The sequence below is a fragment of the Leuciscus leuciscus genome (genome assembly GCF_965113295.1).
Source record: "Leuciscus leuciscus genome assembly, chromosome: 18".
Lineage (NCBI taxonomy): Eukaryota > Metazoa > Chordata > Actinopteri > Cypriniformes > Leuciscidae > Leuciscus > Leuciscus leuciscus.
The window spans coordinates 7,526,337-7,587,284 of record NC_138742.1 but is presented as its reverse complement, the minus strand read 5'-3'; the positions used below and the strand labels follow the sequence as shown (position 1 = coordinate 7,587,284).

Here is a 60,948-nt window from a genome sequence, read left to right as displayed (position 1 = left end):
TCTATCTGTCTGTCTATCTATCTATCTATCTATCTATCTATCTACGGTATCTATCTATCTACGGTATCTATCTATCTATCTATCTATCTATCTATCTATCTATCTATCTATCTATCTATCTATCTATCTATCTATCTATCTGTCTGTCTGTCTGTCTGTCTGTCTGTCTATCTACCTGTCTGTCTATCTATCTATCTATCTATCTATCTATCTATCTATCTATCTATCTATCTATCTATCTATCTATCTGTCTGTCTGTCTGTCTGTCTGTCTGTCTATCTACCTGTCTATCTATCTATCTATCTATCTATCTATCTATCTATCTATCTATCTATCTATCTATCTATCTATAGTCTGTCTGTCTGTCTGTCTGTCTGTCTGTCCGTATACATCCATCCATCTATCTATCCACAACAATATACAATGCAATACATAATAAAAGCAATACAGAATACAATACAGTAAAATAGCGTACAATATAAAATGTAATATGCGGTACACAGGTTTCTTTTTGGATGGCAATTGAATTTACACTCATTCTTTAAAAAAGTTTGATACTGGTTTGATATTTGGCTTCATAATGATACATATATGGAGGCCATTCATTGTACTTTGATACAATACTGTATATGCGATACTAAAAATGATACTGCAGAATACAATACACATACAGGTGGAGTATAAGTAAAACAAAGGAAAACAGGTCAAACATGTCACAAACACACAGGATTCTTGCTAAACTGGTCCTCGTTGACATAAATCAAATGCATATTGTCACCTAACTCAGAGAAAGAGTTACCTGTGTGTTATCTGTCTTTTATGTTGATCCAGATGTTTGTATGTTAGAGATAGGAGCTGAGGTGGGATAGAGAGCACAGTGAGGAGAGAAAGTGATCAGGGTTTATGTAACGTAATGAAACTCTCACTAATGAGATGGCCCAATCCCAAAACAGCAGTGCTGCTCTAGAAAGAGAACAAGAGAGACTGAGGGAGAGATTTAGTACCACCATGTTCTCATTTATCTACTTTATAATGCTTCCTAATAATCAAGTGGGATGCATGTTGTGTGTGAGCTGCCAGGATGATGGATTGGTAGACAAAATGCATGGTGTGTGTGTGTGTGTGTGTGTGGATTAGAGGTTATGTGGGGATATTCAATATTAAATCATCCAATCCAAAAATACACGGCTTATTGTGCTGTTTTTGTACGTTCTGCATTAAGCTGATCAGAACAATTCTTAGAAGTAGTTTTTTTCTGACATTTTATGCATTTGTTTGTGTAATAGAGAGAGATGCCAAATGATGTCACGCCCAAAAATAACAACTGGCTCAGAGCAAAAAATTCACACACACACACACACACACACACACACACACACACACACACACACACACACACACACACACACACACACACACACACACACACACGATCGTGATCAAGATCATGGTGCACTTTGCAGTCATTGACTTATATTCTTATTATACTGAGATATATATTTATAACCCTAAACCTAATTCTTACCGAAGCCGTTTTTGCGTTTTTCAAACTGTCATGTTCAGATCATGGAGGCCCAGATGGGACATATACGCTTTACATAGTTTGAAGTTGTGAAAATGTACTGTAAATTGGTGCCACCTTCTGGATATGTCATAATATTACATGGAAAACACATAAACACTTGTAACATTAAACATTTAGGTAATTCAAGGTTACAGTAGACTACTCAAAAGTCCCATGGGGTTACGCAGTATTAACAAATTAAAGAGCCCATACATCAAGACTTTTATATCTCACATTTCCCAAAGCTTTGGTGTCTAAGGAGAGCAGAATTTGATTTACCAACAAATAACATAAAGGTACAATATCCCTAGATGGCAACGCATTCACGTAAGTGCATGCTAAGTGTGTTAATTAAAAATATTGAATGTATTTGTAGATATTCAAATGTTTTTAATAAAATAGCCTTAGCCGTAATACTTATTATAATAAATAAATAAATAACAATTATAATATAATAAATATAAACGATGGAATAATTAGAAAATATGAAAACATTATAATTAAAGCATTAAACACATTTTATACAATACAAAATAAATAAATAATTAAAAATTAAATTCCTTTAGCATTTCACAAATAACCAAAAACGTGTCTATATTAAAAATATTTAATATATTTGTAGGTATTCAAATGTTTTTATTAAAATAGCCTTAGTCAAAATACTTATTATAATAAATAAATAAATAGATAACAATTATAATATAATAAATATAAACGATGGAATAATCAGAAAATATGAAAATATTATAATTAAAGCATTAAACACATTTTATACAATACAATACAAAATAAAATAAATAATTTAACATTAAATTCATTTAACATTTCACACAAAAAAACGTGTCTTAATTAAAAATATTTAATATATTTGTAGGTATTCAAATGTTTTATTAAAATAGCCTTAGTCAAAATACTTATTATAATAAATAAATAAATAACCATTATAATATAATATAAACGATGGAATAATCAGAAAATATGAAAATATTATAATTAAAGCATTAAACACATTTTATACAATACAATACAAAATAAAATAAATAATTTAAAATTAAATTAATTTAATATTTCACAAATAACAAAAAAAGTGTCTTAATTAAAAAAAATTATATATTTGTAGGTATTAAAATGTTTTATTAAAATAGTCTTAGTCAAAATACTTATTATAATAAATAAATAAATAAATAACAATTATAATATAATAAATATAAACGATGGAATAATCAGAAAATATGAAAATATTATAATTAATAAATGTTAAACTTTTTCTCAGGTGTAGTGTTGTTCATTTAAAAAAATGAAACCTTGCAAGGGATCTCTACAGCATTAAACACATTTTATACAATACAATACAAAATAAAATAAATAATTTAAAATTAAAATTCATTTAACATTTCACAAATAACCAAAAAAGTGTCTTAATGAAAAATATTTAATATATTTGTAGGTATTCAAATGTTTTATTAAAATAGCCTTAGTCATAACACTTATTATAATAAATACATAAATAACAATTCTAATATAATAAATATAAACGATGGAATAATTAGAAAATATGAAAACATTATAATTAAAGCATTAAACACATATTAAACAATACAATACAATACAAAATAAAATAAATAATTTTAAATTAAATTAATTTAACATTGAAAAAATAACCAAAAAACATATAATTGTATTTAATAAAATGTATTCAAACTAATACAAATAATGAATGAAATTGAACATTAGCAAAAAAGCTCTTGCAGACTGACAAGATTTATAGGATGTTTGTTATATTCTGCACCTGTCCGCTAGAGGCTTTTGGACTAAGCGCGCGCTCTCTAATCTAATCCTCTCATGTGACGTCGGTGAAATGGCGGATCGGGATGGAAGCGACGTCTGTCAGAGTTCCAGCCAAGGTGAGTTTATTTATATAGTGTAAAGTTTGTCCTAAAGTACTATCCCGCTTCCAAACGAGTGTACCAAACTCTCCTCTATGTTTAAAGCTGGTTGGTTAAACTTGTCACGAAATAACACATTTGTTTAACCTCAGAAGCAGCGCGAGCCGGTCAGAGGAAAGGGATTAAATCAGTAAATCAGCCTAAACGCTGAGCCAAAGCACTGCCAGTTGGTGTTTACATCAGCTTTCACGCAGAAATCACCATTGGTTTATGTTTTTATGTGACTCTGGCTCTGTATAATTAGTTTAAACGCGTTAAAATCCAGTTGAAGCAGTTTTGAGCGGAGCACCTGTTACGTGCGCGCGCTCGTATCCTACGCGATCACATCTGATGTTTTATTTTACAGTAAAATAAATATCGCGAAACCAGCTCAAAATAGTCAGGTGTAATCATACTATCTTAATGGGTTTTGTTTGTTGGATAAGTATTCAGTTGAGTGAATCACGTCTGTAAATGTAATTACCCCGCCCGCGTAATCTTCATTCCCCTCTTATTATCTACTATAAAATTGTGACTAAATATGTCTGATCCAACCCATATCACTTCCAAAAACTATTGAAAATATAAATGAGCTAAGGCAATTTAAGAAGTAAAAATATGATTAAAAAAATGTTATGGCTTGTATGATATGACATGGTTTGTTTCTGACTAGTTTTGTTTTTGCATTAAGTCAGTAAACCATATTAGATTATGATGAATAAAGTTAGACTGATAGTTTGGTCAGGTAGATATCTGTCCATTCCTAGATGAACCGTACCCAATTTTGTCGATTAACAGAGATATTACTTTCCCTTTCTGGCTCCAAACTCTACCTCACAGGTTTTTTCTCTCAGTTGATTGTAGGCACAGACAACAACAGTGTTACTAGTTAAAGTGTAAGGTTACGGTCTGTTACTGGGGCTGGAGGGGCAAAGATCAGATTCCTGTGCCTCCTTCTCTATTATGAATTGAGAAAAATAGTATACAGAAATTGAGTGATAGAGTAGTTGCATGATAGTGTTTTATATAGATCAGTTAGCTAAATCTAAAGATATTTGATTATAAACATCAGCTCGTAACCCTACTTGCTTTGCTGATCAATATAAGCATTAAAGGGTTAGTTCACCCAAAAATGAAAGATATCCCATAATGTACTCACCCTCAAGCCATCCTAGGTGTATATGACATTCTTCCTCAGCCAAACACAATCGAAGTGATATTAAAAATATCCTGACTCTTCCAAGCTTTATAATGGGAGTAAATGATACGTCGGGTCAGAGGTCACTCTTCCGCCTGAACTAGACTCGTGTACGGCCAGTGATTATAGTTTCTAAAGTTATAAATATGGAAAAAATAATGGATTGCTTCAATTGAGAAGGACTTTATTAACTTGTGCGCCATATGGATTACTTTTATGATGGATGGATGCGCTTTTTTGCCTTACCTTTTTTTTTGTATTCACTCCCATTATAAAGCTGGGAAGATCCAGTATATGACTTAATATAACTCAGATTGTGTTTGGTGAAAGTAATATACTCCAAGGATGGCTTGAGGGTGAGTAAATCATGGGATAATTTTCATTTTGAGGTGAACTAACACTTTAACTATCCCTAATTTATAGTTTCTGATGTTTTTAAGTAAATTTCTAGTAAACATTGTGTATTAGGGCATAATGGAATCAATTGTTTTTGTAATATGACTGAAACATGAGGTGATGCTGCATCCTTTTCTATGAGAAGCTCTGATGTCAGCTTCATTGTAGCTATGCTAATTATACCCCCCCGAATATTTGAATGAGTTAGCATCTAAAATGAATCAGACCTTTCCATGTATGAGTGCTTAATGCAAATGTTTTTTCCATGTATTTGCTCAGGACAGTAAGCAATGTGAATAAAATGACACATGAGTATAAATGCATTCTCCGTGTTACCAGATCTAATCTGAAACGGCCACGCAGTTCAAAAGCTGTTAATCTCACTTTCAGCGTTTGAACACTGTATTTAATGTTTGCCAGTAAAGGTGGATGGCAATCATTACACCAATCCGTTTGCTTATGCAGTTTTATGGATTCGGTACACATACGTTTAGCAGGTACTGGCTTATCCGTGCAACATGCATTGAAGATAAGTGGCTATAGTGCATGTTAAGTGTCTCCTATACAGGTAGATATGTTAAATACCATATATCACACATGAGTTTCTTAACAGGATATGTGGGAATAATTGTGCGTAGAATTTACTTATAATAGCCTTATTTATATTGGTGGTATAGTGGATTAAAGTAGGAGGAGGATTTACATTAGATTGCCGTATTTCATTACTGCATACATATCAATTTTTATGTTTGTGTGGGAGAGTCATATATGATGCTTTCAGTTTGCAGTAGGTCGTAGGTTGATGATCTTTACGTGTCATTCACCTGTTGGCTGTAAACTGACTATCAGCTGTTTCTCATTCATAAACACACATGCCCTTATCCACTGGCAGTAAAGAGTGGGACACGAGCAATAACTTGTCTGATGGATTCAGTATTTTTTTAGACTGATTCAAAAAACATAACTTTTCCAATTTATTAAAATTGGTATTTTATACAAATGTTCATTAACATGCTTTGTCCCCATCAAATAAATAAACAAACAAAAAGAACGTGCTCATTAGTCGTTTGTTTGTGAATCAGACTGTTTTGGGTTTGCATGCAGCCAGCAAATACAACACAATGGGAAGGATGTTGTCGTACCCAATCCTTTTGACTCATCACATTCAATTTGAGCAAACTCGCAGCTCTTTTGATGTTCAAACACTGTTAGATGACTAGGCGATCATCCCGACCCATCCCTAGTTTGAGCATCATTTGTTTGAGGGCATATGTGAGCCGCATCTAGTGTTTAAAGTACAATGTAAAGCACACTTCTTCTCACTGCTAAAGGTGCGGTCACATTAGCGGCATATTGGCAAACTTTTGCTGGCAAAAAGGTCCATTGTATGAAGCACAGCTCACAAAGAAGTCACTTTCAAAACAAGCAGCTTTCGGTTGGTTATCTTTAGTCTGTGTTTTGTGAGCACATTTGTCAGCTAGTGTTGAAATGTCTGAGGTGGGACGACTGTCTTATGGTGTGGTCGGATTTACCGTTGTTTGATTTGATAATATAATTCATCTCTTTCCAGTCCATTTTATCCCACTACTCTGTAAGGGTGCTCCGATCGATTGGGCACCGACCGTTATCGGCCTATAATAGCTTTATATAGTTTGATCTCTGGTCGCTATAAAGGCAGATCAGATGACGCAGAACTCGTGAGACAATTTTTCTATGCTAAAATTGCTTCACTATATTGAGTGATCTGGCAGTTTTACCAAGTGTCTGAAAATGAAAATAAATTTGCAACATCTGTGCAGAGAGAGACATTGCATTAAGCTGTGAAAGTGAAACTGTTCCTCAAGCGGCTTTCTGTGCGTGCAAAGTGAGCTTTGATCTTCGGGTTTCCTTCTCGCCTAAACTATTAAATGCATGCACACAGAAATATGTCAAAATTCCCAGCTTGGTGAGTATTAGGGATGTGACGGTGAGGATATTTTCCCACCGGTTAATCAACGTGTGAGAACACTGGGAGCTTTTAAATCGCTAGTAATTTGAAGGCATTCATAATGGTGCGGAGCAGAGCGAGCGTTTTCAGTTCTGTTCTGCTCGCTCCGCACCTGTGGACACGTGCGGCCGTGCGCGTTTTAGTTTCGCTTTCAAATTAGCGCCAATTTGGGGGCGGATTGCTTGAATGGTGAGTTCATCATTAGCCTATTATTCTTAATGAATAACACAAGAAGTTGTGTACACTGTACAATGACAAATTCGCTTAAATAGGCGCTTTTACATATCGCTTTGACACCAAATATTCCGCCGTTATCTCGTCAGTCAGCTCCTCACTCTCGTGATATATGAAATCTGACTCATGCTGCTGATCTGTGCTTCAACTCTCGTTCAGCTCACGATTTATTAAGCAGACATGTTCAGTTTTTTAATTGTAGTGACTGTTCTCTTTGAATTGGATTGGATCTGCGCATTCAGCCTTTGACACGTCGACTTTTTGGGACTTTATGCCGCGTTCCAGGCAACCTGTAACCGGTGTTTTTCCAACTCGTAACTGGGAGTACATCGTTCCAGGCAACCTGTAACCGGTGTTTTTCCAACTCGTAACTGGGAGTACATCGTTCCAGGCAACCTGTAACCCGTGTTTTTCCAACCTTATACCCGTGAAAGTGCACTGGAACGGCAGTCAAACCCGTGACTTCCCACCCATGAACTCGTACTAGATCGAGTTGGAAAAACACGGGTTACAGGTTGCCTGGAACGCGGCATTAGCTTATTCACCGTATCCCCCAGAGTTAGATAAGTCCATACATACCCTTCTCATCTCCGTGCGTGCCGTAACTCTGTCTGACGCACCCACCGCTAGCCTAGCTTAGCACAAAGACTGGAGGTAAACGGCTCCAGCTAGCATACTGCTCCCAATAAGTGACAAAATAACGCCAATATTTTCCTATTTACATGTTGTGATATGTATAGTCACAGCGTGTACAAATAACAAGGTCACATGAGACACAGCCATCTTCTAACTGTACACATACTGGGAACTATATTCTCAGAAGGCGAAGCACTGCTACTTCTGCGGAGTGATTTACTCCAACTCTGAGCGAACTCTCTGCTCCTCACCACGGGGCTTCTCAGGCGCTGCGAGAAAGTCACTCCGCAGTAGTCACATGGTAGGCATACGGCAAGAACAACAACAACTGAACATGGAGGGGTTTGCAATCGAGATGTTGTCTTATTTAAATTTTACATCATGATAATGTGTAGCCGTGCACTGGACTGGTATGCTGGTATGCACAGCTTTTTTCCACGTCTCCGCCGGTTTCAAAATATGTCTCCGTTATATTGTCATTTTCTGCTCGTCTGGCATTTTACAACGACACAGCATTGTTTCGGCAGCGACTTTCAGCTTGTTTACTATAACATACATTTTACGTGGCGTGAGAAAGTCACACAAACCACGCGAAATCCGATCAGAGTGGTCAGACTGAAACGGATTTCCAGTATTACGATTTGAATAGGATTTCAATGGATATGGATGTAGCTTGAAACGGATTTTTACATTTCATGTAATTTTTTTTTTTTTTTTTTTGCTGTTCACATTAGCTAATTCTGATTGGATTTCAATCGGATATGCACAAAAATCGGATTTTGACTGATAGTCTGAAAAAAAATCATTCGCTGCTATTTAGTAGGGTTAATCTATATTTACTTTATACAGTGAAGACTATGCAGTTTTTTTTTTTACATTTGATTACTGTCTGTTGATAAAGTCTGTTCTGTTATTAATATTATTACTATTAATAATACTTTTACAGGAATGTTATATTTGTAAAGCTGTTCCTAATCACCTCAAAGAAAGGGAATGGAATATATTACACATGTTGCTTGCCAATAAATTCATGATAATCTCTTATTTTGGATGTACTGAAAATACGTTGGTGTTAAGAATAGTTGGCCTATTATTTATTTTGGTGATCGATATCGGCCAATAATGCTTCCAGTGATCGGTAATCATTGATTGGACCCAAAAATCCCGTTCGGAGCACCTTTACTATTCTGTGTGCCATTATAGCTGTCATGGTGTCCGTTAATCGGCTGGATCACCTTGCTGGTCTTCATACTGAATATTTCAGTAGGAAACAGAGAGCTGTGTGCGTGTGTAAGGCAGTGTTTCAGTGTATTTGTCAGTCTGTGTTACTTTCTCTACAAGGGCCTGAGAGAGAGAGAGAGAGAGAGAGAGAGAGAGAGAGAGAGAGAGAGAGAGGGCGAGACAGACCTGTAGAGACACAGTGGCAGCATCAGCATCAGCAACTGGAGCAGTCGTGTCTCTCAGGCTTAAGGAGGAAGAGAGCCGGCCGTTTCTGTGGATTACAGGAGCGTCAGTAAGCTGGGCTGCACTGGAAGAGTTTTGGCTCATCTCTCTCTTTCCTTTCAATCTGTCTTGCCGCATCTTGCAGCTTTTACTGTGTCTGTCACTCTTCCCATCGCATGCTGTAATATCTGAGGAGATTCAGAGGAGATGTGTGGGGTGTTAGCTGTTAGCGGCACTGAGTACTGAGAGAGAGAGAGAGAGAGAGAGGAGAAGAGGGGAGAATGCCGGCCCCCCTCAGGATGAGAAGGGGGGCTTGTAGGTCGGCTATCCCATCTCTCTCCACCATCGCTGAGGAAGAGGAGGGACAGCGCAGTCGCAAGAGACGCAGGAAAGGAGGAGGTATGTGGGAGGTCAGGATAGGAAAGATTAAAAAAGCTGATACTAGTCCCTCTGGGGTTTTGCTCTCACGGGTGCTAAGCTAATAATTGGCCTATTAAGATGGTTTGATTGCATGTTTTGGTATCAGCTTTTGTTGTTAAAAGTTGTATGTTTGACTTTGAACTGGTTGGTAGGCTCAGATAACGGCATAGAAGTGCAGGGTTAAAGATGTGTGAATATTTATTATATTTTATTATGCTTAATTAAACTTATGATGATGAATTATAGATAATTAGTACATTTGTTTATGTTATTTTGAGAGACTACATGGAATATATCTTTTAAATGTACTTGTCACTATTGTAAAATTGCAAAAAAAAACTAAATGGTGATACTTTGAAACCGTGAATAGTTACATCATCTAAAATATATATTTAATCTCGATAAATTTTAGTCTTGATGAAGACCATACAAAGTGCATACAATTCAAAGTCTCTTGAGAATTCAGGACAACCTCATTTTAGAGCCCTGATTAATGTGCGTAATGAAAGTGTGGCCTTTAATACTCATTTGCTAATGTTTTGTGTCTGTCTGCATTGGCATTTTTTTTTTTTAGTCTATGGCTGTGTGTCAAAACTCGAGCGTCCCGTCGAGACAGCAGTTGTGGACATCAAAGATGTGAAGCTTAAAATGGCAATCTAGTTAGGCGGCTCACAAGGCTTTGAGATTGAGACACACCCTTTGCTCTTAACCACTCATGCGTTTGACCTAAATACAAAAATGCTTTGTTTATATTAAAATGTTTTTTTGACTTAGTTAATATTAGGTTTTTTAGTATCCTTGTAAGCTAATTTCTGCTAGTATCTGTGCACATACACAAATATCATTGTCAGTTTTGTGAGTACAGAGTACAGAAAAGGATGTTAGTCTATGGTGAGCGTTAACATCATATCTGTTACACTGAAGAGGCGAAAACACATTTATCCATTTTGAGTGTCTAGTGTTTCAGCACCACTTCGACTGATTAGGAAAAGATTTTTGCTCTCTTTTTTTTTTTTTTTGTTAGGTGTGGCTGTTTTGCCCCACCCATTGTCGCCACAGTGGCAGATGACTGTCAAGTTGAACTGGATGTCCTAGGCTGTGGGTGGGTCACATGACCACCGGTAGGAGGAATGTAAACAGCAGCTCGGTTAGCTGACTGGAAGGCTCAGCATAAAGGTGGATGCTGTTCAGACTGAGACTAAAAGCTGTATGTAATAATTATGGATGTAGATTAATGCCAGTATTCAATATTTACATTTCTAGATCTGAAATGACAGATCTCTAATGACAATTAGCCTAAACCACCTCACATTTAAAATGTAAATCAAACACAAGTGCATGTGGATGTTAGCTCTTCAACCTATGAGGAATGACTCTTCACATGCTCTGATTTTGGTCACAAGACTGTGCAGTGTGGCTCAGCTGGGTCAAAAATCCCTCAGATCTCAAAACGCTGCTGCCTCACTGGAGCTAATGCTTCTGTTGCTCGAGTGAGTGACTCTCAACCCTTTCGTCTCCATTGTCCACAATAATATTTGAAGGCAACATGAGTTTTCCGGTTATTTGTGATTTACTGGATAAGGATGTTTAAATATTTATTTTTACTACATTTATATAGATATTAAAACCTAGTAAAACTAATCAAATGTATAGTAAATTCACTACAACAAAAAAAGCCAAGTTAAAAGATTTTACTTATTAACTTGACTTTTCCAGGTCTATGGAAATCATGTTTAAAATTTGCCTACCTCATTTATCAAGAATTTTTCAAGACAGTGGGAACACTGGTTCTGAAAAGAAAAAAGAAAAAACAAAACAACACAGTTGTTGAGAAATTGATTTTTAGTTGTAGTATTTTAAGTCATTTTGAGGGCCCCTTGCTAGTTTTCTGAGGCCCCCTAGTGGGCCCCGGCCCCCGGTTGAGAACCACTGCTCTAGACATTACAAACACTTACACTTAGGCTAAATAAAACTGAAAATTTGATATATGATTAACAAATCACAAAGGCTACAATGTGCATTAAATTAATAGCCTGCATGTGCTGTGTGTTTGTTTGTTTTTGTTTCCAGTGTCTCAGAAGGGCTTTTTCACTTTTGAAATAGTTAACCCTGGGTCATTCTAAACCCCAGGCAAATTAAATCCTGGGTTATCCTGCCTCACGTTTCACAATGCTCATAATTTACCTGGGGTTAACAATTAATCCTAGATATTCGTAAGCTGACGTTTCACACTATACATTCCTAAACCCTTATTGTTCTTATTTGCTTATTTGCGATGTCAGTGTCATTGATAGCAGCACACGACCTGTTTGCATACAAGTTATAGCATTGTGCATCCTAGTATTGCCGAGGTTTATACTGAATGGGCATTTCGGAATATAAAGATAAGAATGAAACGAATGAGTCTCTTCTTCACCCAAATTGTCACAGTTTCAGTCAGCATTTGACATTTTTCTTCTCAAATGCTGAATTTACTGTTCATATGGCCTACAAATGCAGTGTTTACGTGACTGTCCAAAGCACGCAAATATGAGTACGCAATTGTTTGTCTGTTGCTAGCTGTAATATTCTGACACCGCATCGTTTCACACTGTACAAGTTTGGCACCGCAATTTAGGGTTAACACTGCATAAGTGGTTGGGTTTCAGAACTCTGGGTAAAAAGCATTGCTAAGTGTGAAACATTCCTTTAGCCGGGGTTAAAAGCGATGTTTAGAACGACGATACCCTGGGGTTAAGTGCAATGTGAAAAGTCCTAGAGTGGCTCATTATGCAGTTAAAGTACTCCACATGAACTCATCTCTGCATGTGCTGTGACTTTGGGTCACTTATAATGTGCATTTGAGAACACAACATGTGCCAACCATCTTCCAAAACTTCTAATGTTGTTGTTGTTGCTGTTGTCAACAAAAGAGAAACTAGTGGTTTTCTGCCAAAATAAAAGCTTAATGGTTTAATAATGTTTGAAAATGAAGAAATGTAGGCCTTATTAAGCCATAAATATTAGTATTGTTCCACTGAAAAATACATTTATTTTTATTTTATTTTTCTTAAATACTCACTATTTTACTGTAAAATAAAAAACTAAAAGTAAAATAGTTTATTATAGAAATTTAATAAACTTCCCCAAATCTTGCAGCTTTAGTTTTTCAATAATTGAGAGAGGACAGGTATTTGAGCTACTTCTGTTAGCTGTTATATGAACAGGACATTCCTAGAATCACGCTTGTTAGTATGCAGTTGTCAACCCCAAATACTGAATGTTAACATAGCCTTATTCTGTACTATTATTCTGTGTTAGTATGCTACGGTTTCTCTCTTGTTCAATTCCCAAAGTGTTCACTGGATAAACTAGCACCCTGTTGTTTAGCAGGGGAGTAAATCTAGTCAGTGCACTAAATGTGTCTAAGCTGGTCATTGATCACTTGCTGAGAGAAAAACTGCATTCAACATAAGATTCAAATGTTACAGACAAAAAGATAGGTGTACTTTATTGATCACCATGTCAAAATCCAACTCCAAATGACTCTCATTTCACATTGTTTTGATGAGTCATAATAACTGAGAGGCCTGAATATTTGCTGGCTTAAAATCTTGCAGATGTTGTCACACACGCTCTGGAATAACGAATAGGGCCTTATCTTATCTTACACCCGGCGCAATGCAGCGGCAAGCGCGACGCAAGTGTTTTTTGCTAGTTTCAGCCCGACGCAATTATCATTTTCATGTCCTTCGCCACGTTGTTTAAATAGCAAATGCATTTGCGCCCATTTGTGCTTCCATGGGCTGCTGGTCTGAAAACGAGGTGTGTTCTGGCGCATTGTTGGACCGTTGCTATTTTGAGGCAACAGAAATAGACTGCGCTGACCAACTGAAACCTGGTCTAAAGTCAATGGCGTAATATATATTTTTGTTATTTAAAGAGCACGTTATTAATGTGCGCCTATAGGCGGGTCCACAATGCGCGTACACTCTGCTTATTACACACACAGGGACGCACAGCAGCACACAAACATGCCAAATATTTAAAATTAAAAGGATTACAATGTAAAAAATTATTATTGTGTACATAAAGATATGGTGGAATCCGGCTTGTCCCGTAAATGTTCTGCTTGTGCGCTTTTACCTCGCGCACGAGTAGTTCCGTTTGCGCTCTGGAGACGCGTTCGGTCTTTCCACTATCAAATTCCGTCATGTAAATAGTGAATCTGCCATGGCGCGAGCGCAACTGGCATTTAAAGGGAATGGGAGATGAGACTCTGATTGGTTTAACACACGTAAATCCCGAAACACACCCATTACTCATTATGAGAATAGGGACAACCCTTTTAGATCATGCGCCTGGTGCACCGACCATTTTTCCCGTCGTTAAACTAGCAAAAGTGGATTCGGACACACCCTGAGTGAACTTGCACCTTGCGCTTTAGATGATGCGCTTAGATCCTTAAAATAGGGCCCATAGTGTTAAATTGCGTTTTTTCTGAATTGTCTTGTACTGGTTGGTGAGGGTAATGCTCTCTCTTCCTCTCTCTCTAAGCTTAGCATTAGCCACTGCTAAGCTGCTCAGATCTCTGAGCCTTCCCGCTCCAATACACTCAACACACACACACACACACACACACACACACACACACACACACACACACACACACACACACACACACACACACACACACACACACACACACACACACACACACACACACACACACACACACACACACATACACACTTATCCTTGTGCCATGTGGAGAATTGCACACTAATCGCTGATCTCTCTCTCTCTCTCTCTCTCTCTCTCTATAATCTTGCTTTTTTTTCTGCACTGCACACACAGCAATCACACACAATTGTGATTTGTAATCTGACTTTTACATGCTCAAAGCGGGGGATCTACTGTCTCCTCTCGATCAGTCTCAGATTGAAGGGGTGTGGTGAAAGTCTCATCCATGTCTCCATCACATATTCCTCTCTTTTATTTGTCAATGAATCAGCACACACATTTTCGTCAGCCTGTGATGGATGCCACGTCCTTTGGACTTTTGTGTATGCGTGAGGCTTGGGTCTGATGTATTGGATTAGGATTTCTTCCTTGGCAATGTAGACGAGTTTTGCATGGGGTTTTCCAAAATTCTCCAAAACCATGAGTGAAATTCAAGGTAAGAGCTGTCAGTGATGTGCAGTTCACCGGTTCTTAGAGCAGGGGTTCAAGCTTTTTAATGCCAAGATCCCCCAAATATGAAACTCTTCCTAAAATATAAACGCCAGACTATATTAATGCATACAGACCCATTTATATTGTGTGTGGACAAATCGTAAGCATAAACAACAATTGGCTATTTTTTGTAATTGTGAAAATTATTCTTTTAAATATATATATACATTTTAATTTCACAATATAATTTCTGAAAAAAAAATTTGTAATGCTTTTCATTTAGAATTTGCATATTTTGGTAATTTTTTTGCTGTTAAAGTGCATTAAAAAAATAATTTAAGTTTTCTGTGGACCCCCTAAACCTTGAGGTCCTCTTTGAAAACCCCTGTGCTAAAGAAGTGAACTGATCCTTTGGTCTCGTGTAGGTCATGAAGGTCAACAGAAGTCATTCAGATTGAGCTTTCTAGCACTAAACGAAGCAGTTTAGTTTCTCATAAAAATGAAACGTGAGTAAGTTACCAAGTTTAACTCTTTTAGTTGAGTTGGTTGCTAACGTTAATCAAACAGAAGGTGCCTCAGTCCTGGATTGTGTTTGTAGACATGATTGTTTAAAGGCTTGGTTACAAGGTGTGTATAATTTAAACTTCCTTATTAAATAACTTCACCAACAGTAGCTGTTCAGTTTGGATACCTTGCTCTCTCCTTCCAGTCTCTTCTGAACTCTTCCCTCTCTTCATTAAGGCTCCAGGTGAAGGGTTGTCCATAGGGGTGTAACGATACCCTCATGTCACAATTAGATACATATCACGATAGTGAACTCACAATAATATATTATTGTGATACTCTGAAGACATATGGTAAAAGGTTAACAAAAAAAATATAAGAAATAATCGGGCAACTGATCGATTATTAAAATAATCATTAGTTGCGGCCACTTTGAATGAACTGTTTAATGGGGTGCATTAATATTTTGCTCATTGCACCCTCTTTGAGGCCTCAGGAAGCCAAAAGCTTTTTTCCCCCTTACTGAAATTATGGCTCTTAATATAATTATATAGGGGTGGGTGCTATATCGGTATGAACGTGACTACCGGTATTATGTTGTGCCATGGTATGGATTTTGCTATACCGTGAATACCGTTACATATTCATGAATTCTAATTTTGCATTTATATTGTGTCTGAAAAAATATCTGATGCGGGGAAAGTGCATCATCCAATTTGTCCTAAACGTGAGCCATGCTTTATATTAAGGGCTTTAAAATAACTGGTAAGATAAAACGCATATGGTTTAAAGTGGCTTGCTCTGACAGATACATGTGCGCGTCAAACTGACGGAGCGCAATAGAATAGGAGCAAAATAATTCTGACTAAAATATACATATTGCTAAAATATTTGTTGTTGGACAATAAATGTGCCATATGCTGAATTTTAAACCTACAAGTAAGTGTATTTTTATGATAGCAGTAACTCTAAAGTGACTATTGTAATGGTGTAATCAAATGTAGGTTAATTAGTCTGTGCTTTTGATTGTATTTATTTTTATTTTTAGTGTAGTGAATTTAATAATAAAATCATTATTTTATTATATTTTAATTTAATTTTAAATATTTTATCATTATTTTTGTTTTTAGATTGTAATGTTACAATGTTAGAATGTAATGTGATTTTTGCACATAATATACCAGAGCCTGTTTACATGGTTTACTATATTTGTTTTCACAGCCTTCAATATGAACATTGTTTGTAGGACAACATTGGGTAGGATGTGAAATAAAACAATAAATACAGATATTTTCTTTTAATCCAAGTAGAATTTTTTTGAAAATACAGAGATATATACCATATACCGCCATTCAACCTAAAAATACAGAGATATGATGTTTGGCCATATCGCCCAGCCCTATAAATATATATCATATAATTCAAAAATTTGTGTAATAATTCAAATTTAGTTAAAACATGAAAATGTTTGCCATTTACCCGGATTAAATATGTGCCGACTAGAAGACATGTTATTGGTTGCATTTGATTTCAGAGTCTGTCTGCTCACAAACAAGTGAACTCAAGTTCAGCGACACTAGGCTCAACTCTGACCTTTGCCCTTAAAGTCGTATCATCTAACACCTGGGAGACGCTCCTGGACACCATATTCCTTTGCAATGCTATACGTTCAGCACACTGTTATTTGTGATGCATTAATCCTAATCTCAGATATTATTTCGGATGGATTGTGTGCAAATTGGGATGTTTTCCATCTCATTTTGCAGCACATTCAACATTGTCTAGTAAGATGGTAAACAAGCGTTTGGTTTTAACAGGTATTTCTTTCTCTTCCTCCCTTCATATATTATCTTGTGTATCAAAAGCAGTCTCCTGATTTACATAGTATTTATCTGATGCTTTGTCTTCGGACCTCAGCTTCACTCTGACTCCAGCAGTTCTGCTTCGCTACACACACTGGCATGGAAACCGTTCACAAGAGCCAAGATGAACAACCTTGACAGGAGTAGAAAACAAGACTGTTGCTATAGAGTGTCACACCGGATGTGTTCCTGTATTTGTGTTTTAGTTTGCATATCTGTCTGTTTGTTCTTATTTGATTATCAGAGAGCCCGAAGGGAGACTACAACTACATAGTCTACATTTCGGCACATTATGGACTTTTTTTTTTTTTTTTTTATAAAAAAAAAGAAAAAAGTGATTAATTTGGCTGTATATACAGTATATCGTCAAATCTATGAGATACTAACTAGCTAAACAAAGCCTGTAAGTCAAAGTCCAAGAAGTGTTGTTAGCGCACATTGACTCTATGGGTTAGAGTCTAGGGTTAGGTTAGGGTTACCCTAACTCTATGGGTCTAACCCTGACTCTACCAGTCTCATTAGAGATTTTGCATATTACGGTATGTAAATATACCACCCCTAAAAGCCTGTATGCCATCATATCTTGAGCCCTGTTCATCATTATCATTCTGCGTATTTGTTGTCTAAACAATCGTTCAAAGGTTTGTGTAACTACCTCAAGATGATGATTTCATTAATGCTGTTTTGCTGCTGTAGATGGTTGGTGTCTGTGGATCTTTCTGTTTGTTCTGTTCTGCCGTCACTATATACTTAACCAGCCTGTTCAGCCCTGCATTCAGGACACAGATTAGTAAGCTAATCAGGCATGGGCCTCAGACCAAAGTTTCATGAGCTGGTATGTTCTGTGCAGGAATGGAGAGAAAATGCTAAAAGGAAAGTCCAAAACCTGCTCGAAAGGGCTCGGCTCAGGCATTTTGTGTCTAATCTCGAGAGGAAAGATGTGATTGTAACTATGTAGCCTATCTTTTGTCATCTCAAAAGAATGTATAGACTAGATAACATTGACTTCGTTCTGAGATTTGATTGTTTTTTTGTACCCCTTAGGCATTTGAGTAAATGCTATGCGTCAAGTGAAAAGCCTTTACTAGCGAGCTACATCAAGGCAAAATCAGCTGTTCACACAAACACACCCCACAGGTGTCATGTTAAAGTTTCACCGCCACAATAGCCTGAGGTTTGTTTAGATGGTGCACATATCGGATGATTTCAGCCTCGTTTGCCTTCCGTTAGAGGCATTCAACAAAGATCAAACCATTTAAGGTGCAGCGATGTAGGATATGTGTTTAGGATTGTCTTTTGCCAGTAGTGCAGCACAATATGTTGGAGAATGAAGTGTCCATTTCACTTGGGCATCTGGGCTTATGATTCACTGTCAGGTATTTTCTAGGTTAAACACCACTGGGTCTCCCTCACCGATAAGTAATGAGCCGCTGACACACACACACACACACACACACACACACACACACACACACACACACGCACACACACAGAGACTACATTTTTGGCTTTACATTCTCTTAGGGATTTATAAACCTGTATTCTGCGTTTTAATAAATCTCAGTAGAGAACTGATGACTCTAGATTAGATTGTATAACTGTAGTATTGAAGTCTGTGTGTGTGTCTGTTCAGGGCTGGTAGAAACTGAGGGTTTTCTAACTGACTGAAATATGAAACAATGAAGAATTTCATCAATGTCCCTTTTTCTGGAATATAATGATTTCAGAAATTGCCCTCAGTAATCATTTGAGACCTTGCCCATTGTTTGTCTCAGAAAGGTGATATCCTGCGTTTTCGGTAAGTGGGTAAATTGGGTCGGACGGAGTTTGGCCTGGGATAAATCAGGAGCAACATTGTCCTGAAATCTAGAGCAAGTGCCGGCCGTCGCCTCCTCAGGGATCGCACACGGAAATAGATTGAATAATATCACAATGGCTCTGTTCCAACGCATTACAAGCTGCCTGTGTAGGCAGTTCATGAATTCAGAGACACGTCGAACATTAGTGGTGCAACGGATCACAAAACTCACAGTTCTGATCATTTTTATGCTTTTTGAGTTACGGATCAAACCATTTTTCGGATCAGCAAAAAAAAAAAAAAAAAAAAAAAAGGGGGGGGGGGGACTTTTCTTTCCATTTATTACTTAAAGTTCACTTTAAGTACTTTGATACCACAGCAAAAACTACTAGCCTAACTAATAAAGTTCAAACATTATTAAAGACAAGTGAACAGTCAGTAATAAAATAAGAACAAATACAAAAATTACAAGCTTATATAACAAAGTTACTAACAGTAGTATTCAGGAATTCAGGTACAGAAAATTTCATAGTTAGGCCTAAATGTAAAATAACACTATTTGTTTACTGTAGAAATGAAATAGGTTCATCTTTGTTAAAGCTGTATTATTTTATTTGATTAGCATTAATGACACAGACAACAGCAGGAATATTAGGCTGCTGTCACTTTAAGACCGAATATACTGACACACATCCGGTTTCTTTCTCGACTGTTCACTGTCAACCGAGAGAATACTTGTCGAGACGGGTATTTTGACATAATTTTGTGTAAATGTGTCCGTTTAAGTGCGAATAAACGTGAAAGAGGAATCAATTCGGTGTTTGAGCGCCGTCTGAAACGCATTTTGCCTCTTCTTCTGTATTTCAAATCGTCTGAATGTGTAAATTGGCAAGACAAAACACGTCCAAATGATCGAGTTTCACTCTATGATGGTTAAACTTAGCAGTTAATCCACGAATCACATGCGTGCTGATCGTTGCACCCGTACCGAACATTCATTTTTTAAATAGCTTTTTGCAGTTTCATATTCACAGATCACGATTCGATTAATTGTTCAGCCCTACTTTTAATTTGTTCATCCAAAATTTGCCAAATTCTGTGACATTCCGCATTCTACAGTAAATTCCATTTTTGTCAATGAACTCTTCATGTTTTCCTGTGTATTTCGAGTATTATGTAGAATAGGGTGTTTTTGTTTTTGGCCAATGGGTCGTCAATGACTTTTGCTAAAATGCAGTGACTTACGTCTTTGCTTGTTGTGATTTGTTTTTGTCCTTTATCCATTCCCCCCCTCGTCTAGACGCACCATCTGCCCATAGCTTGTTTATCCCCTCCTCCCCCACAGTAGAATTATGGATAGCACTCTTTAAAGATCAGTATTTGTGGGAGCCATAATACATGCTATTACGTGTCATGTAAAGGATGGCAATACTTTTCTTTTTTGCCATTGAATCACGATATTGAAGAAAAATGCGATATGCGATAACTAATTAAATAGTGCGATACGATAATGCTTAAAGTGTGTAATATAAACTTAAATTATCTTTCAAATATATTTAAAATGATATAACCTACATGTGTTTCAGAAAGCCAGAAATGGCTCTGTTGTGCCTCATGTCCAAAAGCATAATTTGGGATATGTCAGATGCCTAACCTCAACGGAACTGAGGGACATTGTGCCTGCAATTTCTGTATTATAAGTTTGGATTAAACGAGCATAATGTATAACAAGAAAACATAACTAGGCCTATTATTGATTGGTGTGTGAGATGACGCACACAGCGGGAGACTGATTGGTTTTAGTGCAGGAATCAATAACAGTTTAACCAGATTGCTGATTCTGATGTGCTGTTTGCTTCAGTATCTGTCACTGGATACTTGCAGATGTAGAGACCTGATTATAGGAACACTACAAACACACTTTCTGTCTGTGGATGGTTAAACATCTCAAGCCATATATTTTATGTTTACCCATGGATTCATAAGCCTAGTTGGCATCTGTTTTCAAGGAATTGTTTAATTTTCAGGCTGAGATCTGTCAGGTCATAAACCTTCTCACAGTCACTTCCTAAAAGAGTGTGTGAGGGGGAATGAGCTCAGGTGCTTAAGTAAATCAACACGATGTAGAGCAAACAACTTTGACTTTTTGCAGCTTCTTTAACACTATGTCAGTATGTCTCGTGTATATCACTGTGCAAATAAAAAAATACATTTGATGTACAATATGAGACTAGTATGTGTTTGTTTACACCTGTATAAATATTGGATATCTCTCCATGGTTGGCATGTTAACTTTATGAAATCAAAGTATGTTTACAGTTTGTGAAAGTTGTAAAAACATTTCTTGGTTACAATTTACTGTTTAATATATATCATAAATATTAAGTATTTTAAAATATAAAAAAAAAAGTGTGTGTATATATATATATATATATATATGTATATATATATATATATATATATATATATATATATATATATATATATATATATATATATATATATATATATTTTAATACAATTATATTATATTATTTTAATACAATTATATTATATTATTTTTAATGATAATTTAATATTTTTTTGTTTAATAATTTTAAATCTCAAAACAATATAAATATTTTTGTTTAATATTTTAAAATGAATTCAAATTAATTTAATATTCATTAAGATTATTATTAATATTAAAATAAATGTATTTTGTGTAATTTATTACTGATCAAAATTATGTAATACGATTTATGTAATATTTAATATTAATAAATGGTTTATATTCCTATTATATCCCCTTTTTAAATGATATGATGTCTAAAGAGCACCAATACAGTGATATACCACCTAGATGTTTCAAAAATAAATAAAGCACTTTGTATTTTCTGATGAATAAATAGTTTGGGTTTTCCCCCCTTCCCTCTGTTTGTGTCATTCAGGCTCTGACTACCTTCCCAGAGCAGATGAGAAGTCGTCATCATGGAGTCGCCCGGACTCATCTGTCTCGGGACAGTACACCTACACCATTCCCAGCCCTACAGAAACACACATCATTACCAGACCAGGTCACACACACACACACACACACACACACACACACACACACACACACACACACACACACACACACACACACACACACACACACACACACACACACACACACACACACACACACACACTGTGCACTACTGTTAGCTGTATATGCAAACATCACCTCCCAGCTTTACTGCCTGAACTCATCCAGCATGTGTGCTTGTGTTTGCAGAGCCTCTCATGCAGAAGATCGATGAAAGGCAGAGACTCGCACGTGAACGGAGGGAGGAGCTGGAGAAGCAGAATGGTAGGACAAACACACACATTGTTATTAAAGACAATGTCAGAGTGCCTTTGCAACACATTTAACTTCCATAACGTGACACATTTCAGAATGAAGCAGTATATTCAATGTTCAATTGGGTGGACGGGACTTTTAATTTTTTTTTATCATAATTACTTTTTATCATGATTTGATTGGCATTTGAATGTTAAGCTTTGTTTACTATAATTAGTTTTTTGACAACTTAATTTTTCTCTTTTTAACTTCTTAAAGGGATGGTTCGGAGTAATTTCAACCTATAGGGTCCTTTGCACCATGACCTCGAGCCAAACACCCCATCCAGAAGCCTTTTTTTCCCTTGGTCAAACATTATTCAAGTTAAAGCTTATTTAGAGATATCAGCTGTATGGCTTAGTGCAGGAATGGTACCAATAATGCCAATAATGCCTGGAATGGTACCAAACTTCTACAGTGGTACAATAGGTTCTGTACTCATAAAACGAGGCATTGGAAAGTTTGTAAGTACATCAGGAGTTTATTTAAATAACACTTGCTTTTTGGCTTATGCTACCGCTAACCCGGACGTCGAGGTCACTTCAGTGATTTGGGAAAAGGCCGTAAAAGTCCTTTGCAAAACTCACCAGTGTAAGGGAAAAGCAGGCGCGGAGTTTGCGGGGGGGCAGGGGGAGCATTGCCCCCCCCTGGTGAAACGGGTAATTGCATTTAAAAAAATAAATAAAAATTGCATTGTTTAAAAAAAAATATATATTTTAAATAACACAAAACAACTAAATGGTGGTAGGTAATACATCTGATTTCATATAGGCCTACTGCTTTAGTAAAAAAATAAAATAATAATTCGGGGCTCTGGGTCATGTGACTTAACATCGAAAGCGACATTACGGCCAAGCTCTCACGGTATGCTCTCACCTGAGACCATTATCGACGCATATGCAGTACGCAAAAAACGAAAATTACTGTTGCACTAGAGTCTGGACAATGTCTAGGTCTGTAAGTTTTATTTCTCTGCCAAATAACTGCTTAAGCTGGAGAAACTCAACACATATATATATGCTGTTCAATATGTTTCAAAAGTGGAGAGTATTGTGTTCATTTTTCCCTCTCAAAATGTTTTAAATGTTTCATGAAGTACAACAAAATGCGAAATATAACTTGTTTTTTAATCACTCTCATTGCCACAATGTGTTTTGAAAAAAGGAAAGAAAAACCTTAAAAATCTTTTCGTTTTGGTTGAAGATAATATTTTAACAGTGCAAAAGTGGTCCACATTTCATTGATCCTAATTGTGTCCGAACGAAGATGATCCTAATTGTGTCCGAACGAAGATGCGATGCGAAGTCAAGGGGCGAAGTTCTACCTGTTTACAAATATGATTGTATTGTTGTACTGTTTTTTCTTGGGTTAAAAATAAATGTGTTTATTTAGCATGTTTGTTTTGTCCATACAGTATGTGCGAGTGCCCCAATTGATAGGACCCTATGGAAGCTTGTTTCCGCCACAAAATAAAACATTTTAAAAGATAATTGCTACTTTTTATCTCACAATTGCGACATCTCGCAATTCTGACTTTATTTCTCAGAGATATAAAGTCAGAATTGCGTGAAATAAAGTCGCAATTGCGTGTTATAAAGTCAGAATTCAGATTTTTTTTCTTGCAATTGCGACTATCACGCAATTCTGACTTTATAACACGCAATTCTGACTTTATAACACGCAATTGCGACTTTATTTCACGCAATTCTGACTTTATATCTCTGAGAAATAAAGTCAGAATTGCGAGATGTTGCAATTGTGAGATAAAAAGTCCAATTCTAAGGGAAAAAAAGACAGACTGTTTTTTTTTTTTTTTTTTACCTCAGAATAGTTTATAACACGCAATTCTGACTTTATAACACGCAATTGCGACTTTATATCACGCAATTCTGACTTTATATCTCCCAATTGCGACTTTATATCACGCAATTCTGACTTTATATCTCCCATTTTGCGAATTTATAGGGGTCGCAATTATTATTATTTATTTATTATTCAGTGGCGGAAACAAGCTTCTATAGGTCCCAGCTGCTACAATGATCTTTTTTTTTTTCTTTTTTTTTTTTTTGCCCCCCCCTGGCTCGAATGTCAAACTCCGCCTATGGGGAAAAGCTAGTGAATTTAACACTCCATAGAAATTTATTGATAACTGGATGATATTCGAAATACTTTTTAAGTGTTGATCTGAAAATACAAGCATTTATAAAGCATATATATTTTCGTTGATCTCTTCAGCTGTTCTCTCGCTTCTTGCGCCTTCACTACTTTACTGGTAGTCTCTTCCGGCAATAGATGTCGTGCTCTGTGTGGGATCTCGCGCGATCACCCGGTGTTGCTGAAAAGGTTTTTTGGTATATCCCAATTTTTTTATTATTTTTTCCGAAGTGTTGACAACTTAGTGTCTAATAATTGTTGCAAACTGGTACCAACAAAATATTAGTGCATTCCTGGAACTGGGCGTTGTTACACTACATCCTTATGCATTGCTTTCTGCCAGGACTTTTACGTGCTTTTCCCAACTCAGTGAAGTGACGTCGACGTCCGGGTTAGCAGTAGCATGAGCTGTCAGGCAAGTGTTATTTAAATAAACTCCTGATGTACTTACAAACTTTCCAATGCCTCGTTTTATGAGTACAGAACCTATTTGTACGACTGTAGAAGTTTGGTACCATTCTGGGCATTATTAGTGGGGTAATTTACGAGATACAACCTTGGATCCATTAGCGCCTGCACTAAGCCATCCGGCTGATATCTCAAAATAAGCTCTAACTTGAATAATGTTTGACCAAGGGAAAAAAAGGCTTCTGGGGGAGTGTTTGGCTTGAGGTCATAGTGCAAAGGAGTGCATAGTGCATTTTACGCTGAACCATCCCTTTAACCCTTTAGAACCTGAAGCTAAAATATGTGTTTTTCACATACTTTGATTTTTTTTTTTACTGTAAAATTCTAAAACAATGAGCTATCTTCATGTGCAAGGTGTCATCTTTTTCAGAAAAAGATAAGCTTTCAACAAATTAAAGTTATTGACCATTATTGTGTGTGGTGAGTTTGTAAATAGAATTTAAATAGAAAAAAAAAAAAAAAAAAACTAGAATAAATTTACTTATTTTTATTTAGAAAAAAACATATATACAAGTCTTTTTTGTGACATTGGGTTGCACAGTTTTCATTTAGGACACTTTTTTTCATACACGCACACATACAAATGCACGCATTCATAGGCACGTACACATACACATGCACGCACTACATGCTTAGATACGTGAAAGAGTAACGGCCATCCGCCTCCCAAATTTCATTAAAAATCATCCCAATCCCCTCTTCTGCTGTCTAACACTTTTTTCGCCATGTATTTGTTCGTTTCTTTTATTATTTTATGCAATCCAAAATGCTCTAACCTTCCGCGCGTCGTATCTCTGTTCAAATCCTTCCATCCCGTGCTGCTGTCATTTGCAGACGGAAAGCATGACATTACCGTAATAAGCCGTATATTGGCGAAAAGCGCATGATGTCTACTTTCAGGAACTATTTGAATTATTTTGATTCAAAAAAACTTTTGAAGAGTTACAGTGACATGAATACAGCTTGGTTGGCTGAGTCGTCGACGACACATCCGGTTTTAAAGGGTTAACAAAGACATTTTCTTTGAGGTACTACATACAAAACAGATACAAATGACAAAGGATGCATAGATAGTATGTACTGTAAGTGATGCTTTGTTTTTTTATAATTCTTGTTTTGCATCGGAGAATGATGGGAAATGTAGTTTAGTCATGCAAGACTGTCATCTCCTAAATAATATAAATGAGTAGTGCTTTCTAGCAAGCTTCATCCAGTTACAGTACACAAAATGTAAAAAACAAACAATCTGCAAAAAATTATGAATAATATCAATTCGCTTTTGTTACATATTCTTTAACAGAGGTATTACATTTGCTGACTTGACTCGAATGCATCTTTAGAACGGGCCGGTTATTGAGATGTACATGGGTTCAGTTTTGATTTCATGGTGGAGTGTTAGTGGTTTACTGCAAACACACAGATACTGTTGACCTTTGATCAGAGACTCACTCAGTCCCAATGAGAGACATAATGAATGATCAGTTTAGTATAAGAAGCAGTTACATGTTCACGTGTTGTTCTTGTTATTTCTGTGAGTTGCTGGAATGTGTCAATCATGTGAATTTGTCAAATCAAACCTTCTTCACCATGTAAAGCTCAGGGTTACACTTCTTGCACTTTTTCCTGATCTTGCCTTTTTTTACACATTTTGCTCTTTCTCGTGTCTGTCTGTTTTCCCTGTTTGTAACTGCATGACTAACTTGAAGGGGCAGGTTGCTGTGGCGAGGTGCAGTTGTTTTGTAAACTCTTGGCAAGGTTGTTACCAGGACACCCAGTTTTATGTAAGGGGTTATAGGCACAGACAGAGAGGCCAGAGAGAGATTGGCGGATTAATTTTGCTCGCTTTCGATTACTGGAGTGCTTGGTTGCAAATAAAATTGATAATCCACAATGTTGACTTAACTTCTGCCTTTCTTATTATTTATTACATATTCTTATAGCTTTAGCATTAAATTTTAAATTTAAAGGGATAGTTCACCCAGAAATAAAAATTCTGTCATCATTTACTCACCATCTTGCCGTTCCAAACCCATAAGACTTTAAAAATATCTTAATTTGTGTTTCAAAGATATATTTTCACACCAGTATATAAACTTGAGACAACACCGGTATTGCCAATATCACCGGATGCTGAACTAATTACAGCTAAATGACAATGGGGATGACGACCGACTACTGTGAAATTAGTCACAATTTTGAGTTCCAATGTAGTTGTGTTGCCCTGTCCTTCAATGACAGCCTCTTTGCAAATCTTAAATATGACTGGTTGAACTTACATTATCAGGGATCTCTCTTTCATTTTGGGATCCTCATCCAGGAACAGAACATATTTGGTAGGGCATTCCCTCATCTAGATACCAGCTGGGCTATTTAGGAATAATATTATCTATCCTCTTTCCTTCCTTCCTTCCTTCCTTCAGTGTCCAGTAGTCATGACAATGTCAAAAATTGTGATTTCCAGACCTCCTTAAGTTACACTGGAAAAGTTGTGTTAGAATTGAAATTATAAACAAATCACTATGCATAAGTCTTTCTGAATTTGGAGTATATGTTATAGGGCCAGCAAAAAATCCACGACTTGACTAAGGGAATTGATTGTTTGTTTGTGTGTGTGTGCGCAGCTGCACGGGGGTCCAAGTGGTTGGAGAGAGAGGAGAGAGCCCGACAGTTTCATGAGAGACAGCTGGAGGAGCGCAGGAAAAGGATGGAGGAGCAGCGGGTGAAGGAGGAGAGGAGACGAGCTGCTGTGGAGGAGAAACGACGGCAGAAACTGGAGGAGGAGAAGGTGAGGACATCGGGAAAAACCCTTCTCTGGAGTTGAATTTATTCAGCTGTTTGTATATATTCACACCCTATACGTTTACTTTTTATTATTTATCTTTATATTTCTCATCAGTCATTATTAAAGCACAATTACATCAGTGGTTCTCAACAGTTTTGACTGCAAGACTCCAAGTTTGACCACCACTATATTTGAAGGCCGTCTTACAGTATCTAAGCCCCTCTGGTACTTCTGTTGTAATAAAAATAAACATAACTTTTTTTTTAATAGCATTTTTATCTTTATTATGCTTTTCCACTTTTTCAACTTCAGTTAGTGTGTAATATTGCTGTTTGAGCATAAAAAAAGATCTGCAAGGTTACAAAGCTCAAAGTCCACTCCAAAGGGAGATATTTTATTTTACAGAATCCACTTTCCAAGAACTATAACGCGTTTTTTCCGGGCTTTATGAAGTCACAATGTTACTCATTTAAATAATCCCCGCCCATAGAATCCGCAAAAAAGGGGACGAGGCCTGGTTGAGCTGCTTCTATGTCTAAGAGATGCTGTTTTTTCAACCCCTTTTCCAAAACTCATTTGTTTGATCTTCTTAAGGCTGAAGACAACTTAGATTTTAAATCAAATTTATTTTAAACACATTCCTGCACATTGCAATGTTTATCTGTCCTGTGAAATCCGAGCTTGAAATCCGTTCTGCACGATCCTCTTGTTCATTAACGTTGTCAGGGTCTGAATCAGGCTCAAATTGGATTGAAATTGCCGCCATCCTTAATATTTACACTAGAGCAGAACTCACAGTTATGCAAGGGTGGGACATTTCCTGAACACACGCTAAGCTGTGCCAATCACAACACACTGGGCCAGCTAACCAATCACAGCACATTTCGTATTTCGGAAGGACAGGCTTTATCTGAATCAGCGTGTTCGAGCCAGACTGGGGAGAGAGGTGCTATAATGTAAAATATAAAATATATGTAAAAATATGTGAAAAATAATGTGTTTTTTGAACAATCAAGCATGAAAGCATATTCTAGTACCCCTCAAAAACAAAATCAAGACTTTTACAAAATAAAAAAGGATGCGTTTATCCAATAAAATGCTCTCTGGAAAGAAAATGTCCTTGTGTGTTTCAGGCACGGTATGAGGCTGTTATCAGGAGGACCATGGAGAGAGGTCAGAGAGACCAGAGAGCCAGGCCGAAGTCGAACCGCTGGAGCTGGGGTGGAACGATCTCCGCTAGCACGTCACACAACAGCGGTAAACACACATGTGCACAGAATTATTCAGGGTGTGTAGAAAACCTACGGGTACTATGATTAATTGTGGTTCCCTGATACAAGCTCACTTTAGCCTGGTTTTCAGGATTTGAAGTCCTAATATTAGTGCCTTTTATAGTGTTTAAATATAAATGGAATAGGTTTATGTATGCAGAACAACACATTTATTTTATTCTCTGCTCACATTTGCTGACTCAGAGCCATGAGCTCACTGCACACCCCCTTTGTTTCCTTTATTTTCTGCACCATCAATATCTCTCTCACTCTCTCTGTGTATGGTTCTGCATTTCTCTTCTTCCCTCTCTCTCTCTCTCTCTCTCTCTCTCTCTCTCTCTCTCTCTCTCTCTCTCTCTCTCTCTCTCTCTCTCTCTCTCTCTCAGGTTTTGATGATTCTGCTCTCTTTCCATTGGATCTAGCTGGGCTGGAGCACTATCATGGTGTTTTCAGCTTAACTCGTCAGCAGCAGTTTCGCTCTCAATGTGAATATAACCGGCAGTGTAGAGCAGCCGACTAGCACCATTAGCTAGAACTTGTAGCATAACCTATAAATGATTAGTTTCCTTTCCCGTAAGCAGTTAGCATGGAGCCAGAAACATAAACAAACTGGTTAACAGTAGTATGTTAGATGACTCATAGCCATTTTTGTAGTTTCTGTTTTAAAGGGGACATGTATCTCTTTGTTGATTGTCACATTTTTTGCTTATAGTCCACTTTTTTGCACCAACAGCTTTTTTTGCTTTTACACCTCTAAGATTTTGTGTACAAAACAAACTTTAGATCACTTTTTATTTTTTTTATTGTGAGGAACATTTCAGGTGTGTCCAAACTTTTGACTAGTTCAGTACATCAAAAGTAGTTTTAACTCTTTGAGCAAGAAACATCCTATTTTCCATGATATGACCCCTTTAAAATCAGGTAATATCTATATAGGTGATATTAGATCACAGATGTCCTGTTAGTTTTAAAGTCGTCAATGTGTCTGTCCATTTTGGGACACATATGGAAGGCAGGTTGTGATAAAGTGCCGTCATCCTCAGTAGTCTTTAGTACACGTAGCTAAGCACTTTTCCTCAGATCTAGCCTAACTTTTAAAAATTAGCATCCATTAGCTGCTTCAAGCATACACACAGTAGAAAAGTAAAGCCTCTTATGCCCTCTTCCCCATTTTCTATCTTTCTTTAGTCTTTTCTTCAGTGCATTTTTCTGTATTACACCTTTAAGTTGTATTAAGTTTTGCATCTCATGTTGTATTTGTGTGTGTGTGTGTTTGTAGATGCTGACAGAAGGTCAGTCTCCACTATGAATCTGTCCAAACACACAGATCCAGTCATTTCCAAACGCCTGTCATCTTCCTCGGCCACCTTGCTGAATTCCCCAGATAGAGGTAAAAAAATCTTTACACAATCTCATAGCCAAACAAGTCCCTTTTTAGATGAATAATTTACCAAGGATCCCCTTTTTGAATTGACCCATAATTTATATTTTTGTGTGTGTGTGTGTGTTTTTGTGTGATTTTGCTGTACCGTCCAAGCCTTACAGAAGCGGACATCTCTCTCGTCATCTTGCTTGATTAAAAAAACGCTATCTAAATCCCAAATATCCAGAGAGAAGATCCCTCAGGACAAACCAGCAGGTGGATTTTAGAAATCCAGAAGTCTTTTTTGCTCTTTTACTGGGTTCAAACCTGTGCTACCCAGGGCTTCAGACTAAATGAAGTAACAAGCATGAATGAACAGTTAAAAATAGAATATCATTAGCGACAAATTACAGAACCTTTGTTTTGATATGTGACTTCAATTAAACATAAGTTTATTCTGTTTCAATCTAGGCACCACCATAGAGTGCAATAGTGGCCACATTTTCAGTGGCATTGGTTCTGGAGTATTTTTATTTATTCTTTTTATTGATTTTAATAATACTTAATGAAAGTGTTATAAGCCATGAATCAAACCAACCAGCTATGAGGCGAATCATAACATTACAAACTTTAATTTGTAGCAAAAAAGTATTTGATATTCGGACAAAACGACTTAACAGCTTTAATGAGGGAAAGAATTTTAATCCCATGAAGCATTGCAAATGAAATGAGTAATTGCAAAAAGTAATGATGTGATCTAAAAAATATTCAAAGTTGTTGATTATACCTAAAGAAACAATATAATTTAAGTGTATTGAAAAATATGTATGTGTATGCTTTTAACAAAAGCAATGCATATACCATTGATTAATAACCTCTGAACTCACAATAAGTCTGTCTTTAAATGTTTAAGTTATCGTTCAAATAAAAATCTATTTCCATATGGAGAAAATGTTCGAGTTTATACTCAACATGTTGCACTTTATTGCATGCACACAATGTAAACATGACCAAGTGCTTCTAAACTAAATAATAGCAAATCTATAATCATGCAGTTCTGTAATTTGTCGTGTTTAGTCTTGAGCCCTGAGTCATGCAGTCTCTTCCAGCATTATTGCATGTTGAAGTTTGTGTAAGTTTTAAAGGGGTTATACATTAGCGAATAATCGTTAAGCTATAAAAATAGTGGGGAAGGGTTGTACTGTGTGTGCATTGCTGCATGCTTTATTTCAGGGCTTCACTGGCATTTGACTGTATATTGTTTTTGATATTTGGTTCTTGCTTGTTTTTTCCCTACAGCAATTGACCACCTTTTTTTAAAGACAACATGAAAACAAAACAGAATTATTAACTTTTTTTCCTTTTTTTTTTCTGTTGTTGTGCACAATTAATCAGTGCATGTTATTTTAAAGAAACCAATTGTTTTCAGGAATTTAATGTAGTAACTGACTCCTGACTCCATTAGACTCCTGTTTAATGTAGTTACTGAGTTTTGCTGCTCGACTGGCCATGTGCGGTGGTCAAAATAATATTCATTTCATAGCTGACTTTTCATAATCCAGTCAAATCATGATGGATAAAATCAAGTCCCACCCTGAAATATTATTTCATTTAGACATTAAATGGGGTGTTATTGCAGTTTCATGTTGTCTTTCCACTGGTGGTTATGTTTTTCCTTGATTGGTTGGTCTCACTTAACTCAAAACATTTTTAAACATGCATGATTCACTGTCACCAGCAGATGATGCAAATGGGTAACCTATTCTGGGCATATGAAGTTATGAATGCATGTGATGGGATTCATGTGTGTCAAGTGCTTTACTTTTGGATGTTTTAACCTGCTTTTTCAGGACTTTTGTTGAGAAAGTGCATGTGTGTGTTGTCCAGGTATGCGTCGCATGCCTCTTACCCCATGGGAGAATACAATGATCACTCGACTACAGACACCAACACACTCCTACCTGGCCAGGAGTCGCAGCGCCATGTCTTTGTCTGGAGAAGCAGGTAGAACACAAACACTTGCACAACATGAAACAATCTAATACACTTTTTTTAATGTTAATTTTGGTCACAGATAGGGTGGGAAATTAACTTTTTTGCCTATCAGCTGGTGAATGGCCAATTTAACCAGCAACCTTTTCAAATTTTTATTAAATTCAAAGATATAAAATAACATGCAACAAACCTGAAATTGAGTTGTGCATGTGTTGCTTTAAATTCTTGTTAAATGTTAAGCTAAGAGACATCTTACTGGTTTCCTGCCACATTGGTCGGTACATAAGCAAAATGACCTCACACTGCACAATAAGTGCCTGCATTTGTCTGGTGGCAAGTGTTAATTTTACACCCTAGCTCGTGAAGCGTTCTGTAAGACCTGACCAGTGTTGAGGTACAATTGTTTCTTATTTAACCATGTTTTTCAGAAGCATAACAGTAACTCAGATGTTTTAAAAATAGTATAGCTTTTCAAGCCATCTTCTGACAAGTTTTGATGAGGTGTGACTAAAAAAGAGAAAAAATATTATAAAATACGTTGCTTTTTTGTCATACAAAAGCTATACTTAAAAAAAAAACAAAAAAACATCTGAGTTACTGTTATGCTTCTAAAAAAACATATATAGCTTCAGTGTTATAAACGAAACTTTTTGATAGTAACTTGTAGAATAGCTAGAAAGTATGAGAAGCTCATAGCTTGACAAGATGCATTTTCAAAGTAGCTTTTACTTATACAATAGCTGAACTTCAAGATGTTCAGTATGAAAACACATTTACAAAGAAAGAGAGCAGAGAAAGAGTATTGGAGAACTGTGAGCTGTTTCTGGCAAGGCCCCTGTCTTAAAACAAAACACCTCTTTTAGACAGACTTCTCTCTGCAACAGCTTTGCCCAGTTACTGCCCTCTGCATCTAAAACTGGTGTGTGTGTGTGTGTGTGTGTGTGTGCGTGCACAAATACAGCTGATGCTAATCTCTTGTGTGTATTTATATGTTCTGTCTTTCTTGCTAATTGTTTGGGTTTTTTCTTCTTCTTCTGTTTGGGGATTCTGTTATCAACTGATTAAATTAAAGGCTTCTAAAATGGGCAACTGCATCATCATTTGACTATGAGGAATTTAATTGTCTGCGTTCAGAATGAAATACTACCCTACTGCATGCTGTGCCATACTTTTCACTGCCTGCTGTTTTATAATAGTGTGTGAAACACTTCACAGTGCAAAAAGAAAAAGTATGCTACGTTGTTGTCAACCTAATAATTTGTGAGACGTCCATTTTTTGTTTAGAAATTAACAATGTTTGCAGTTTTATTCCAATTTAAGTTCACATTTAGACAAATGCAATGCTTTGCATACAGTAAATGTACAAATTAAACAGTATACATAATGCATACTGCAAAAATGTTATGGTAGTATGCCATTACGAACATGCTCTCAGATTGTCCTCCATCAGTGATGATCAGCATTGCCTTATTTCTGTCTAGACTCTAGAGCTTTGTAGATACTAATACACACTTTCTTCTTCTTCCCTTTCCACTTTTCCACCACTCATTCATCCCTTTTTTAACCTTTTTTCTTTTGCGCACCCTACTTGCTGTCACTCCTCTTGTCCATAATGGATCAATTAAATTTTTTCATAATACACCCTGGTTGGTTAAACTTGATCGTGGTACAGTGACCCCCGTTTGTCCTCGCTCAGCCTCCTGTCACCCAATGAGCTCCATGTCCTTCAAGTCCATCCAGTCACGCAGCGCCGAGCGACCAATCAAAGCAGGCCTTAATTTTGAGAGACCAATCAGAGCAGGGTTCATCCCTTCGGACGGCAGCTCTCGCAGAAAGACCACCCAGAATATCCTGGTATGGTATTGGTGTAAATATGTACTTAAGAGTCTGTGTAGGGCAACTGCAATGTGTTGATCTTTGTATAATGTGTTATGGAAGTACTGTGTATAGATACGTGCCTCTGTGTATAGATTGACAGGAAGGATAAGGACTATGTGAGGAAGTCATGGAGTAACCTGTCATATCCCACTCCCAGTCTGAGCCTGTTCACACCCAAGAGATCTCCCTCTCCTGTCAGTGATCGCAGCAGGGTCACCAATCCATCCCCCAACAGGTATAAGCACCATTTATAAGATGTGGAATAAGAGTATATTCAGTATGTCATTCTGTCTGAAGATGCATCTAATTTTCACAACCAAGAGGGGTTTCTATACTGAAAATTTGTGTTTTGTTGGGTAAACAGTCAACCAGGGTTAGTAAATTAAAAACTAAAATAATTACAAAACTTCATAATCATCCTATGTTAAAACCAATTTCTGATTTCTATAATTACTTGTATTACATATATATATGTGTATGTATGTATGTATGTATATACAGTACACACACACACACACACACACACACACACACACACACACACACACACACACACACACATATATATATATATAAATATAAATATAAATATATATATGAAGAGTTCAGATGCAAAAGCCTCTAAATGCCATCTGAAATTTTCTTCTAGAATGATCATTTTTATCAAGCTCGTATATTTAAGTTCAGTAATTTTACTTAAATGACAATTAATAGGTCATTTGCATTGACATTTAAGTGAAATTATTGAACTACAATATACAAGCTTGATAAAAATGATCATTCTAGAAGAAAATTTCAGATGGCACTTAGAGGCTTTTGCATCTGAACTCTTCATATATATTTATATATATATATACACACACATACATGCATACATACATACATACACACACATATACTTATACATATACATATATACACACACACACACACACACACACACACATTTGCTGCGAGTTTTGCTGGACAGAATGAAAAGGACCAAAACTTTTCCCTCACTGATTAAATAAATTATTATTTTTTTGTCTGTTCCTCAGGGGCTCCACTGCTAAACCCTCTCAGAAGACGTTTAACCCCAAAAAGTCCAGGTCTCCTCCTCCCCCAGCATCAATTCCACTGTCTCCTAGTAACCCCTCCTTATTGCCAGGCAATCTCAGGCCCAACAGAGTGACATCAGAGAGCCCGAGAGTTACCCCAGAACGAGAGGGTGGCAAAAAAGAGGATGTTGAACCTCCTAAAATTGAACCAGAGGCTCCTGCAACTAAACCAGAGCCTTCTGCTGGTCTGTAATACTGCACAACCATACATGAACCATCAAGTTCGATTGAACTAGCATCATATATTATATTCCTGTGGCTCTTTCTTTTTGTAGAAGGTTCTGGAAGTTCTCCAACAGCACGGCCCTCTGCAGGCACAACAGATCCCGAGGAGGCATCTCGTCTGCTGGCTGAGAAACGACGGCAGGCCAGAGAACAGAGAGAAAGAGAAGAGGAGGAGAAGAGACAGCAGGAAGAGGCTGAAAGGTGCGTGTGAGAGATTTTCATGAGCACTGTTATTATATCCACTGTTGGGGAAGCTACTCTAAAACTAGTTGCAATAACAGCCCCGCATTTTTACAAATATTTCTGCTGATTTGCACCCAAAAAAAAAGCCTGATCGTATTACCTAATTTTATGATGCTCAGTTAAAAAATAAAAAACATCAATAAAAACTTACCATCATGAACACACACACACACACACGATATGATACGTATGTATCAGTTTTAATTCACCCACAGATATAGCAGGAAACATCTGGGTCAGGAAATCAGGATTAGGCATAAAATAATGTCATACATGAGAAAATTAGATAGTTGTAACCTGGCTCAGAGGAAGAGAGGAATCGTGTATCTGTGGCAGTTTTCTTCTTCACCTTACAAATGGATGTTGAAATAAAAAATGCTATGAAATGCACATCATATTTTGTGGGCAACTGTGATGTGCTTGAGCAAAACTTTAGTAATAATTAATTCAGCAAATATGTTGCAGGGTTGTGTAATCTACAGTGTTGTCTAAATGTACACTGAACACAACCAAAGCACTTTACATTCGTTTATTTTGAAAGAATCTTTTGAATGATCATGTGCCTGTGTGCGTGCAGGCGCAGCAGGGAGGAGATGGCTCGGAGAAAGGCAGAGGAGCGAGCCAAGAGAGAGGAGGAGGCGCAGCGGCAGGCAGAAGAGAAGAAGAGACGAGAGGAGGAGGAGGAGAAGCGATTAGAGGAGGAGAGGGCTCAGAGGGAGAGAGAGGAAGCTGAACGCCTGCAGAGACAGGTACACAAACATATACACACAACAATCTCATTCATTAATCACACCAAACCGATAAATAAATGCACAACACTCAATATGTGCTTTATTAAGATAACGTATCAACATTAGGGCTGTAAATAGATAATTCAACATTGATTGATTTTGGCGGAATTTATTTATTTATATACACTACTGTTCAAAAGTTGGAGGCCAATAAGATTTCTTTTTTTTAAAGATGCATTAAATTGACCAGAAGTAACAGTAAATGCATTTATGTTTCAAATTAATGCTTTTTTTTTTTTGCTTTAAATATAAAAACCACATTAATGCACTAATTTTTCAAAGAATCTTGAATAAAAATGTGCAACAAAAAAATATTAAGCAGCACAGCTGTTTTTAATTTTGATAATGGCCAGAAATATTTCTTGAGCATCAAATCATCATATTAGAATGATTTCTGAAGGATCATGTGACACTGAAGACTGGAGTAATGATGCTAAATCACTTTAATCACAGGATTAAATTACATTTTACAATATATTCACATAGAAAAGAGTTATTTACATTTATTTCATAATTTTGCTGTTGTTTTTGATCAAATCAATGCAGCTGTTCTGATCGTAAGAGACTTTCAAAAGCATTTAAGAAACTTGCCGACCACAAACATTTGAAAAGTAGTGTATATATGTATATAATTTGCCTCTAATATTTTTTTATTATATAAAATACATATATAATAGGCTACATATGTATTATTTGAATGCATATGAATATAGTCCAATTAAATGTGTACAAACAATATATTAGCACTTTCTAAAGCCACTTTTTTTGTAATATGTGAACTAACCAACATTTTTCACTTAATTAATCTCAAAAACATGTTAAGTTTGACAGCCCTAAAGTTAATGCATGCTGAATAATGCATATACTGTACGTAAAACTTCAAATGCCGGTGTGTTTTGTGTGGCCCTGTATGTTCAGAAAGAAGAAGAAGAGGCTCGGCAGAGAGAAGAGGCAGAGCGTTTGCGTCTGGAGAGAGAGAAACACTTCCAGAAAGAGGAGGCTGAGAGAATGGAGAGGAAGAAGGTGAACAAGTTCATTTTATTGAGTGATTTTAAAGGTAATTACAGGATTTTACAGTTACCTGATTGTGTTCTTGTCTGTCACAGCGCCTTGAGGAAATTATGAAACGCACACGCCGATCTGATCAGGTAAAGATGTAAAGCAATTGCTTCTGCTTTTTCGGCATTGTTGTCTTTCATTCAAAGTGCTGACTTTTTCTCTAACACACTTTCTGTTTTACACATCTTGTGTTTTGAAGAAAGCCACCCCACAGAGAAATGGCGATGTCAGCCAGCAGAGCGGACAGGATTCAGGTGAACTGTGATTTTTACATGTACATGTGCACCATAGTGTGTCCTCCCTGACCTTACCTTTTCCTCTTAATCTGACATCATTAATGTCCCTCTCTCTTGTCTGTCTCAGTGATTTCAATATCCAGCAGTCCCTCAGTGAGTGTGTCGACCCCTCAGGCTCCGGAGACCTCTGAGACCGGACGCGGTGACAGTAACGGACTCTCTGACCCCAGCTTCATCACACCCATACTGCCCACATCAGGTCACAGGTGAGATTTCTTTCACAATTATTCATAATAACAAATGTGAAAAGCCGAGGCCTGGTAGTTAATGTGATTTGAAACATATTCAGTTTGATTCCAACTTGCATAATTTCCCATTCTGTCCAAAAATGTAATAAACAAAATCTATCTATCTATCTATCTATCTATCTATCTATCTATCTATCTATCTATCTATCTATCTATCTATCTATCTATCTATCTATCTATCATTGTTTTTGTTGATCAGTCTATCTATCTATCTATCTATCTATCTATCTATCTATCTATCTATCTATCTATCTATCTATCTATCTATCTATCTATCTATCTATCTATATAAATAAACACCTTCATTTGTCTTTATATTAAGAAAGCAATAGAAAAATCCCACATTGCGATGCTTACTGTACATTAGGTATGTGCTATTCTAGTTTACTATTGAATTGTCCTCATTTCAAAGTCACTTTGGAAAATTGTTTCTAGTTTAATGTAGAAAATGGTCTGACACGAATGTTGATCTGCATCTCTCCTGTCCTCTACTGGTGACAGGAGGAAGTCCAACTTTATTCTTTAATAAGCTTTTGATAATTCATTAACAGACAGTATGAAAACTGTCTGTAATTTATTCATTAAGTAAACACTTTTATCCAAAGCTACTTACAAATGAGAATACAAGCAGAAGCAGTTAATTCAACAATATGCTTAATCAGAGAAACTTGAACTTGATCTATATAAAAAAAAACTGTTTGTAATCTGTGACTTTTTCTTCACTGCAAGCGTGACTGCCCAACTCAGAGAAAACGGTGGTGTCACAGAAGCCTTCGAGGAGGTCATAGAGCTTCCCATGGCGAACAAACTATCCCGTCAAGATGGAGATGGAGAGGAAGTGGAAAATGAGGAAGAGGAGGAGAAGAGGAAGGTTCCCATTTTGGCTTTCAGAGAGAATGGCAGCACGCATAACGTGAGTGGACTGGAGGAGGACCCGGCACAGTAAACACTTCTCTCAGGTCAGTCAGTCTGGACACAACACTTTTTTGTTTTGTTATGGGTGACATACCATGTCCCCTTTACCTCATTTTGATTTTTTTCCCCCCATTATAGATATATGAACATTTATAATTGTGGAAGTGCAACCTGCAACACAGGAAATAGAGTCCGAGGGAGACCCCTCACTGTACTTCCCTTCATCTGACACTTAGACACCTAAAATGGCAAAAACGAAACGTGTCCTTGCAGCTGAGACCGATCTCTTGGCTTCTCCTTCCTGTAATCAGCTCCTGTCTCCCCAAACTGAAGTGGTACGCTCCAGGAACCACATCTTCCGTCATTTGGGGAGTCGTGGTGACTGTGAAGGCACATTTAGTACTTGAAGAAAAGTGTCGTCGCTGTCGTGGAAGCTCCTGTGAAGTGCTAACCATAAGGAATGTGTGATGAGAGAATGATGTTTGTTGTGTTTGGGTAGATTTATGGCGAAACCTCGTAGTTTCGCTCTCGTTATGCCAGCAATTGAGTGGCTCCGCTTAGTTTTATAATTAATGTTCAAATGAAGAGAACTTATTTTCTGCCCTCTTTGTAAAGCTTGAACAGATTTTTGCCTCTTGAATTACGTCTCATTCCACTCCCAACGTACGGCCCTCTGCGCAGTCCGAGCGAAGCAAAGCTTTCATACTTGATCTTTATTTTCTTCCTAATGTGGATGGGTGATTCGAATCTCATGCAACTTATCAGAAACATATCCATGATATATTTAACTTAAAATTAAATGGAAAAAAAAAGCTTCATTTTTTCACATTTTGTTAAAATTAAGCACATCCTCACAATTTCTCATTATAGTAATAATGCAAAACATTTGTAAATTGTGAAGTATTTATATACCATTGCAACTGTTCTACTGCCTTTAATCAATACTGATTTAAAAAAAACAAATTGTATTAGATTTTAGGTTGAAATGTGGCCTGGATGTGTTTTTGTGAGATTCACCCAGCTGATGGTTTGCTTGCCATGTTGTTTTGTTTAGGATTAATCACAGACACACGAAAGCAACTTGTAATATAGAGACTTACGCGTATATGAGAGGTTACGTCTATTTAATCGGTAGAACCCATACAAGCTCATCTTTAAAATCAAGAGATCTTTCGAATGTAATCATAACGTAATAAATAAATCTGAAATGCTGCTACCTATGTCTTTCCTCTGCCTTATCAGATGAAGTGAAGTTTTGAGGATTTGTTTGTAGAGCTGTTGTTAAAGGGCTGATTTGTTTTAGTTTTTTTCTTTTTAAATCCTCTGTTCATCAATAGGCTCGTAACACATGCTGTCGGTACAGCCCTGTAAGTGCTGCTGCATCATGTAGCTGTTTCCATCCCAGCCCTATGAGATATAAATAATCAATATGTCATAGGGCTCATGGAAAACCAAGTATCCTATGTAGGACATATTATGAAGCGATTTCTCTTGTAAACAACAAAAGACTATCTCTGTTTTTGTTGTGATCAGTATCAGTGGATGGTCAGTGGACACCATGCAAAAAAAAAGAAGCAGCAGGGATCAATTAAATATCTTGAAATGAAGAAACTGTAAATCTTGATATGCAAACACTAAAAAAAGTATACATGAATGTTGCACAAAATCTGTTAGCAGAATGGTGGGTGAAGGTTTAAAACAAGCACAACTTGTTTACTGAGACGTCAGGGACAGATTTCTCAGTGAAGACTTATTATTTATAGAGCACTTCTCATAAAGCACCCATGTGCCCTAGACCTAATCAACAGCACTGAGTACCACTTTAAAGAACTGAAGCGTTTTCTCCCTACCAAGTCGATCTATATGCATGTACAAATGATGAAAATCAATAAAACTTTTTATCTGGAAGTGACTTAAGACTGCTTTGTGTTCCTAGTGTTACAAATTAAGTTGTCACAGTAAATTAGGGCTGTGGTTGTATGATTCTGACATTTTGCTGGCCTAGATTAAACTTTTGCATGTGGAACAATGTGATGTTTAGGTCCACCAGTGTTTAATATGGTGCCAGTGTGAATCTGATCTCTCTGAGGTTAAGATAAACATGTAAACATGCCCCCACATTTTCAGTGGCTATCAAATAACATACCACAGATGATGTCAATGATGTGGAATATTTCATTTTTTGCTATGAAGTGAAACGAGCAGTGAAACCGCTCCGCTCAGGATCCAAACGATAAAGGGAGTGACTGAAGAGCCTCTGCATTTCTCCCAGTTAGACAGAGGATGAACCACTGCCATGTAACGCTTAAAGCTGCAGTAGGTAACTTTTGTAAAAATATTTTTTTTATATATTTGTTAAAACTGTCATTATGTCCTGACAGTAGAATATGAGACAGATAATCTGTGAAAAAATCAAGCTCCTCTGGCTCCTCCCAGTGGTCCTATTGCCATTTGCACAAATACACCGCTCCCGGTCAGAAACAACCAATCAGAGCCAGGAGGAGTGTCTTAGCAGTGTCAATCAAGCTCGTGTACACGCTGATCACACCCCTCTCTCGCACAGCGCGTACCTTCTTTCAAAATCAAGATTGCCGCGCGGCGCAGCTGTGCTAATGGCGGACAAACAACCAAAACTGCCAATTTCTCGAGTGGCACCAGCTCATACAACAAAGACAGGTAAACGGAAAAAGACCAACGACGATAAACAAGCCCGTCGGAGCCCATTGATTCGGTGTCAAAACTCCTGCTAATTCACTGGCTTGTCATGTTGCTGAAATAATGTACTAGCAAACCTTATTTAGCATTACACATCGCTAGAATAATTACTTACATACTTTAACGTTACCGTTATATTATCTTGCTAGCTAAAACTTATAGAAAGAGTGCAACGTTATGAAGTTACATTACATGTATTGCAAAATACGTAATGATTTGAGGACCAAGTTTGTAGTCAAAGTATGGGCAGGCCATAGTCAATGTAAAGCATATTGTTGATGTTTCCTCCCTACCAGTGAATGTGCGATAACTGTTTATCCGCCGTCATCAGTGGCCCTGCATGTTTACTCTGTTGTGGTGGGGGAGGAGCTGTGGAGGGAGGGCTGTAGTGCAGCAGAGAGCAAGGGGGAGTGACCATACACTGTTTTTTAATTTTTTATTATGAACAATACACAGGACAATAGGTACAGAGAACACTACAAATACTGTGCAACCTGCTCAACAAAAAATGAAATGTACAATAGACCAGAGGATAATAACATATTAATTAATATATAGAAGGGGAAAATTAAAAAATATTTTCAGGCTAAGTCAACGTTTTCTAAAAGTCGGCAAGTCTGGCAGATTGGGTCGACTTAGCCAAAATGTTTAATGTTTACAACTCTCATGCCCCTCCCCCACTACCAGCGAGCACCCTCCCATCGAGGTCGTGCTCGTCAGTGCGTGTGCTGATTTTCTGTGAATGTGTCCGTCTCTTCAGCATCGATCAACACCATGGACTCGGAGGTAGGCTGCCCTGGCAAATCTACCCATAGATAGCAATAACCGAGGAATTGGAAGCTTGTTAGTAGATTTTCTCTCCGCCATCACGCTTCGTACAATCTTCAGGCGAACTTCAGGCTTCGTGTGCATGTGATATTAACGTGCGCGAGGGAGGGGGGATCTGTGGCGTGTGCACGACCTGTGATTGACAGTTAGATCTCACACCCCGCTGCGCTGATTGGACCCGATGATCCGGGAGGGTGGATTTTTGCAAAACAAATAACAGGGTCCAGGTGGAGTTAGAAGCTCGGGGTTTTTTTCTAAAACCACCTTATTTATGTTGTTCTGTCGGATTATAGTGTCGATTTCACTGAATATGATCAAAAAAAATTTGCCGACGGCAGCGGACTGAGAATGGATCCAACTTTCACCACTTCTTTGCGACTCAACAACTCGTCGTATTCTGAGTCATAGTTGTCAGATATTTCATTGTAGACCAGATTCAGTGTTTCCTCATCAGTCATGTTGGTCTGCAACATCACAAACTTCAGTCAGAGATCAGATTTGTCCAGTTTCAGTTCTTTACTGTTTGTAGATGTTTTCCGTGGAGAACCAACTGAAACATTAAAGGTGCTCTAAGCGATGTCATGCGTTTTTTAGGCCAAAACATTTTTTGTCACGTACAGCAAACATCTCCTCACTATCCGCTAACTGCCTGTCCCCTGAACACACTGTAAAGACACGCGATCTCTGTAGACAGCCCAGGCTCCACAAATGGCAACAAAAACAAACTGGCCCAGCCTGGACCACGAAACATAACAAACAGTGTTCCAGCCAATAACCGACAAGAATGATTTGGGTTTGGGGGTTAGTGCACATGCACATGAAGGGGGGTGTGTGTGGAGTGTAGGAGAGAGAAGAATGAAGAGGGAAGTTAGCTAGAGAAGAGATGTCCTAGAAAACGACGACGAACGTTAAAAATATATATTCTTGAGAATTTTGATATGGCCGACACACGACCAAAGAGACAACGTTCTGATGGACAAATAACAAAGGAGAGGGAATGCGCGAAGTCCCGAATTTACATCGGAAAAGCGAGAGGTGGCGAGAACTCCGCCGGCAGAAGGGCTTCCGATCCGAAATTCAGGTGGCTCTGTTTTTCCTGGACAGGCGGGTAAATCCAGTTTGGTTTCTCTAAATAGTTCATGACTTTCAGGAAGCACGGAATGGAGGGGGATGGGGAGGGGACGGGATGAGGAGGAGGGAGGGTCGAGCTAGCCTCCATTTTGTTTGACAATACTTTGAACGTCAACAAGAAGTGACTTCATCCAAAATCGCTTAGAGCACCTTTAAAAAAAAAAATTCTTTCTCTATATTTGAAAATATATTTAGTCCTTAATATAATTAAAGTATTAACGCTGCAACAAGATCCAACTCTTCCAATTTTTATCTGCCTGCTACGAGACATGTAGAACTTTGCTAAAACAGGACACGACTTGCCTAAATTATTGATGATATTTTCCTTGTACAGCACAATTGTGATCAGAACAGACTTGGATCACTTCGATCAACTAGCTAGAATAACTAAGTTTAAACATTGAATATTATCAATGTGTTAAAAGAGCAGCATGATTGTGAGTGATGTTTGTATGATGGGTATTTGACATGTATGTATCCTCCCTCAAATCTCAGTTTCTACAGGGCCTTTCATCTCACATGCGAAGAGGAAGCTGAAGTGGCTTTGAGATCTTTACGAATGAAGTAACTGTTCCACTTGAACCCATTTGTAATTACAGGCATGCAACAAATATAATACACTCAGAAGAAAAGCAGGCTTCTGTCAGGTGCTTCATATATAAAACCTTTTAGGAGTTCCCATCATGGAATAATTTTATGACTGTAGTTTGAATTCATTCGTTTTAATTTATTTTATGTTTTGAATACGTTTTATTTATTACACAGCTCATAAACAAACTTTAAAATATTATGAGATTGTTTAAGATATTTATGCTTATGTGCACTAGGGTCATTGTGATTCTATATATATTTTTATTTTATGCCAAAAAGGTTATATATAAGGACAAATGTCTTAAATGATTGCATAATACTTTCATGTTTAATGGTATAATGCACAAGCTGGTTAATTCAGAAAATTTAATTAAAATTAAATGAATAATAATAATAATGATAAAAAATATATATTAATTAAGTAATTAAAACTATTTCCATAAAATGATCCCATGGGAACCACTAAAAGGTTCTATATGAAGCGTCTGACAGAACCCTTTAAGGTTCTTTATAGAACCTTTTTTTCTAAGAGTGTAGGACCTTTTTTGCATAACTTGCAAAAAAAAAATTCTAACTTCAATAGAACTCCACTGAAAGAGTTCTATTTTCTAAGAGTGTAGGAATGGTAAATCACTGTTTTAGTGATGTACACTAAAATATTTCCACCTAATTCAACTAAAACACTTCCACCATTGTCCTCGCTCCCACTGGCTTCGCCCTAGTCTGCCCTCTTCTCCACCTTGGTCCCACGATGGTCTTCCTCCCATTGCCCCATGGACTCTTTCTCCCATTCCCTCGTGTACACTTCCTCCCATTGCCCCAAGGACTCTTCCTCCTATTCCCCTCATGGACTCTTCCTTCCATTCCCTCATGGACTCTTCCTCCCATTCCCCCGTGTACTCTTCCTTCCATTCCCCCATGGAATCTTTCTCCCATTACCTCGTGTACTCTTCCTCCCAATGCCCCATGGACTCTTCCTCCCATTGCCCCAAGGACTCTTCCTCCTATTCCCCTCATGGACTCTTCCTTCCATTCCCTCATGGACTATTCCTCCCATTCCCTCATGGACTCTTCCTTCCATTCCCTCATGGAATCTTTCTCCCATTCCCTCGTGTACTCTTCCTCCCATTGCCCCAAGGACTCTTCCTCCTATTCCCCTCATGGACTCTTCCATCCATTCCCTCATGGACTCTTCCTCCCATTCCCTCATGGACGCTTCCTTCCATTCCCTCATGGAATCTTTCTCCCATTCCCTCGTGTACTCTTCCTCCCAATGCCCCATGGACTCTTCCTCCCATTGCCCCAAGGACTCTTCCTCCCATTCCCTCATGGAATCTTTCTCCCATTCCCTCGTGTACTCTTCCTCCCAATGCCCCATGGACTCTTCCTCCCATTGCCCCAAGGACTCTTCCTCCCATTCCCCTCATGGACTATTCCTCCCATTCCCCTGTGTACTCTTCCTCACATTCCCCCCCATGGACTCTTCCTCCCATTTCCCCATGGACTCTTCCTCACATTTTCCCATGGACTCTTCCTCACATTCCCCCATGGACTCTTTCTCCCATTCTCTTGTGTACTCCTCCTCCCATTGCCCCAAGGAGTCTTCCTCACATTCGCCCATGTACTCTTCCTCCCATTGCCCCATGGATGACCAGAACCAGCAGTTTACCAATGCAACTTAACACAAACAGAAGAGTGGAAAAAACTGGAATAGCAATGGATCTGACTTTCACTACTTCCTCTTTGCGACATAGCTGGTCTTCTGGTGGATCATACTCAGTAGATGTATAGTCTTCAGTCATGATGTTCTCTGTTTGATAATGTTAATTTTGTTGTTAGAATTCATTGTAGTTGTTTATTTAATGAAAAAGATACAAGATATAATAAAGAATAATCTTATCTTATTATAATAATATTTCTTACCTTAAAGGGTAAGTTCGGTATTTTACACTTCAAGCCCTGTTTACAGATCGTTTCTGATGAAATAGAACGGTTAAGATAAAAATTTGGACACATGCTGCTGTCCCGAGAATTCCCCCCACCTACACAATGGCAGCCTATGGGCACTGGAACAATTCTTCATAAAACGCATTAAACTTGAGTTTACAAAGACATGAAACTCACCGAGTGGTCAGGGGTGTTCACTGATATGCTCACAAAAAAATCGCTGCAAAAGATGCTTTCCAACAGGTGTTTTACCATTCGTAGTAAAACTGTGGATCTATTTTTCCAAACGTCTCACACCCGTACATTCTTCCGTTGGGAGCTTGAATAATAGACACTCCAGCCCAGTTGGTGGCGATAATGCACCTTTGCCAATTGCAAGCAAACCACTGGCATTTAATTGAATACACAGAAGAAGCAGAAGAAGAAGCGGCGGAGTAATACCGTACCGCACACAGCACATTCAATACAAGTCAATGGAGTTGGACAAAAACTACGATAAAACCTGTTGGAAAGCATCTTTTGCAGCGATTTTTGTGTGAGCATATCAGTGAACACCCCCTGACCACTCGGTGAGTTTCACGTCTTTGTAATCGAAAGTTTAATGCGTTTTAGGAAGGATTGTTCCAGTGCACATATGCAGCCATTGTGTAGGTGGGGGGGAAAGCGAAATAAACCTAAAATTCTCGGGACAGCAGCATGTGTCCAAATTTTAATCTTAACCGTTCTATTTCATCACCGATCTGTAAACAGGGCTTTAAGTGTAAAATACCGAACTTGTCCTTTAATATCAGTCCTGTTAGTACTAATGACTCCTGGCTAACTGAACGGGGATATTTGAGCATTATTATGATGAATGGGAGGATTAAATGTGTCTCTATACCGAAAAACTCAGTCATTCCCCTTTACCTCAAACATGAAATGAAAGTATCACTTACACAATGAAAGTTAACTGTTGTTTTTTTCAGTGTTGCAGCAATTCCTTAGTAATACATTTTAGGGTAGTTGTCAGTTAATGGGCATTTCGAAACTCTTGGTTTATAATGATGTTCGTATTATTCACTTTATTTCCATGTTAAGAAGTAAAACGGCATAATTCAAAGGCCGCATAGTTCTAGCTCTTGCTTTTGAATCAACAGAAGGATTGAATTTGCATGATTAATGTCAGTAAATAGTTGATAAAAATGCTTGACAGCTGCTTTTTTGTCATTTTTTTTCAAATCATGCATTTATGTCATGATTATGTTCATTTAAAAAGTTGTAGAAGTATGTTGATTTATGAAGATGATTATGGTTGTGCAGGGTATATAGGCTGCAATATTGTTTTGTTATGAACATAAAAAAGTAAATGCATAAAAAATGAGTTTATGATCTCAAATCTTCCATTTTCCTGCTTATGTTGGTCAATGATGATGCTGTGCTTCCTTCCACAGACTACACTGATTTAATCTTTGTCATGTGAAAGAAGGAAATGTAATTTTCCAGTCATAACCACGTTTTGGTCATTTCATTGCGTTATCTGCATTTTCACACACAGTTCTCATGCGTTATCTTGTATTTGAGAAATTCACAAACACTTTATTCAGAACATATTTTTCTTTTGTGTATTCAAGCTGGCATGAACTCAAAACATGCTTTTACACAGAAAAATAGCAAGGTTTTGTTTAATGTTTCATTATAACGATAATGATGATTTGATCCAATCTGCAGCCAGATTCTTCAATCTTCTTCAATGCTTGTTTACGACTCTCAAGTGTTATCATGTTTAGTGTGTTATCATGTTATCAAGTAAAACAAAGCACATTATTCATAGACTTAAGTCTTTACATAAGACCCTCCTTGGAATTGCTCGCAAGTTATTACGGAACCTTGCATCTACAAAAACTAAAATGGCTGGGTTTAAGCAACAGTGTGTAAAAGCTAACTTCCGGCAAGCATAATATGCATTCAATACATTTTGTCTGTCTTCAATGGTTGGTTTGTGTTGCTTTTGTATAGTTCTTCTGTGCCAGAGTGTTTTGTTTTGTTTTATTTTTATTTAGATTAAAGTCAGACTTCTGCTAACAGATCCACTACTTGTCTCATTGTAGAACCAACCCGTGACACTGACTGCATGCTTTATTTTAGATTTTAGACACATTTTTCCTATTATTTCTTTGCTGGAGAAAATAAACAACATGTTCAATAAACAGAATTTGAGGTAATGAACCTGAGAGTGGATGTGAAACCTGTTGCATATTTTTTGCTGTGCATAATTTGATAGTAATTCAGTGAACAGTTCTTGGACAATTTTTCCACAGTGTTAAGAACATTTTAAAAGTAAAAAAAGAAAAAAGAAAAAAAAAGTCCACTATAAAGAACCTTTTGTGTAATGGAAAGGTTTCATGTCACTATAGATGCCAATAAAGGACCTTTATTTTTAAGAGTGAGGGGCAGATGCTTCACAAACTGGACTCATGCTTTATGCTCATTCTGTACTTTTACTGTACATTATTCATTTAATTTATACCATACAAGCAGTGACAAAAACATGAAAGAAATTATGTAATGTAAACACAAATACAGTAAAAATATGATAATAATTTCTGCTTTAATGACGACACTTGAAGGAAAATGTAACATTTGTCATTGTTTCTTCCATTACGTACTTCCAGTTATATTTTTATATGACCTTGAATAAAATGAAAACTTCAACCACAAAAAGGAAGAACATAGAATTTAAAACATGATTTTCTCAAAACTGAAGGCTTTTTCTGCTTGATAGAGAGAGGAATTGTCCTGCCAAGTGGCAACATTTAATTCATTTATTTTATTTTAATCGTGCATATTAAACAATTGTAATGATGTTGGCAGTAGCTGTGCAATGAATCTTTACACTCTTAAAAATTTAGTTTTTTTTATTGGTTCCATGAGGAACCTTTAACATCAATGGAACCTTTCCTTTATAATGGAAAAGGGTTCTTTAGGTTACTAAAACATTCTTCACACTAAGAGAAAAAGGTTCTTGTAAGTACTGCCTAATCACAGAAAGGTATTTTGGGGAACCAAAAACAGTTCTTCTATGGCATGTGTGCAAAAACCTACTGTTGGAAACTTTATTTTTAAGAGTGCAAGTACATCATTCACACATTCACATCATCTTAGAACTCATTGTTGTTTCAGAGCATTCGCTAAAAGTACTTGAGTTTTCTCTTAGTACATTGAACCCTGCGATATATTTTATCTGGTTTGACTGAAATCGAGTTCTTTTTTTTTTCTTTCTTTTTTTTTTTTTTAGATCAGTGATTCCCAACCTTTTTTCAGTCAATTTTAAAAAAATGTGTGGCACTCTACGTGTTGTCACAATACTACTTTGATACTATACCTTGAAATGTATCAATTTTCAATACCACAGGGAAGAACTTATAGATATTTTTAATTCATTTAAAGTCTAAGAAATCAATAATTTCTTCTGAAGAGATCACTTTACATGATGACATATTTAATTAAGGCTTTTATTCATATATAAACATGCTCAATTACCATGAAAGAGAAGTCGAAAAAACTTATGATTTGTATTTTTATTATAAATTTGTGCGCATTATTTGTTGTTATTAGAGACTTCCGACGATCCGAGATTGATGGTAAAAAATAAATAAAAAATTAACACATTTTAGCAATTTTTAAATGTTTGATGGAGTTTTTACACGGCACCCCTGTTCTCGCCAGAAGGCACCCCGGTTGGGGAACGCTGTTTTAGATGATTCCTGAACTTTACTACAATAAAAGCGTAAAACACAGGGTTCAAGCAACAGTGTGAAAAAGCTAACAGTCTGCAAACATAATATGCATAGTCGAGTCTAATGCTTACTGTACAGTCTGTAAATGGATGGATATTCTGATCGGTCAAAGATTTTAAGAACATAACAATGTTATATGGCGCCCAACTAATAAAAAACACCAGTGCAATGCAGAATATTAGTCTAACGGTCTTGTGTCTCTTATTGGTCCGAGATTTTGTAATTGTTTGAAGCATTCTGCCATAGCAAAAACCCATGATTAGAAATGCAAAGAAGAAAAAAGCATTTTGAAAATAAGCAATTCCAGATTTCATTTCAACACTGTCATATTCACAGTATGTACTATTTAAATGTGGTATAACCTTGCTATTACATGATCCGAGCAGTGAAACCGCTCCGCTCAGGATCCAAACGATAAAGGGAGCGACTGAAAAGCCTCTGCATTTCTCCCAGTCAGACAGAGGATGAACCACTGCCATGTAACGCTGAATGGTCATGAGAGTTAAGAACAACACGCTGCTGTAAAAGCCAACATAGAACAGAAACTTCACCGCTTTACAGCCAATATCTCCAAATGTCCAACCCCAGATGAAGTACGAGGCCCAGAATGGAAGTCCAAAAGTGAACAGCAGATCTGACAGAGCCAAATTGAAGATGAACACGTTGGTCAGGGATTTGAGACTCTCATAAAGTGCCAGAATGACCAGAACAAGGATGTTCCCAATGCAGCTTAACACAACCACTAATGAGAAGAAGACTGGAATGAGAATGGATCCAACTTTCACCACATCATCTTTGTGACAAATCTCGTCCCCATAGTCAGTATCATAGTAGTCAAGATCCAAGGTTTCCTCTTCAGTCATGTTGTTCTGCAACATCACAAACTACTTCAGTCAGATTAGATTTGTCCAGGTTCAGTTCTTTATTGTTTTCTGTGGAAAATACACACAAACATTAATAAAATATGTCTTTTCATAAGGACAAAAGAACAGAATAAAATCATATGAATCAATTTAGCTAAATTTATTCCTGTGAGAAAATACTAAATACAGCCTGACATTTAGTCCTTACCTGCTCTTTCCACTGTCTCTTCTCTAACTAAATGGAATCAAACTTATTTGATAGGAAATAAAAGCATTGCCTCCTTTATTTTTTGTGTTGAGTATATCGTCAAGACAGCTGAGCAGATCAAATGTGGAAGAGGTGTGTACTTTTCTAATAGTACTCAAATAGAACAGAAATTTTTTTCACTCAAGAGAGAGAGCTGTTCGTCATGGAAATGTGCTTGCTTAAAATCAAAAACAGATTAATTATAACATATATTATAGTTAATCTGTTTTTAGTTTTAGTTTTAAAAAGCACATTTCCACGACGAACAGCTCTTTTTCGCGTAACCAAACCTGTGGGCGGGGCTATAGTCCTGATAACTATATAGTCCCCCTACCTTGGGGGTAGGTCCTGATAAGCCTAATGTTTATTTATTTGTATGGATATTTCATACGCATTGCTGTCTTGTTTAATTTTATTATTATTTTATTAATTGTTCGAAATAAAGATTTCATTCATTCATAGTCAGTGGTCCAATAAAAAAATGATCTTGGCTCTGAATCCTACGGTGACCGGGAGGGGACATGTTCGGTTCACTTATTTTTGTCGTGGCCACAACATATTAACTCGTGGGAACGTGATATTAAGTCGTGGGAACGTCATAATATCTTGTGGGAACGTCATATTAAGTCGTGGCCACGAGATCATTTTGTTGAGGTAACGACATCCTTATGTCGTGGCCACGCGATGCAAAGTCGTGGCCTCGAGATCATATGTTGAGGGAACGATATATTTTTCTCGTGGCCACGACTTCATATTTTGAGAGAACGACATCTATTTGTCGTGGCCACGAGTTGAGGGAGCCACAGCGGCCAATACTGTAACCGTACCATAGCATAGACTGGGCTACAGCAGAGATGGAGATGACAGAAGAAATAACATTTTACTTTAAATTAGGAATGTCATATAAAGATATAGTGCGGTCTTTGGCATTAAGACATGGGTTGTAAGTCTTCCCGGATTCTCACAAAAGCCCAAGGGCCCGTTCTTCGTACGTTGCTTGAAACATCCGAGATCTAATGAGACATCCAAGATGATATCATCGTGGTAATCATGATCTGGCTAATTAGGTTCTTCGAACACACCTGCCCGTTATGATTAGTATAGCTGGATTGAGTTAGTGCAGGGATGTCCAATCCTGCTCCTGGAGGGCCACTGTCCTGCAGAGTTTAGCTCCAACCCCAATTAAACACACCTGAACCAGATAATCAAGGTCTTTCTAGGCATTCTAGAAACTTCCAGGTAGGTGTGTTGAGGCAGGCTAGAGCTAAACTCTGCAGGACAGTGGCCCTCCAGGACTGAGTTTGGACACCCCTGAGTTAGTGAGATAATTGCGCGTTCATGCCCTGTTTGAAAAGGGGATATGTATCGATAGTAGAAACATTGATCAGCAACGCTGCTATTGGCTGTTCAGCGTGGCCAAAGAGCGCGCTCAGTTTTTCTCCTCAGCAGAGCAAGAACTAATAGTCGAAGTTTATTCGGAATTTTAATGTTTAATTAAAACGCCAGGGAACACCTCAAAGTCTGCAAAAACCAGGAGAGAGGGCTGGCAAAAAGTAGCAGACAATTTAAATCCGTTAGATGTGGCCATGTTAGATGTTTTTATCACTTATTAGCCTATATATTTGTATTTTAATAATTGCATAATTACTTTGTTCATTGTAATGTCAGAGTCACCACACTAGAACATGGGAACAAATAAAAGTGAAGTACAAAAATATTCTACATAATGGTAATTTTTAGTTAGCCTTTTTATTAAAAAAGTTAATATTATAATATTATAGTCTCTTTTATAAAAGGCACTGTTAAATAAATGGTTGTCTGTTTATAAAAGCAACCAAGAAAAAGGCTGAGAAAAAAAGAAGAAAAGATCTTAGTAGCCTACACTGTAAAATAATTTTTGCTGCATTAAATTAAGGCCGTATAGTCATTTCAACTGTTAAATCTTGAGTAATGATGAATTGCTTTGACTTGAAAGTGAAAACTGATAAACTTATGTTAATGTAAAAATATTTTGCCATGAGTTATTGATCACATTTTTCCCGAGTGTAGTTCATTGTAATGACATTGTGTTTTCCTCTTTTGTGCACTTTTACATAATACACCAACACTAGTCTTGTATCTGTTCCCAAGAAAGTGGTGCTGAAATATGTGCAGTAAGTGGACATTTTCTAAATTTCCAAAGGAAAGAAAGTATAAGACTTTGTAATGTCCATTTGTTTCCATTGCACTGGACAGTGAATAAACCCTCTCAGATAACTGTCATATGGAGGAACTAGCCTACCTGCAAGTGCATAAATAACTTTACTTAATTTATACTTGTATGCTTTATGGCTGCAATATAAGTTGCAGGATTCCACATCTACAGAAAGGCCTACAGAAGAGTCTGCACAGACAGAGGAGACATAGGCCTACAGGTGGGCAGTGTATAGACAACTTTTCCTTTTTATTTGTTGCAAGAGGCATGTGTCTAATATCTCTTGTTGCAGGCACTTGACCACTGGCTTTTCTTTACAAAGAACAATTGAAATAAAACTCAAGGAACTAAGCATATTTGTCTTTTATTAAACATTTAATGAAAAGTGTGTTTGTTTGTTTTTTGCCAATGTTGTGTAATATGGCACATGCAGCAATGTCACAGGCCCTGTCAGGTGTGCAACCCTCAGGCTTATCAGACACTGAAATCTTCCCTTAAGCCAAAGTTCATTTCATTGTGTGCCCTTGTCCTGGCTAGAGCTGCATTGTAACTGGTTTGGGTCAGGGAATGGGGTCATAAAACACCTGTCTGCAGGCAGGAACATGTCATAATCACCTATGAAGAAATGCAGTTCTGTTAGGATCAGCATAAGTGTATGTAATACAGTGAGCTTGATATTTAATTGTGGAACTTTCCTTACCACTTTCAAATAATGTGCATAATGTGAATCTCTGAAAATTCTTAAGTCATGCACTGATCCTGGCCATTTTGCTTTCACATTTGTGATATGGAAGATTTTAGTCAACTGCCTTTTTTTATTTGATATAATATTACTAATGTGGAATATTAAGAATCCCAATAGTAACTGGGCTGCACATTTACATTGTGAACCCCCTTTCTGTTCACATAATCCCCTTCATTGAGGCCTTGATGGCAGTCTATGGTCTAGCCTATAGTCTATGGTACCAGTCACGTTAGTGAAGCCTGAGTGACACATACTGTAATCGGCATGGTCATGATTGCATGATCTTCATAAAAAAATTATGATAGCCTAAAAAAACTGCTTAAAAAAAAACTGCTTTACAACATTGGGTCTTCAGTGGCTTGGAAATGACACAAAAAAATCTAAAACTGTTTTTTAAACCTAAAAGCGCCAGGTAAACTCCGAATGACACGACAGATAGCACTTTCCATCAAGTTCTCCGCATCTCCAATAGTGTAAAGGAAAGAGCCACTCGCAAATAATCTTAGGGCAATGCAAACAGTTTGTGCTGTAGTTAAAGCCCGACTCCGACAAGTCGAACATAAATGTGCGTTTTCAACAAATTAATCATGTAAACGACAATCTCACGAGTCACGAGAAAAAATATATATCTCCGAAAGTGCACTATCGCGCTGCGCTGGACTTCCCGTATCAGCTCCGCTTATAAAGCCGCAATCTAATCATGTTAACATAAGCCTGCTCCCGAGCAGGTTTAAGATTGCGCACCTGTTGCTATGACAGCAAGTTCAGGATGAGCTTCGAAGAACCAAACAATCCAAGATCATGCCAAATCGCCAACAATCAAATCCAGCTAACTGAGTTAGCGACGTACGAAGAACGGGCCCCAAGTATGTCAGCTTCTTTTATCACTTTCAAGACTTTCACAGCAAGACCGCGAGACATAACGAATGAAAAATGCAATTAAGTTATTACCTGTTCGTGGTCAGTCAATAGCCGCGTGTGGTGTCCAAGTTTGTAAATAAAGACTAAATAACAGCTTCTGATTTGTATGGCGATTTATTTCATTCATCTCCCTCTTGCTGTACCTTTGTATTGTGTGACATAGTCCAGTAAAGGCGTGTTTAGGACAGGTTTTACAGGAGTGCCGGTGTTACGGATCAACTGGGGACGCGCGCGTGCACGCAGATAGTTTTACCTGGATTTCCAGAAGATGCCAGTTTGGCCTTCATACCTATGCTGCTCTCCATCTAATATAATCATGTTAAATTAGTAAATAAATTTCACAGTTGTATTATCTTTTTAAGAACAATTTAACACACCATCACCTTTCATTGTGAAATTTTTACATCTCCTCTTTATATAATCACGCTCCTTTCTTGAGCAGCGATCGGGAGGTTATCCTGCAAAGTTTTTGATTTGTCTAACTTTAATTGCATCCATTTGCTGTGGCAGTATATGGCCTAACAACAATGACACTTAATTTATAGACCTTTTAATCTGTTCCTAACGGTAAGCAGACAACAATAATGAAAGCACATGATGTGATGAATAACAAGTAAAGAGAATATGTTAATGAGAGTCATGGTACCAGTCAAATGAAGAGAACTGGCATAATTTAAATTTATATTAGCCTACATAAAAAGAGGCCCACACCCATTACATTTTATTTATAAAACTGATAGACAATTGTGTCATATTCAGCAAAAAAAAGGTCAGCAAAAAAGTAAACAATAAAGCATGTCCTATAGTTTTAGAGAGGGTCATGCTATTCGTGTGAGGTGACAAATGATTAAGAGGTTAGTGATGTAGGCCTATGTGAATATTAGCCATAGAGAATATCAGTATATATTTGTAATAATTCATTATCACTATATCATATGTTTTGCTTATTTCAGTAATACAATTTGTGGTTGCCTCTCAGTGTTTTTCACAGGACTTTAATCACTAAAGACAAAGTGTTCTCTACATGTGCAATTCAAGACATTAGATACACAACATTCAAGTTCATGCTCCTACTGAGCATAATAATATACATTTACACATTTGGCAGACGCTTTTATCCAAAGCGACTTCATTGCATTTCAAGGTACACATTTACATTCTTGTCAGTTCTTGCTTTCCCTGGGAATCAAACCCATGAACTTGGCGTTGCAAGCGCCAACGCTCTACTGTTTGAGCTACAGGAAAGCTCGATACAATGTACAATTCTATATTACTATATAAAATTCACTTAATTTAAATAACTATATGATTCTAAGAAGATGCAGTATTACATACAGAATTGTTCTGAAAGAAGAAGAGTCAAAATTATTTTTTATTTATTTATTTATTTATTATTTTATAAATCTGTTGAAAATGTTACAAGTTCATGAGATAATTAACTTCATGACCCTATAAGCATAGCTGCTTTATGTCCAGGGAAAAGGATACAGAGGCGTCAGAGCTGGTTGTACAGAAAAGAGATCTTAACATAATCAGCAGAGTAAAATAAGCTGATAAGTGTTTTTATATAAAAAATAATAGATCCATTATAAAATTAGGCTATATGCAGATCAATAAATGCAACTTGTTGAAAAAAATGTAAATGACTTTGCAATTGATGTTTCTTTTAGGTAGCCTAGCTACTTTAATTTAATCTACTGTACATCTGTTGTTATTTGTGATTAGAACTCATGACAACACACTACAGAAAATATGATACACTAATGTTGAGAAGAAGATTCTTACACGTCTTCTGAAGTGTGCTGACAAGTCTGTTCATCCAATGAAACCGAATGCCCCATGTTAACATATAGGCGTGGTTTCTGAGCTTGACACTAAAGTATGTTAAACTTCTTTGAAATTGCGTCAAATACGCAGGAATATACACTTAAAAAAACCCCGCTTTATTATGCATACCAGTGTGTATACAACTGGTGAAACATACTTTTTTAATCATGGATCCGTGAAAAATGGCTGTGACGAATCTATAGCTGTCTAACATCTGCTGGAAATCCAGGTAAAACTATCTGCGTGCACGCGCGTTCCCCCAGTTAACATGATCCCCAGTTGATCCGTAACACCCATAGACAGTATATAAGGTAACACCGGTCTCTGTGCTCGCGCTGGCCAGTGGAAAAGCGGCTAATTGGAGAATATGGTAGAAGACTGTACATTCGCGAGATGGACGTATGCGCATTACTGTTTGTTCTGTTTTCTTTCTAACCAGTTAGGCTATGTTTAGGTGGTGTTTTTCATCATGTTTTCATCACGCAATCATGTTTTTGATGCGGTGATGACGCGTTCATGTGAAATGTAAGGGTGGCGCTGCCAATAAAAGCACCTAAAAGCTGTCACAAAAAAAAACGGCAAAAGTTATGATTATGAATATATCAAATATAGCAAGGAGACATTTTAATTGTTTATTAATAAACAAGTGTTTTCTGTGTCAGTGTCGGCTGCAAAGATGAAGTTGACGATGCTGACTCACGATCTTCGCAGTAGGCCTAGTGAACGCGCCAGAGAGAAATGCACATTTCATACGGATTACATAAGCAGAGAGCAGTCTGTTTTCTTTCGTTTAGAATTTGAATCATTTTGAAAAATAAAATGAATATATTATGTTCTGTGGAGAGCCAACCCTTCTTCATTCGGTGGGTAGTATTACTTTTGGTTTGCTTAGTGTAATTCACAGAATTACTAAAAAATATTTTGCTACCTAAAAGTTAAAGATTTTTTGTGTCACGGTACGCATGCATGTCTATTTCCCTCATATTAAATATAAAACGCATGTGTAGACTGATATTTTTCTAATGTCTGGACTCCTTTATTAAGGGAGTAGCCAAACAGACGTGTCAATATATTGGTATTAAATGCATTTTCTGAGAATTTATATTTCAAGTTTTTACGGCAAATGTCACGTCCATAACGCTGGAATATTAGCCCAATTTTAAAGAATTTATCCTCAACTAGTTTTATAAAGTTAACTTCAAATAATACTAATAGTAATTTAAAGATGTGATAGCATTGGATCTGGAGGGGAAGGATAATTCTGGGAGTTGGAAGGGGTGTGCCGCGATTCTGCCTTCTCACACCGCGACACAGGTTCGTGGATCTGAGTGTCGCGATTTCGGTTTCATATCGCATATCGTTACAGCCCTAGTCATTTTAGAATGTCAAATTCTACTTCTGTAGTTATTTTGGTGAAAGTAACTCAAAAGTAATACAGGAGTAATGTAACGCATTACAATTCTGACACAGTAATATTGTAAGGTAAAGAATTACTTTTAAATAACAAGTAATATATAATGTATTACAGTTTGGAAGTAACTTGCACAACACTGCTTGTGTGATGATTTGGTAACTTGATATTTGTAATTCTGGGTAGTCATATACTGTAGTATACAACACACACACACACACACACACACACACACACACACACACACACACACACACACACACACACACACACACACACACACACACACACACACACACACACACACACACACACACACACACACACACACACACACACACACACACACACACACACACACACACACACACACACACACACACACACACACACACACACACACACACACACACACACACACACACACACACACACACACACACACACACACACGCTGTCTTAGTATAAATGCCTGGAAAGTTTGGTAATTGCTGTTATTCTTATTATTTTGTTTCTCAGAATATTCAGCCAAATTACTGTTTAAATTACTATTACAAACAAAATCCTGTCATCCAGCCATCCATCCTCTTTCATCCTCATCCTTTTCATCAAAAATGTATTTTAGGTGGACAGATCAATACAGTACAAAAACATTAAAAAAATGTTGGATGTTGGAAAATAAAAATGTCAAACCACCTGGCCCTCCATCCCTCCCCAAGACCGCCTTCACTCCACCATCCTCCTGAACTTTTGGTGTTTTGATTTTATGTTGGGCCTGTGGACTCTTCCTCCCATTGCCCCAAGGACTCTTCCTCCCATTGCCCCATGGACTCTTCTTCCCATTGCCCCAAGGACTCTTCCTCCCATTGCCCCATGGACTCTTCCTCCCATTGCCCCATGGACTCTTCCTCCCATTGCCCCAAGGACTCTTCCTCCCATTGCCCCATGGACTCTTCCTCCCATTCCCCTGTGGACTCTTCCTCCCGGTCTCATTGTGGAACCAACCTGTGACACTGACTGCATGCTTTATTTTACATTTACATTTACATTTAGTCATTTAGCAGACGCCTTTATCCAAAGCGACTTACAAATTAGGACTAAATTCAGCGAGTCATCATAAAGAGGCAAAAGCAACAACAACGCAGGATGTGCTCAAAATACGAAGTTCAGGTATTATTCAGAGTAGCATAAGCCTGATAAGTGATGTTTCAAAGGGAAAGGAATTTTTTTTCTTTTCTTTTTTTTCTATAAGGTTAAGTGCTCACGGAAGAGATTGGTTTTCAGCTGTTTTTTGAATGTTGTCAGGGATTCTGCATTCCGGATGAGGGTGGGGAGGGTGGGGATTTTAGATTTTAGACACATTTTCCCTATTATTTCTTTGCTGGAGAAAAGAAACAACATGTTCAATAAACAGAATTTGAGGTAATGAACCTGAGAGTGGATGTGAAACCTGTTGCATATTTTTTGCTGTGCATAATTTGATAGTAATTCAGTGAACAGTTCTTGGACCATTTTTTTCACAGTGTTAAGAACATTTTAAAAGTCTAAAAAAAGTTTTTCCACTATAAAGAACCTTTTGTGTAATGGAAAGGTTTCATGTCACTATAGATGCCAATAAAGGACCTTTATTTTTAGAGTGAGGGGCAGATGCTTCACAAACTGGACTCATGCTTTATGCTCATTCTGTACTTTTACTGTACATTATTCATTTAATTTATACCATACAAGCAGTGACAAAAACAGGAAAGAAATAATGTAATGTAAACACAAATACAGTAAAAAAAATATATGTAAACACTTACAGTAAATAAAAGGTATATAGATATAATTTAATTTCATATGAAAATAATTTCTGCTTTAATGACGACACTTGAAGGAAAATGTAACATTTGTCATTGGTTCTTCCATTACGTACTTCTAGTTATATTTGTATATGACCTTGAATGAAATGAAAACCACAAAAAGGAAGAACATAGAATTTAAAACATGATTTTCTCAAAACTGAAGGCTTTTGCTGCTTGATAGAGAGAGGAATTTTCCTGCCAAGTGGCAACATTTAATTCTTTTTTATTTTATTTTAAATGTGCATATTAAACAGTTGTAATGATGTTGGCAGTAGCTGTGCAATGAATCTTTACACTCTTAAAAAATTTAGTTTTTTATTGGTTCCATGAGGAACCTTTAACATCAATGGAACCTTTCCTTTATAATGGAAAAAGGTTCTTTAGGTTACTAAAACATTCTTCACACTAAGAGAAAAAGGTTCTTGTAAGTACTGACTGATCACAGAAAGGTATTTTGGGGAACCAAAAACAGTTCTTCTATGGCATGTGTGCAAAAACCTACTGTTGGAACCTTTATTTTTAAGAGTGCATGTACATCATTCACACATTCACATCATCTTAGAACTCATTGTTGGTTCAGAGCATTCGCTAAAAGTACTTGAGTTTTCTCTTAGTACATTGAACCCTGCGATATATTT

The 60,948-nt window shown here is 37.1% G+C and overlaps 4 protein-coding genes across 8 annotated transcripts in view; 1 reads left to right on the top strand and 3 right to left on the bottom strand.

Annotated features, from left to right (window-relative positions):
* The first annotated feature begins 3,393 nt into the window (after nt 1-3,393).
* map7b (microtubule-associated protein 7b) lies at nt 3,394-41,178 on the top strand. Of its 2 annotated transcripts, XM_082145569.1 has the most exons (19): nt 3,394-3,468; nt 22,052-22,177; nt 22,381-22,455; nt 27,729-27,892; nt 29,023-29,146; nt 30,440-30,550; nt 30,698-30,799; nt 32,411-32,527; nt 34,215-34,372; nt 34,489-34,631; nt 35,434-35,678; nt 35,769-35,919; nt 36,539-36,710; nt 37,671-37,775; nt 37,859-37,900; nt 38,011-38,065; nt 38,175-38,313; nt 39,085-39,314; nt 39,409-41,178. In XM_082145569.1, exons 1-18 carry the CDS (start codon nt 3,423-3,425, stop codon nt 39,299-39,301), a joined length of 2,292 nt encoding a protein of 763 aa, XP_082001695.1. In that variant the 5' UTR covers nt 3,394-3,422; the 3' UTR covers nt 39,302-39,314; nt 39,409-41,178. The 2 variants fall into 2 exon arrangements, with proteins under 2 accessions (XP_082001695.1, XP_082001696.1); XM_082145570.1 differs by lacking the exon at nt 30,698-30,799.
* A 7,698-nt stretch (nt 41,179-48,876) lies between these two features.
* On the bottom strand, nt 48,877-55,394 carry LOC309480948 (chemokine XC receptor 1-like). Of its 3 annotated transcripts, none has more exons than XM_082145710.1 (2): nt 55,259-55,394; nt 48,877-51,190 (listed from the first exon to the last, which is right to left on the bottom strand). In XM_082145710.1, the coding sequence occupies exon 2, from the start codon at nt 51,134-51,136 to the stop codon at nt 50,162-50,164; it is 975 nt and encodes a 324-aa protein (XP_082001836.1). In that variant the 5' UTR covers nt 51,137-51,190; nt 55,259-55,394; the 3' UTR covers nt 48,877-50,161. The 3 variants fall into 3 exon arrangements, with proteins under 3 accessions (XP_082001836.1, XP_082001837.1, XP_082001835.1); XM_082145711.1 differs by lacking the exon at nt 55,259-55,394 and adding an exon at nt 51,330-51,474 and having other exon boundaries at nt 48,877-51,127; XM_082145709.1 differs by lacking the exon at nt 55,259-55,394 and adding an exon at nt 51,330-51,459.
* Nucleotides 55,395-60,138: 4,744 nt separating this feature from the next.
* LOC309480941 (chemokine XC receptor 1-like) overlaps nt 60,139-60,948 on the bottom strand; it is a 59,517-nt gene continuing 58,707 nt past the window's right edge. Inside the window, exon 3 of the transcript XR_014199813.1 lies at nt 60,139-60,663. The gene's annotated coding sequence lies outside the window, so the exon portion shown is untranslated. The remainder of the gene's footprint in view (nt 60,664-60,948) is intronic.
* LOC309480949 (chemokine XC receptor 1-like) overlaps nt 60,800-60,948 on the bottom strand; it is a 1,422-nt gene continuing 1,273 nt past the window's right edge. For both annotated transcript variants that reach the window (XM_082145712.1, XM_082145713.1), the window contains one exon: nt 60,800-60,948. This exon is cut by the window's right edge. The gene's annotated coding sequence lies outside the window, so the exon portion shown is untranslated.

Coding starts and splice junctions, on each gene's coding strand:
- map7b (XM_082145569.1), top strand. CDS start 3,423: ATGGCGGATCGGGATGGAAGCGACGTCTGTCAGAGTTCCAGCCAAG. Junction 35,679..35,768: donor TAAACCAGAGCCTTCTGCTG/GTCTGTAATACT, acceptor TTCTTTTTGTAG/AAGGTTCTGGAAGTTCTCCA. Junction 36,711..37,670: donor CTGAACGCCTGCAGAGACAG/GTACACAAACAT, acceptor CTGTATGTTCAG/AAAGAAGAAGAAGAGGCTCG.
- LOC309480948 (XM_082145710.1), bottom strand. CDS start 51,136: ATGTTGCAGAACAACATGACTGAAGAGGAAACCTTGGATCTTGACTAC.